Genomic DNA, 72,089 nt, shown 5'->3' with positions numbered 1-72,089 from the left:
ACCAGTCCTGTGGTAACAAGACTTCTTCCACACTCCTGCCCTAGACCCTGAGCCGGGGCCCTAAGTTATTGTGTCGTCTTCTGGTAAATAAGAGCTGGATGCACTTGAAGAGCTTCCTTCCACCTTAATTCCTTAAAGTCCTTTCTCTGAATAACCCTCTACTCATGCACCTGCCCAAAACCCTATCTCATGAATCATGGGAGCCCTCACATGCCACTTTTCACACGTATCCTTGATTGCAAAGTCAGGACACATCTCACACTGCCTTCTGCCCTAACTGAAGGTAGGTTTCTCACACCTTGGCAAAGCTCTGCACAGCCAGAGAAGCAGTGATCTCACTTAGGAATGTATTAGTGTTTAAAGTTACGCTCAGTTTAGGTATGCAACTACAGAGTCAAAAGCATTACATTTCAATTAAACCTTGGATTCTGCAGAATTTTAAGACCCTTGGCTGGATAGTGGTACATGGAAAAGTACAGACAGAGGGCCCTGGCAGATTTTTCAAGCGCTGGTCTAGTAGCATTCTGGTTTCACTAGTATAGAATCATAGAGTCATGGAGTGGTTTGGATTGGAAGGGACCTTAAAGACCTTAAAGATCATCTAGTTCCAAGTCCCCAGCCATGGGCAGGGACACCTTCCACTAGATCAGGTTACTCAAAGCCCCATCCAACCTGGCCACTTCCAGGGATGGGGCACCCACAGCTTCTCTGGGCATCCTGTTCCAGTGCCTCACCACCCTTATGGTGAAGAATTTCTTCCTTGTATCTAATATAAATCTACCTTCTGTCAGTTTAAAGCATTTACCCCTGGTCCTGTCACTACCTACCCTTGGAGAAAGTCCGTCTCCAGCTTTCTTGTAGGTTCCCTTCAGGTACTGTAAGGCTGCTTTAATGTCTTCCTGGAGCCTTCTCTTCTTCAGGCTGAGAAACCCCAACTCTCTCAGCCTGTCTTCATAGGAGGGGTGCTCCAGCACTCTCATTATCTTGGTGGACTCCTCTGGACTTGCTCCAACAGGTCCATGTGCTTTTTATGTTGGGGGCCCCAGAGCTGGACGCAGGACTCCAGGTAGGAACAAAAGTGGAGCAGAAGGGCAGAATCACCTCCCTTAATCTGCTGGTTACCTCTGTTTGGATGCAGCCCAGGATACAGTTGGTTGAATGGCCAGGCCAACTCATTGCAGCTGTACTTCTATAAGATGATATATATAGGTGCAGCTCACACTGGAGTCTGTGAGTGCTCAAGCCTTCAGAAAACAACATATCTGGCTGTGGAGGAAATATTTACTTTTCTTGTACTGGTAGTGAAAGGATTAATGAGCTAAATCCCATATGGTGTTTTAAACATGCAATGCACAATAAAAATGCAAAACCTGAACATGATGTTATTCCTTATCTGTTCTTTTTCACACTTAAGGGCATGGTTCAAGCCTTATGTTGTTAAATTAACGTATTCTGCATGATTTTGTCCACAATTTAGCTAGGCAATAGCTGTACTCTGGAAATGCTTTTCCCATTGAAAGGTGCTGCTGTGAGCTGATATATTAAAAACAAATCATTCAAATCATTACTAAGTGATGAATGTTACTGGAAGAGTTTCTCATTAATCCAAAAGTATATGAAACAATCCCCCAAAGTGTAAGAATTACTTTCTAGGAGGTGAATATATGAAAAAAAAATGATGTGGAGGTAGCTAGTGGAGATTTAATCATGGGGCTATTTAATTTTTTTTCTTGCACTGCATGTTTCATCACATTTTCCCTGGGGAATGTGAGCTGTGCCTAATTATGCCAGCAATGTACTTGCTCCTAAATGGAAACTGGAAACTACTTTCTCCAGGCAATACTTAGCATGAATTTTCGAGATTTTTTTCATTTCTTCCAGGACAGATAAAGCACTTAACAATACAGGGTCATATCATTTTCTTAACCCAAAGAAACCCAGTTTTGAGGTATGATGTTTACATCACAGTGTGTGCAATGCGACCATGCAACACCTCTTCCCCAAGGCGAGGGTTTTCCATGGTGCCCCAAGCCCCATATCTAATTGTAGGATCATTCAGGGACTAGGGCCATGAAGACAGAGTCCTTATGCCTCTGTCCTCTACCCCAGCCATATATCACCTTTCCCTCTGTCCTGGAAGCACAATTATGGTGGGAATAAAATTACAGCAGGCCCATGCAAGCAGCATTTTCTCAAGAAAATTAATACAGCTGTACTGGTAAGTTTCTGGAGAGGATCACTGCCAGCAGACCTCAGTTGACACCAGTCTGTGCCAGAGGAGCCCTCCACAGCTATGACTTCTTCATAGCTTCGTGTGGGGCAGCTAAGGGAAACCACATGCACAATTCAGGAAAGGAATGAGGCTTTAGCCTGAAAGCCATTTTGAGCAGGAAAGATCTTTAACTGAGCTATTCAGGAGTGTCTGTGCACTATATGAGCCATGTAATGATGTCTTTAATGTATACTGAGTTTTGAAGGCCTTTTTAGTTTGCTTTATTAATTTTTTTTCAGAGTTTGCCTAGGAATTGCTGTAGATACTGCCTTGGGAACACCCCTTTCCCATACATATAAAATGTGATTCCATAGGCTTTGCTCTAGCTACCCTGGTGTGAGAGTGGGTTGCCCATTACAAAACTCATCCTCCAAAATGCCACTCACTTATATCCAGTTCTGAAATGGAGACTTATATTCTCTCCCTATGAGATTGCCATCATAACACTTATGAGGCACCAGTGCATGCTGGATTAAGACAGAGAAAAACAACTGTTATTTCCCTCTTACATCTGGAAAGCATCATGCCTGTGACAACTCCGAGTTATCGGATTTCATCTGGTGAGATTGATAATGGTGCTGCCCAATGCTAACTGAAGTGTTGTGGGTGGAATGGGTCAGGGAGATTTACTCTCCTCCCACACACAAAATACAGAAAGAAAACAACATTGGCTAGTCTGTTTTCCTACATGTGCAGGGCACAGTGAAGCAGAAATCAGTGGCTTTACCCATGTGAGAAAAACAAACCTCCTGAAGCAAAGACACTGAATGATCCAATTCTTCAATAACAAAACCAAGAACTGTTTTCTGTGCATGTAACTTCTGCTGATTGCCGTGAGAACAGCCTCGCTGCAAGTATGACTGGAAAATCTTTTACCATAGTGACAAGAACAGGATCATTTTTCAAAATTTTCCCAATTAATTTCATCAAATTATGTGTGATTCAGATGATAACCCCACTATCTTTAATATCTTCATAGCTACCAAGTTGTCTCTATTGCTATCTTCTGATATACGTAAAAAGATAGCGAGAAAGCTACAATGATGAATGTAAAAATTAATGACATCTGACAAAAAAACTGCTTAAAATCCTGGTTAAATCCTTCTAACAACAATATTAAGAGAACTCATAAACTGGAAAACATCAAAGAGTTAATACATTTCTCTAACATATTTAAAGTATCTAAATCCTCAGTGTCAAGGCTACAGGTTGACTGTAGCAATAGAAAGCTTTCACAACAAGTTCCCCAGCATATATTGTCTGCTATTACTTAGCAAATAATAGTTACGCTTAGCTACTTCCTAATATCTTCCAATCCCACATTCACAGTAAAACCAATTACTCATGACAATGCACATAAAGTATTTTCAAACTACTACTCTGAGTTCCTTAATGATACAAGCATACTTTATCTTGTGATAAGCCTGTTTTGAATATTAGCATTTATAAGGTCCAAAGTGTTCTTTCCCTGCGACCATCTTTGTTTTCTTGCCTTTATTTCCTACACCTGCTGAACTCTCTGGTTTTGCTCAGCATGTTTATAGCTGTGGTTATTTAGGAAGCAATGTAATATGTGAGCAATTCGGCAAAAAACTTGCTATGGGCAATACTAATCCTTTTAGCCTCGGACTTTGCACAGGAACAGAGAGTGCTGCAGGTTTTCTTGCACTGCTTGCTGTAAAGTGTGGAGCATGACTTTGGAAAAGAATGAAACCACTGTTCCCTGCAATGATTTTAAGAAATTGATCTTTATTCATCAATTCAAAGCACTGAGCAGTCAGAGTCTGGACAAAACATAAAGATGGTTTGTGGTTGGACTTGATGATTTTAAGGGTCTTTTCCAACCTAAATGATTATATGAGTCTATGATTCCATGAAAGGAGGATGTATCAGCTTCTGTGTTTTTAATTTAAGCTTTGGCAGCTGTCAGAATTTGATGAATTTAATAAAGAAATGTGTCAGGGGCTGTAAGTTTCTATATTACTGTAGGATTTTTAATTACTTCAGAGAGCTGAAATGTAGGGATTTGAGCTACTTCAGAGGCAGTATAGCAAATATATATACTGTATATGCTGAAAGAATAGAGCGCATGAAGAGCACTTCTGATGGAAAGTGCCACACATTAACACAGGCTTGCGTAAGTACCACATATTTACCCAGAGCACTGAAGAACATACCAGTGAACCATACTGTGCTGAAACAGCTGAGGCTTCTCCATGGTTAGGGGGGTGGTTAGTAGGTCCAGAGAGGTTCTCCTTCCCCTCTACTATGCCCTGGTGAGACCACATCTGGAATATTGTGTCCAGTTCTGGGCCCTTCCGTTCCAGAAGGACAGGGAACTGCTGAAAAGAGTCCAGCGCAGGGCAACAAAGGTGATGAAAGGAGTGGAGCATCTCCCTTATGAGGAAAGGCTGAGGGAGCTGGGTCTCTTTACCTTGGAGAAGAGGAGACTGAGGGGTGACCTCATTAATGTTTACAAATATATAAAGGGTGAGTGTCACGAGGATGGAGCCAGGCTCTTCTCGGTGACAACCAACGGTAGGACAGGGGTAATGGGTTCAAACTGGAACACAAAAGATTCCACTTAAATTTGAGAAGAAACTTCTTCTCAGTGAGGGTGACAGAGCACTGGAACAGGCTACCCAGGGAGGTTGTGGAGTCTCCTTCTCTGGTGACATTCAAATCCCTCCTGGACACATTCCTGTGTAACCTCATCCAGGTGTTCCTGCTCTGGCAGGGGGATAGGACTAGATGATCTTTTGAGGTCCCTTCCAGTCCCTAACATTCTGTGATTCTGTGATGGTGGGGAGGAGGGTTAAACCTTTGAGAGAGGGCAGGCCGAGGGCAGCAGTGACATTGCCACTGCAAGGTAACCTCTGAGCCACTTTCGAGGCAGAACCCTGCAGCCGTGGGCACGTGTCCATGAGTCGTGGGCAAGTCCCCATGGAGCAAATAGCTGGGGCAAATTGGAGAAGTTGCTTTCCTCTTGTGGCTGCTTGGTGAGAGTCACCACATTGTGCTGTTGGTGTGAGCACTGCTTCAGAAAAAGTGGCAAAATCAGCATGTGTTTAGGCTGGTCTAAAGAGGCACTTACAGCTGCTCTGACTGACTCCAGTTTCCATGTGCTCAGTCATGCTTTCGTGGCTTTTGTTCTTCTTCACTCTTGAAGGCAGCTGCCCAGGAAGTGCCTCAGGTGTTTAACAAATATTAATCACTAAAACAAAGTCTTCAGTTTGTTAGCTACTTGTGGCAGACAGATTTTTTTTAAAGCGTTTCAGTCGAATAAGATTTTCTGCAGTTGTTTGCACCTTAAGGTGCTTTGCAAATGGGTTCCAAATGTCATGGCTGAAGGTCATTTCTGCTGACATTGCCTGTGCCAGTACTCCAGGCTTCTTGCATTTTCAAGATTTCACACTTCCTTCTCTAAGTTATTTTTCCCCATTGGCCATTTGGCCTCTAGACCTCACCACAACCTAGATGCTTAGATGGGTCTCGATACTCCTGTATCATCAATTACAGCTAATAGTGTTGAAAATGAACTTACAGCCCATGGAGAGGAATTTAAAAAGAAGAAGGCAGGGAGATACTCAAACTTAAGCACAAATGGAAAAACAAACATTGCTTTTGAGCCTGAATGCTATGTTGTATAGTCATGATTTAATTCTAAATACTGGCACAATGCTCAGTATATATGTTGAAGGCTGGAACTATGATCTCACTTCTAGGATTAATGAGAAACAAAGAAGTTAAAATACTCAAATACGCAAAATGGTGCGAGTTGTGACTTACCAATAGTTTAAACCTTTTTTTGAAAGACTTTTGCCCTGGGTTCCATGAAATCAACAGAACTTGAATGTTCAGCTCCTCACTAAACTGCTAAAATCTGAAATCAGCTTAAATATTACATGAGAACCCCACTGACAAATACAAAATTAACCCATTTAATATCTGATTATACCTTAAGTTGGGCTAAACAGGCATTTCTGTAGGCTGGAGATCAATCTATTTGGATTAAAGAATCAAGTGAAAAAGTGTGATCCAGAGCAAAACAAGCCCAACCGCTACATAAGCTATTTAATTAGCATTTTAAAATGTGTTGTAAGTAAAATAGAGGAGTGTTCAGACTGTTAAAATTTCCTCTTCTCACTGGCCTACCTATCAGGATACTCTGTGCATGATGGTTTTAAATAACAGTATATTGCTGTCGTTGATTTCATTGCGTATCCTGAGTTTTCTTTTCTCCAAGCCCCAGTTGGAAGATGAAGGCAAGATAAGCCAACTACTTCTGCTGTTCTCACAGAGGAATCCATTGCTGGCCAATGCTGCAACTTGGTTGTGGTTGTAGTGCTGCTGCATGAGCTTTGCTTGTGCCCAAAGGTCTGAGTGCTTAGTGCTAACATGACTGTTTTTTGAATTCAGCAGTGCATTTGCTTATAGTCTCTGTGCATAGATTTATGCTTCGTGTCATTAATAAACAGAAATCGTCTCTAATAAGGTTATGCTTATGTGTACATTATACAGATAATGGCATTTGAAAAACAAGCTATGCCTTGTCTTAAAGGTCAAAGTTGTAATCGGATTACATTCTGCATATTAAGAAAAGAACAAAATTAATGTAAAAATGTATGAGATGGATACTAAAAGCATGTATTTGAATAATAATTGGAGGCAGTATTAATGAAAACTAGGCCTCTGTGGTGAACTATGTCATATTTAAATGGTAATGATTCACACAGAATTGATCACGACCATGAGAAGGTGTAGGCAGTGTACAACTTTACTACAGACTTTGCAAATGCTAGCGTGAGTACCTCTTTGTACCAACTTCAGCAAACCCACTGTAACGTGCTTCAGGCACAAGTCAACAACTAAGGCCGTGGCCCAGCAGCATATTGAGCATGAGGCATCACCATGCTTGCTCACAGGAACCCCACTGAGTTTTAAGCTCTACTACACCCTTCCAGCTGACCACAGTGCAACATAAGAGGCACGAACTGCTGCGCTGCTTTGCTGGAAGTCTCTGACTGGATCACCGCTCCTCCAAAGACTTCTGAGCAGTCAAAATGTTGAGGACTTTCTGAGCCCATTCTGTGGGTGCTAGACAGTCAAGCTACAGTCAGTTACCAGCAGTTGAACTGTCGTTGAAGGGTTGCTGGCCTGTGCTGACTTTGCCTAGCCTAACTTTGGGCTGCCATTATGCTCGAGATTCTTCCTCCTGGTTGTTGGTTTGGTCTCCCGCTTTTCAGCTCTGTGTGCTGCTCCTGCCTCTGAACCCCTCAGCTTCGACCTGCTTCTCTGTTCCTGACCACTTCACCTAATCTGGCTTGATCTCTGACTACATCCTTTGCTAACTTTTAGTAAAGACTGGCTTCCTGGCTGTACTGTGCCCCTAATCTGACTCTCAGGGCACAAGTAAGTTTTTCAGACAGGAGGACTTGTTCTTTTAGTGCAGATAGCTTTTCTCAACCTCATCATGACTCGTCATAGCGACTCATTTTGGATGTAAGTAATTCACAAAGTTAAAAGGAGCAGACAAAAAGTTAGGCTGCTACTGCAACTAATTGCATGATTTCTCTTAGGGTAAAGTACATCGGAGAAGAATGGGACTGAATATAACCTGTACTGTCAGGGAAGATAGAGTCTCACAGACATACAGGTGTCTTCACAAGCACATCTATGTTTGTTCTATGGAATTGGGGATTTGCCTTAACAGCAGTGTGATTTATGATGTAATCACACTGTCTAATGATGCTATCAAATATTGGCCTGTGCAATGAGCAGAAGTGACTCACTGTCAAGTTAAATAGCAGAAAGGGAATGAGAAAGTGCATTCACTGGCCATCTCATTAATGCACAGTGCTGTAAAGCGCCATTAACATCTCAGTACATACAGGCTAAATAAGACTTACCCAAATCAGTTTTATGACCTCAGTATGTGTCTGCTTTAGCCCTGCAAACCAAAGCACAGTGCTGGCTCTTTCCCTACTGGGAGTAGAGCTGGGTCCTGCCATTCTCCGCCAACTGCTTTCCCCTTGGCTGCCCATGTAGCTGTGCTGGGTGCCATCCACTCCACAGAGCTTGCACACCTACCCAGGGCCACCAGTGCCGTCCCATTTCCAAGACAGTAAGAAGTATTATGCCAATAAGCCAGTGTCCAGAAATATCACCTATCTGCCTTTAAGACCTGCTTTTTAACTGGTTATAGTGAGTTAGGAAATGATAGATGTGTAAGTGTGTTACAGTGCTATTAGGCTACCAGGGAAGAGATTAAAAGTGGCCATAAGTAACTTGTTATGCAGCCTCCTAGCCTCTAGAACAGTCCACACCAAACATTTATTTCCTTAATAAAACATCCTTTCTTCTCTGGTTGACTCTCTGTAACCCAGCAAGAATCAGATCCTCTGCATGATCAATAAATAATAAGCAATTCACTCCCTTGTAACCACTCTAGCCCTAATGCTGCAGCTCCAGTGGTTTCAACATAGTTTATAGAGATTTACACTTGGGAATATGAGGTCAAGACCGTTTTTCCTCTGGCAAGGGAATGCTCTTCCAAAGGTAAAATGAAGTGTCCCTGGCTGTCCCTAGCAATTGCTAAGAAGCTGGGGGACAAACTGTTCCAGTAGACTGGACCTAAGCAGCCGGGGGCTGGCTATGAAATCCAGAGGAGAGGAGGTTGGTGGGGCTCCTGCATCCAGACTTCTGTTATCCTCCCACCGCAGGACCTGGCCCACAAGGAAATCTCCATCCACAGGCTGAAGAACTAGTGATAGTATGAGATTACTCTGAGGTGCAAACAAACCAAGTGACTCCTCATGGCTGAGCTATAAATTAGTCTCTGCAGCCCGCCAGCATAACCTGCCTGCTGACAGCTTATAAACAAGTTAACTGTAGAGCAGGGTTAATATTTACCTACACGTCTCAGACGGGTGGCATTCTGAAGATGGAAAGTGTTACAGAAGCGCTACACTAAGTCATCATTAAGCCTTTACGCTGGCATAGTTACTCACCTCTAACAGCTCACAGAGGTGCAGAAATACAATTAAACTAGAAGGTATCTATAGGTTACTCACCTCTAACAGCTCACAGAGGTGCAGAAATACAATTAAACTAGAAGGTATCTATAGGTGCTTGCCTCCCGATATCATCTCATCTTCTCATGTATTGATTTAATGCCTGTGCTGGTGGTGTAACATATGTTTACCGTGTTTTACAAGTACCAGTGTGCTGACCTGATTTCTGTGTACTGACTCTGCCTGTCTCTCTGCTCCTTTAGTTGGTATTTATTTATTGTATCTGATAAAATATACAGAAGCTTGCCAGAGTCTCAAAGGCAGGGTGGCTTATCCATGGCTCAATGTTCAGAGAGTTTCTGTAAGCAAAATGTGCTGTGGGATTGGACTTTCTGGGCAGTAAAAGTATCCTTCATTACACTTCATCAAGAAATCATTAAAAACAACCTTTAGCCCTTCTGAGTTCTGTGGTTTAGAAGAGAAATGGGCACAGCGCAGTCATTTCCATTTGCTCTAGCTGGAGAGATTTTTTTCTTTCCTCATGGTACAGCTGTTGCAATTTGCTTTTCTTTTTAAAGACAATAATAATGTACCAATGTGCACCCTTATTCCTGTTTGCCATTAGCCCTTAGCAGTATCCTTGCATTTTTCTTACAGGCATCATCAAAGACACAAGGAGCATATACGCATCTGTATGTGTGTGTGTTTATGTCAGCACACTTCAAGGAAGAAAATTTTGCTGCTGGCCTTTTGAATGGGTAATATTGGAATAAAGAATTACATGAAAAAGAAAAGGAGCGTCTCTAGCACAGAACTGAGTATGGTGAAGGGAAGGTATTATGTTGAGTGATGCAGTCATTGAATTTATTACCCTCTGACAACCTAAGCTGTAATTTCACTTCGATTATATAAAACCTGGTCATCACACCCTAATTTTCCATATCTCCAAAACTGTGTTGCCACACAGACATTTGTGCCACACAGTCAGCTTGGACTGCAAGAGAAAACTGGTCTTTAACCAAGGTGATGTTCTCCCTTACTTTCTTTCCCTCATCCTCTGGAAAGGAATTATAGGAGCCATGTCCCAGAGCCAATTCCCAGCATGTGACAGAGGGAAACAGGGACATTTATATTCTGCATAAATGTGCAGTCTTTCTAACATGGCCATTAGTGCTTTCAGTGGTGTGCTACAGCTGCTAAATATGGGCTTGTGGTCACAGGGCTAATGGTTTGCAGCAGCTCAGCCTGGTCCTGCGTCTGCTCCTCATCTTGGCAAACCAGGATAAGCGGGGTTAGCAGCCCCTGGCACCTTGTCCTGCACGCACGGTGGATTCGGAAACTGGAACGTTTAGGGCTGAGAGAGCAGGAACTGTTTTGGAAGCACTGGGTTTGCACTCAGGTTCGCATTGCTTTGGATGAAAAGCATGAGGTGTTGTGAAGGCACTATTTTAGTTGTCTATTTTAGGATGAGAGGATGTATGCTCTGTGAGGGACTATTTATTTCTACTGTTACGTATGAAGCCCAGATGGGGTATTTACATGATAGATATCTACATTTGCTTAGATGAATCTCACCCCTAGAGGCAAATCTGAATTTTGCCATGTGTAATTTAAACACATTATTCCTTGTCATTCTCACACCCGCCCTACCCAAACAAATAGTCCCATCCTGCTTATAGCTACCCCTGAAGAATTTGAAGACCCTTCCTGCCTCACTCCTCCATGCTCTCTTCTTTGACTAAACAATCACATATCCTTCTATTTCTACTTGTAGGTCTTCTTTTCCAGACTTTCAAATTTGTGTCATTAGGGGTCTCTTCAGCAGGATGGCTTCTTGAGACAGTGCATCCTTGGGCATAACTTACCTACACAGCTGACATTTGGCAGACCTCTGCCTCTGTAGGCTTCCTGCAGGGCTGCGCTCACCTTGGTCCAACAGGTGGTCTTGCCACAGTTCCTGCCTTGTAGCCACGGCTGATGTTGGAGCACCCGAGCAAATCTCTCAGTCTTGACTGTCAAAGGCCTCCTCTCTCTCTCTTCATGTGATTTACTGTAATAGAATTCAAAGAAAACTGGAATAGGAATAGAGTTTAACAGGAATTTAGTATTCTATGAAGCATAAATTGCCTGCTATAAACTCTGGACAGAATTCAGAAGCATGCTCCATGGAAATATGTCTTTTGACAATCAGAGTAAGTTCATCATCAAACCTCTAAAGATGCCAAATGTTCTGTTTTCTCAGCATCTAAGAAAAGCAGTGAACTCCATCTTGAATGTCCAAATAATATAATTTCTGTTCTAAAACAACAGCCTACAGCAAAGCAATAGAAAGGAATTGATTTGGTAGGTCCAGTTTCATGCTATATTCAGTTCTAGCATTTACTGAAGAGTCTTCAGCTAACAGTATATGATATTTCTACTGATTAGTTAAAAAGGAAGGCACCGGGAACAATGAGTGTCCTATCTGAGTGAAGTCAGGCAAACATCAAATTACTGGCCTACAGATTTTCAGATAGCTGTTGTTTGACCCATGAAGACACTGAAAAGTCATCCCCTCCTCTAACAAACTCCACTGGTAGAGGCAGGAGCCTTGTCTGAACCTTGGAAATTGCACATATAACACCTTTGTTAAACTAGTTTCCATGGCAACAATTTCATGTCACCGAACATCATTAAAGACTATAAGAAATGCGAACTTTTCAGTTAGCTTGGCTTTAGGGTTTTATTGACCTCCCTTTTTGAATAACTGTTCTCCTGGGAGATAAGACTCAGGGCAAAACAAGGGATGCAGGAGGTTTACTGCTTTGCTGTCACATTATTAGCAACCCGTTCCTTTGATTTTTCAGCTCAGGATTTCAGAACAAACTCTGTAAATATGAGTAGGCATGGAAACGTGGCACAGATATTTCTGTCTCTAACACAAAAATAAGGCAACTAAAGATGACTGCAGTTAGGTAGCTTGTCCAGAAGGGAAAAAAAAGGGAAGCATGAAGAAGCTGAGTGAGAAATTGTGTGCTCTGATAACTTGACTCTTCCATTTAGCATCCTTGCCAAAATGCTATTGTTCCATTTCATGTTAAAGCTGGATGAAATCACTGTCAGGCTCCTTTGCCACTGGCCCCTCTGGCACAGCAGAAAAGATGAAAACCCTGGCAAATCTTGACATATGTGAGTAGCTTAACTCTTCTTATGGGAGGCTCTAGCAGTAAAATGAGTGAGATGCAGTAGCAGGAAAATTCAGCAGTTGCCTGTGATATTCTGTGTGCACTGGGGTGGGTTTTTTTGCTTACATAATTAAGATTTGTTTTCTTACCCAACGATTTTTCATGTATCGTGGTCTCCTCTCATGGGCAACATTTGTCACTTCTGCTAGGCCAGGATTGCAGCCCCAGAAATGGGAGCAATTTCTTAACTCATTTCTCTAAAATCACACTGGCTTCTAGATAAAGCAGCCTGAAGGTCTCCTGTGGCATGTTACCTGTAGGGACCTCCACAGCACTGAGGAAAGGCCCTGGAAAACTACTGTCAAGAAATGAAGTGGGTAAGAAGTACCCTGTGGCCATGCTACTGCAGTTTTGCAGGCACTGGGCCTGGCTGAAAGAATTCGTGTCTTCTCCTTGATATGACATAGCTGCAGCAAGCTGGGAAAGGTACTTCAGAGGGGGAGGAAGACTGAAGAAATTTTTTTGTGTCAGAACCAAGCCCACAAATCCACATATTTTGCATTTTGGGAAATGCAGACTAGACTGCAGGCAGCCCTTGTTACTCCAGTGTGCTAGTTTGGGGTGTCAACTATATCCAGAGGGTGCAGAATGTAGGTTTCAAAAGACAAATAGTTCACCAGCTGAGGTATGTATTTGAGATGCTACCATCCTATGACAAATAGCAAATTGCCTACTACTGCCAGCTGGATGCCTGCGCAGAAATCAAAGAAAGGATAAGGGTTTCATTTTTTCCTGGTGGAAAGGATGTTTGAGTTGGGGAATAAAATAATGCACTGTACTACTACAGGATTATAATACAATAAAGAGATATCCATTTTGGACTGACCCAAAATCAAACACCAAAATTAGAAGCTGTGAAATGGTGTTTCAGGTTAAATGAAATAATTTATAGAGCATTTCACAGAGGCTTTCAGCAGCTTCTGCTGCAGCCTGAGCAGGAGGAGGTAGAACACAGCTGGGAGGGAGCAAAGAGTAGAGGTGACATTCCTGTTTCTTTAAAAAGTTCCAAAATTATTTATATCCAGGAACAGCATCACACTGTTTGTTCTGGATGCTGAAGACTGACATAGTCATGGTATTTCTTACCCCTTCCCACAAAAGCCCAGTATTTGAGGGATACATCCCAGATGTGGGAGGACAAAGTTGAACTTCCTCATCTCTGAGGTGAATGCTGTAGCTCCAAAACACATTTTTTAAAAAATACTCAAAAATACTTAAAATTACACTGAGCCAGCAACTCCATAACCTGGTGGTGACAGGCTCAGCAAGTGAAGGGCAGCTGGGTTCTAGTTCCCAGCTCACTGAGCAGTAAGATGTGGATTTTCCCACACCACTGCCCAGTCTAGTGAGGGAGTTGATGCCACCAAGTGTTTTCCTCTGTTTGCAATACTATGGCAGAATGAAACACCAAAAACTCAAAGTAAAATGATCTGACATTTTCTAAATATTTGTTTCTGGCTGAACTATTCAATAAATTCAGCGTGAAACTTTAATAAGCACAGAGGCTCCGAAAATGTCTCTCACTGACAAAAAAAATCATTTGCTGCAAAAATTAATTTAGGCACTTACTAGCATTGAATGAGGCATGAAAAGTCTGTTACATTATCATTCTGGAATCAGAATTTAAAAAAAAAAAAAAATCAGCATTACATGGTAATTTTTAAAAATAAAATTCTACCTGCAGGGCTAAAAGGAAATACAGGAGTTTTGAAATGTGAGAATCCTCAACCACAATCCCACTTCCAGCTTTTTTAGCTGAGCCCTGACTATTCTGCCAACCCCAGGGCAAGCAGTTCCCCCACTCATCGAACTGTTCTGTGCAGTCTCCTTCCCTGGCTGTGTCTGCCTGATGGAGCTGTGCAGAGCTAGATGCGGCAGGGACCCAGGTGGTCCTGGCTTGCCCAGAAGCTGGTTGGCTGAGATTATAGAAAACCAGGATGAAATAATATGCACAAAACTTTTTATTTCAATTATCAAAACATTTTTCATCTGTCTTTCCCCCCACGCCCCCAATGACCTTTTTAAATGAATTCAGCCTTCTTGGTACATTTAGTATCTGTGAGAAAACATCCTTACCTTTAAGCCTACCCATGACCTTTTCCTTCCCTTTTATGCTTTCTCTGCTTTACTCTCTCTTTCAAACCTTAGCAACCCTACTATCTTTCTCCCTCTGTTGCAGTAAATCCCAAATCTGAACAGAAATGTGCCTCATTGCATTGGTACAACTAGGGATCCCATCATTTACATGGACATAATCTATGGTGTCATTCAACACTGACACTCCTTTCAGATTAAAAAGTGATACAAGGGGGGATGGGTTTCAGACCTTTCTGAGTTGCTATTTCAAATGATGTACATTAGGTTGGATGCATTTGCTTTCTGTTTAAAAATTCAGTATCCTTGCTTAATCCTAAAAATTACTGTCCAAACCTACTTTCTACTTGAGAAAATTAAAAGCTGTGACTCAGGCTCATTTCTATCAACACCTCAAATCAGCCTGTAATGAAGAGAACAAGGATCTTGTCTCTGTTTTCACACAGGCTTCAGTTCAAAGCCACTTCCTTGAGGACAGCATTTAATTGACCTCAGTGATGGAGCACTTGCAGGATGCCTCTTGCCTAGCAACAACCGCCAGGTAGCGAAGCTTTAATAACTGGTGGGATTTAGAAACCGGAGAATGCAATTGTGCAGCAATGGTGGCTTCTGAGCTGCCCAAAAGTGAGCCATCAGTACAGGGTGGCTCCCTTAATACAACCTTAGACCAAGGAAGCTGGTTCGTAGGTCATGATCTCCAGCATCTCGCTGGCTACCCAAGCATAGTCCTGGTCCCAGGCCCCAGCAGCAGGGTCATCCCCACACAGGGGTGCATTGCTGGCTGTGTGAAGGAAAGTTGCTGCAAACATCAACAGGTTACCCCCAGATCTAATAGCATAGAATCATAGAATGATTTGGGTTTGAAGGCACCTTCAAAGGTCATTGAGTTCAACTCCCCTGCAATGAGCAGGGACATCTTCAACCATATCAGGTTGCTCAGGGCCCCGTCCAGCCTGGTCTTGAATGTCTCCAGGGATGGGGCATCTACCACCTCTCTGGGCAACCTGTTCCACTGTTTTACAACCCTCATTGTAAAAAAAATTCTTCCTCATGTCTAACCTGAATCCCCCCTCTTCTAGTTTAAAACAATTACCCCTTGGCCTGTCATAACAGGCCCTTCTAAAAAGTCTGTTGCCATCTATCCTATAGCTCCCTTTTAATTACTGAAAGGCTGCAATAAGGTCTCCCTGGGGGTCTTCTCTTCTCCAGGCTGAACAACCCCAACTCTCTCAGCTTGTCCTCATAGCAGAGGTGTTCCATCCCTCTGATCATTTTTGCACCCTCCTCTGGACCCTCTCCAACAGGTCCGTGTCTTTCATGTACTGAGGGCTCCAGAGCTGGATGCAGGACTCCAGGTTGGGCCACACAAGAGCAAAGGGGCAGAATCACCTCCCTCGACTTGCTGGCCACAGTCTTTTTGATGCAACCCAAGTTATGAATGGCCTTCTGGGCTGCAAGAGCACATTGCTGGATCTTGTCCGATCTTTCACCCATCAGTACCCCCAAGTCCTTCTCTGCATGGTTGCTCTCAATCCCTTCATACCCCAGCCTGTACTGATATCAGGGGTTGCCCTGACACAGGTGCAGGACTTTGCACTTGGCCTTGTTGAACCTCATGAGGTTTGCATGGGCCCACTTCTCAAGCTTGTCCACATCCTTCTGTCTGGCATCCTGTCCCTCACACATGTAACTGCACCACTCAGCTTGGTGTCATCTGCAAACTTACTCAGAGTGCACTCAATCCCACTGTCTATGTCATTGATGAAGATATTAAACAGCACTGGTCCCAGTATGGACCCCTGAGGGGCACCACTTGTCACTGGTGTCCATCCAGATGTTGTCCCATTGACCACTACTCTCTGGGTACAACCATCCAGTCAGTTATTCATCCACCAAACAGTCCATCCATCAAATACATACCTCTCCAATTTAGAGAAGGATGTTGTTGGGAACTGTGTCAAAAGCTTTACGGAAGTCCAGATAGACAACATCTGTAGCTCTTCCTTTGTCCACTGATGTAGTTACTCCATCACAGAAGGCCACTAGGTTGATCAGGCAGGACTTGCCCTTGGTGAAGCTGTGCTGGCTGTCTGGAATCACTCCCTGTCTTTCATGTGCCTTAGCATAGCTTCTAGGAGGATCTGTTCCATGATCTTGCAAGGCAAAGAGGTGAGGGTGACAGGTCAGTACTTCCTGGGATTGTCCTTTCTACCCTTTTTAAAAATGGGTGTGAAATCTCCCTTTTTCCAGTCACCATAGAATTCACCTGACTGCTATGACTTCTCAAATATCACAGAGAGTGGCTTGGCAATTACATCAGCCAATTCCATCAGGACTTTGGGATCCATCTCATCGTGTCCCACAGATTTATGTATGATCAGGTTCCTCAAGTGGTCACGAACCTGATCTTCACTTATAGTGGAGGGACTTTGCTCCCCCAGACTCCCTCTTGCAGTTCATCCACTCTCTTCAGGTGTGGGAAGAGATCTTGCCCATGAAGACTGAGGCAAAGGAGTTGTTGAGCACCTTCAGCCTTCTCCTTATCTGTTCTTACCAGTTTACCAGTCTTTCTCATCAGTGGGGGTACACTTTCTTTGACCTTCCTTTTCTGATTGATATACCTGTAGAACCTATTCCTTAAGGAAAACAAAGGCAGTTCCCTTAATCTGAAGTTCATAATGTTTGCAGTAATTCAACTACCCAAAATCAACTCCCCTCCCAAGTAAACTCGGTTAGAAAGGCAGAAAACAAGAGTCTTTTCCTAGTACTTTGCTATTTGATGACAAGTGCCAGCCCCATTTTCTTCAGGAGAAGACACAGAGGCTACAGTGTGTGCATACCTTGCCAAGAAGGGATGGCTGAAAGGAAGGCTGGACTTGGGCTGAGGGCATTCAATCCCCATTCTTGCATGGGCTGCCTGGTTGAACTTGAGCATCGCTTTGCTTCCATTCGCCATATGTCAGATGGGATTATTGCTCCACTCAGGCACCGCAGGGATGGGGCTGGACAGGAGCCTGTAGCAAAAGGAAGGCTCTCTGATCTTGCATATCCTGACATCTGTGCCTACACTGGTAATAAAAAGGCCACTGGTGTAGGTGGCTTTTTGATGTGGGAACTGGGACGAGACCTGAAATGAACTGAGGCCACATGCTTCTTTGCCTTAACGAAAGCAACTGAACAAAGAGTAGAGCCTCTTTATTTCTAACGGGTTTGATCTACGAACAAGAAGCCTTGTTCTCTGAGGGACTGGGATTATCACTTCCCATTAACATTCATGCTGCTCCCCAATAATGCCTTCCCTTGTCTTTTGCTTGTGTCCTCCATTTTCCTCTCAATTCCCTGTTTCTCTCCCACTGCTCCTGCTTTTACTTTCTTCCTTTCCCTTCTTCAGTTCTCAGATTTTTTTCAAAGCAAGCCTAATCAGTAGAATCACACCCTTCTTTCACAAACTGCGACTCAGGCTCTGTGCTCACATTTTAACCCAAATCTATTTTTCCCATTCTACCTCTAGGTGGTTGAAATTATCAGAATCCATAAACACACCGAGGAGCACGCTTATAATGGGTAAGGGTGGGAGATTAAGGAAAATCAATAGCCCTGAGACTCCCAGGCATACTGGGAGTGGGCACTGCTCCTTTCCCACAGCACTGCAGGTACTGAACTGCCTAGTCCCTAATCCAGCGACTGGGCTCACACTGACGTGATGGTGTCTATATTCACACTGTAATCAGCATCCACCTCCTGGCTATGTTTTAAGTTGGGTTAGGGTGTGAGTTTCCTTCTCACTTTACAATCAACATGAGCAAATGCTTTGTTTGTCAAAGCAATATGAGCAATGCATAATGGAAAGCACTGGATTTGTCTGGAACAATTATAACAGTGGAATAGATGCATTACAATAATGGGAAATCTATTATGCTAAAAGCTTCCTTCAGGATCATTATCTAGAGACCTCCTAAACCTGTAATTGTTCCCTCAGCACAAGGATCCTCTTCAGGAAAAAATAAAGACCACAGCGGTCTGGTTCAGAGTATGAACAGTCTGGCTTGCTGGTGCTCTGATGCAGGCAGCTCCCCTTGTGAGCACAATGCTTCCCTCCCCTGAATGAGAAAATACAAATTAAGCACTTTGCACGGGGATTCTTTACTAGTGCAAATCCTTCTTGTTTAAAAACATTGAGGGAAAGATTACCTCCGTGTCAAACAGTCTCTTTGATTTCTTTTTAACTAAAGGGAAGAGTTTTATCTAAATTAATCCTGAAGGTACATTTCTGAAGAATGAGAGACTGATTTCTATGTACAAATCAATAGCATCCATTTGTACAAAGCCAAGTATTTACTGTGATGTTTTCATAAAACTGTTGAAAAAAAAAGTTGCTTGCTTTCTTCTCAAGGATGTTTACTTGTTTTATATATGGACAAGAAGTATTACAAATTAATTTTTGAATGAATTTTTCCTGGGCTTATCAAACAATTCCCCTATAATCCCAGTTTTTAAAATATTTATGATTTTTTATTCATCTGACTGATTTTGCTATTTAGAAAATGATTTGTATCAAGACGCCTTACCCTCAAACTTCTTCACAAACTTGTTGCTATGACTGTCACCACGTGCCTGGTAAAACAGACCCGTTCAGCCTAGCAGCAGACCTGGCTTGGTCTGAGCAGAGTAGGGACTGAGCCCTTGCTTTGTCTACAGCTGGTTGGAGGCTCTGCCTTGGGCTCAGTCTACCTAGGTTACCATGGAGGTTTGTCCTGCCTCTGCACAAGGTTACGCCTGGTCTGTCTTGGCTGCCAACTGGACTGTTAAAGCTCTCGATACCTGAATATTATCACAGAAACCTCCTTTAGTTTATCTACTTAAATACTTAAACAAGCATTAAGCCTTTCTTGTTAGAGCTTTGGCACTCACAACAACACATACAAAAATAATAATGAACCAAAGTGGAAAAAAAAAAAAAGTACAAGTAACAGCAAGACAGACTTGCAAAGGAGATGATGAAGAGCCTTGCAAGGTTGTGCTGCTTATCTCCCATGATTAATCCCAGGAGGCACCTCAGTTAAATTGGATACCCTTGGAAAGGCAGCGTTGGGTGAATAACAGTTGGAGGAGGTGGAATCAGAGGGGAAACACTTTATCAAGCAGATATTTGAGTGTGTTAGATATAGAAGGGAAAACAAAAGCTGGGCATGTGAGTAATATCTGTGGCAAAGCAAAAATCTGCAGAGAATGAAAAGCAGAGACGAGGCCAGGAGAGAGCTCTGCAGTGGTGGGAAAGGAGAAGCTGAAGTCAGGGTGAGAGCTCAGCAACCTGTGGCTCTTGTTTAAAATCCTGGCTTGAACACAAAGTGCCTGTGTGACACTGAGCTGGTTGTTTTGGGCAGTAGATTGCACTAACCATGGCAACCCACGAATCAGGGCAAAATCATCATTCTTTGAATGTCTGCCAGCCAGTGTAACGTCTCCTGGTGTATTGCTCCTCTGTTAGAACCTGTTCCAGCTGTCCTCAAGCCTACACTTGTAAATCAATGAAATTGAACTAATTTTGTAGCTGTCCTAGCTCTTTCAGGGTGGCAAAGCCTCCCACCACATCAGTAATATCCAGCATTCACAACAGGGAAATATATGGCATTGTTCTGGGCATGCTTTTGAGGAGATACTTCTTGGGCAAAGAACTTTTTAGTGTGTGGAGGGAGGGCTTTCGCCATCCACAGTACCTGTAGATTTCACACCAAAAATAGCATTTTGGTGGTATAGTTTTTAAAATTTCATTATATTATATTATATTATATTATATGACATGACATGACATGATATTGATTGCATTATTATTGTATTATATTGGGTTGTATACATTATTTTTAGTAACATTAAGCATCTAAATGATTTAAAATCACACTTGAAATTCTCACAGCGATAAAGGGCTAATCGTAGTAATGATGTTTCTGCTTTTTGGGAATCCTAACCCTTAGGTTTCAAGGCACTGAGGAGAAGGGATTTTATTGAGGACCGATACAACACTAAAAAGCTACTGTCTCTTAAAGACAGCAGAGACCATGGGGAGGTGGGTACCCTTCTCCCTCTGATAAAGGCTGCACGCTGCTGCTAAAGAAATGTTGATTTTCCGAGCAAAGTAACCACCTGCTAAAATGAGCCAGGACTAGATCCATCTGCCTCTGAAGTCAAAATAAAAGCTCACATTAAAGCAGGTCATTATGGTCTAGCCACACAACATCAGGAACATAATTTTTATTTCTATTACATACTTTTTGCTGCTGGGAACTGAATAAAGAAGCTCTTCAATGCCTATCAGCAGGACAAAAGCATGTTGTTCATCTGCTGGGAATGCGTTAGAGAGCCGAAGACGCCAGAATTTGGAGCAAATAATGTCTTTTATATAGCAGTCTGATGCAGAGACCTGCAGGCATCAGCTGCACTTGAAGGACTGGAAGAAGATGTACAAATAAACAAACCACAAGCCAATATCCATTTGAATTTTAAATACATTCACTCTAGTTGTGCTGTCACGTCTTTGTGTTCTTTTTCTCACAGATATGGGGGAAATGGTGGTTTCCAAATTCAAATAAACTCAGAAGAAAATTTTTAAATTTTTTGTGTTTGACTATTAAAATAACTAAGCATTACATTCATGTTTATGAACATTTGTACTGGAAGTGACTGCAGATTTATTCCACCAGGGAATAAAAATGACATTACTTGATTTATCTGACCAGCCACTAGAAAACATTGTGCATATTAATAAATGTGAATAATTACTTAAAATTAACATTCAATCTACAGAGCAGTAGGATCATTAAGATGTATCAAATAAACTTAACTAAGGAATAAATTCAAAAGAAATTTGTGATCTTCTAGAAGTTATTATATAAATGGGTGAAAAGACTGCATTAAATGTATAAATTATTCATTTTTAATTATTTCCTTGGCTGCACTAAGTATTGATAATATTCCGTCCCAGGGAGGGAAGAATAATGACAAACAAATTTTGCTTATTCTACTCGCAATGGCAAAGTAAACAAAACTGAGGAACAAACTGAAAAGTCTGGGAGTGTTTTTATGTGCATTGGGGAGATCTTGTTCATTGTTTTTCCTTCTTTCTGTCCTCTTTCTATGCTTCCGCACAGCAGCAGTAAGCCTTCCTTCCAGATCTATATTTTGAAAACTTGACTGATTAAAACGTTGTTTGGAAGAAGAATTACACAAAATAAAGCAAGTTTTGATCTGTGGAAAGGTCAGATGATCCATGGCAAATATACTCTCTACAGAAAGCACACGTATGCTTGGCTGCAAATTAAACTTGCAACAGCCTGGTGAGCCATTTTGATCCTCAGTGCTGTGCAGGTAGAAACTTTGTGTGCTTTGGGCATCCATGAGCATGCAGTAAAAATAAATTAAGATTTTTCTACTTCTCAACGTGTAACCTCCAGCTTTCCACAGCTGCCATACGCAGTGGTGGTCCCCGAGCTCCTGAGACCTGTTTCCTGGAGCTGGTGTTGGGTGCAGAGGGCAGCAGGGATGGTGCTCATGGAAGTGCCAGCAGATCATCCTCCTGCTTTCTCCCCACCGAGATGGGCAAAGCTGTGTGCCTTCCTTGCCAGGCACAATGCTGGAGACAGGGCTGCAGACCTCCTGCTGGGAATTTCTCTGCTATTTGCTTCAGGATCTGGATGGATGGAATTTTCAGGTAAGACAAACTTTTGGCAAAAGTGTTTGTTCTGCTGCTTTAGCCTGAGACACCGTTAGAAACATCTTACCATGACTTACAACAGGACTGCCATGTCTCCTCCCTCTTTGCCTTTCACACATTATCTCTAGAGCTTGTTGCCACAAGCTTGTTGGCTCAGCAAACTGGGGCACCGGAAAACTACACGGCAGCAGCAACAGAAGCCAAGGAGCTTTCAGACTGCTGGAAATCTTGGGAAACTCCAGACAGACATGCTACCTCCACACTATTTCTAGTTCTTGCTACAAACTGTGTGAACTGCAGAGCTTTTTAGAGAAAAAAAAAAAAAAAAAAAGAAAAAAAAAAAGCCAAAAAAAAGCTCATCTTTTACAGGTAATAAAATGATTATTTTATTGAATCAGTTCAATCAATTTGTCTAGAATGCATGCAAAGAATCCAGGTTGAAATACATAGCTGGCATGAAAAATTTCAGCATGAAGAGTATGGTAAGCTTACAAACAATCAAAATCAATTTTAGAGGGGGAAGCATCAAGCAGTCTTAACCAGAGGTACCATTTCCAGTCTATAATGGGTGAATATCATATACTCCATCAAATGCCATGTATGATATTATGGGTACCTCCTATGGTATCGAGTTGTTTATGATGAGGGTGATTATGATTATTCTTATTATTTCCTTGCTGTACAGTTATATCTTCAGGTATTCAGCAAGCACTTCTATTAAAGAAGCACTGTTCCCCCATGCAGGAAGTATGACCTTGGCAGATCCAGTATAAGTTTATACTACTGGTATAAGACTTTTGACTTCTGCAAAGAAACGTATGTCCCAGTGAACTGTTGGACACCAATTTTTTTTCTGCTTGCAGCTGTTATCGAGTGAGAAATGAGAAACTGGCTTGGCATTTAGCATAGTGTCCCTCCAAAATGAACAAGCCATCACTTCACCTAAGTAATCACTCTGCTGACATAACCTGGGGGCCACTCAGCCTCCACACAGTGAATGTGGCATTGGGCAGAGCAATCAGTCTGAATCACCCCACCAATCTCTGTTCCCTTCCAGGAAACCTGCTGGCCTCACCGTTTTCCTGGGGACAGTGTATAAGAAATTACTGCATGATCAGGAGGCACCGCTGACATAAAAGGATGCTGTAAGCTGTGACATCTTGTGTAGCACACAAAAAGGGCATCCGACAGCACGAAGGTGTTCAAGAATATTTCAGGAGGCAATTAGCATCTGTGCATCTCATGCTCCCAAGTGGCTAAGCTTTAGGAACACTCGCTAGGATTTCCAGCTGAGTTTGCATCCCAGCTCTAAACCTAGAGAGTTTTTTTTGCATTTGCTGCATACTGCTGGGAAGGAGGAGACAGAAAAGGTGTTTCATCTCCTTGTTCATCCCTACAAACCTGCACCGAAAGCCTCTCCTGAACTGATCTGTGCCTAGCTGGCCACCCCGTTGTTCCCTCTGGGGACTCAAGGATGCAGCACCTTCTTCTGGGGCTCTTGCTACAGAACCTGGTGCCCCTTTGCCATGTTAGCTCCACAGGACACCAGCTGTAACCTCTCTTTCGAATGCCTTGCAGAACCACATGTGCAGAAAGCCAGGAAAGTTTAAGCAGCTAAGCAGGGGATAAGTATAGATGTCATGCCAGGATGTGCCCCTACTCACTTCCATGAATGTGAAATTCCCCAACATAAAAAGCTGTCAGAGGGGTAAAGGTGCCAGCAGGGAATAGGTTTGTGCATGATCTCTTGGCAGCAGTGACATTTGCACTCAGCTGCCTCTACCTGTGTCGAACAGCAGGAATGTTTGACAGCACAAAGGAAAAGTCAAATGAAACCAAGCAAGGAAAATAATATAATTTAAAACATACAGCAAGGGCTTAGGTTATGTCCTGTTACAGAATTAAATGGAGACATTTCGCACCTACTTTTCTCAAAATATTTCTCTGAGGTAGAAGATGTGAATTCATGTTTTAACAAAAGTGGAGTGAGAGCCAACTGATTTTTACAATTAATTCGTGGTACGGATGCAGCGTCCTAGAGAATGTGCTCTCTCTCCTGTTTTCTGTACAGCTTTGTTAGGAAGAAGGTAGCAGGTTCAGTCTGTAAGGGCTCATTTGAGAGGGCTCGGTGCCCTCTGCTGAGCTTGAATGCACAGGCAGTGATCAGGAAAGAAAAAGATGTTAAGAGTTTTCAGGAAGGATCTTAAATTGTCTGTCACCACCAGTGCCTTCTCCATGTTCAATAAACTAGAGATTTGTAGAATAATTTTTCACCTAGACTGTGTTTCCCCTAGGGATTTGGTAAGCCTTTTTAGTATAAAGTAGATGTTTTCGAAATTCTGCTCTAAAATCCTAGGAGAGAAGTTCTCCTTACTGTAGACATTATTTGCTCTTGAAAAAGCTAGTGTCTGTTCCAGGTAAATGCATTCTGACTTGCAGACACAATGGTATTTGTAAAATCATCATAGGTAATGTGTGGCAATTATCTTCTGAGAAATGCTGATTTTCCTGTAATGACTGCTATCATGCCTTTCACCTGAGTTTTGGTCTTTCATGTACAAGTGTTGTGGCTTAACCCAGGCTAGCAATACAACCATGATAGGCACTCACTCACCCACCTCCTCACCCTCTCCCCAAAGAGGGGAGAGAATCAAAACAGCAGGGAGAAACTTGGATTGAGATAAACACAGTTTAATAAAGTAACAAAATAGCAATATACTGCTAGTAAATACATATCTAAAATAGAAAGAGAATATAAAATAAAAGATACTCAAGGGAGTTCCTCAGGAATGACGCTAAAGGGATGGAACATTCTTATTGACTAATCTGGATGTCAGTCAAGCTCTCCCCCATCCATGCCCCCTTCCTTGATCCCTCACACCTGTGGGCAGAGCGCTCGGAGTGTCCTTGGCTCTCAGGCCAGAGGAATTAAAAACATTCACTCTGTCCTGGGGTGTTATCTCTTGTTCTCAAACTAAGTCCAAATAATGACCATGCTAGTTATGAAAAAGAAAGGTGTCTAACTGCATGAAGAAAATGAACTCATTTTCAGCCAAACCAGCACAACAAGCCTGGGGATTCATGAATGTATTGTCTCTGTGGCAGAAGTACAGCAGCACGCATTAAAAAGTCAGTACCCAAGAGAGCAGCAGATGATCTGTGGACGCAAAAATAGAGCCAGACCTCACCCCAGGACTGTTTGTTCTTGGTATTAACAGGTTCTACAGAAATTTTCTGCTGATCTGTGCCCTTTCAGCATCCAGACTATCTATCTTCTAGGAGGGGTTCAGCTCTTCTGAAACCCAACTCCTCTGCCCAGAGGGCAAAGCAGCCTCTTCTCCAGCTGCTTTTGAAAACAAGAGACCCACTGAAGTCTGACAGTAGAATTTCTCACACTTCTACAATGTCCATTTCCACAGAGTCAGAGAACAGCCGCCTCCCCCCCGCCCCACCTTTTAAATGTATTTAATCTTTCTAAACACTGATGACAAAGGTGCTGCTATTTTTCGTTGTTAAGCATTAGCCAGCTGAGGCACAAGAGGGGCTAAAACTACAATGGTAGGACATAAGGCAGCTTTCAACCAGCAGGATCTAAAGAAGATGACACAAAACCCAGTACAGCCCAGTAAGTTCTCCACATAGTTTACTCACCCCTCTGGGAAGCTTGGTGGAGCAGGGCTAATGAGGTGCAGAGCGAGGCTGGGTGGGAGATGATGGGCAGATGTCTAATTATTGCCACGTGTAAGGACTGACTGCTGTGCTCCCATTCCCGAGCAGGTTTTTTAATATCACACTTCGCTCCTACAAACCTGAGTTAGGGTGCTGGACCTACACACCACGGATTCCTGGAAAACTGAATTCAAATCTGAATGGCAGCTTCTTAGTTTGGCATCCTGTAGCCTGCAGAAATCGTTACAGTAACATCAGGAGCTGCTTGAACAACCAAGGTGTAAATGCCACATCATGGGAGCATCATGTCCAGCTCTTCCAGGCTTTGGTGACAACTAGATCTAACCACAAAATTTTCAGTTCAGACAAAAAAACTTTAACACTTCACATTACCCTGTTGGGCTGAATCTCGCTTTTTTGATACATTCTATATAAGTTAAAATAGCCTCAGCATATGCTCGCTTCTTTCCAGGAAAGTCTTAGCTATTTTACGAGTGGAATAAGAACTTTCCTTCAGTTTCCTGGACAACCTGCTGCAATTGCACATACATCATTACCACAAAATCTCATTGAAGTCCACAATTGTCTTTAATCACTGATCTAGTCCTTTTTTTTTTTCACCGTGTCCACATGAGATGGCAAATATTTTGCCAGAATGGAACGAGGTATGAGTGACAAAAAAAAATCCTGGGATGCAAACCCCCTGCTTGGGAATCTTTATACATCTGTGATGGAAAGACTGTCAGTGCCAGGCATAATTTTGTCTGTGTGAACTGGATCATTTCAATACCTAAACCAGCCCATTTAAGGGCAGAATATTATACAGGAGGCACCTGAATCACTTCCCTGATGAAGCTGTAGACCTTTACACAGGCACGGGAATGGTAGACCACAGGGAGGAAAACTCAATGTGTCAAGCTCTTTCCAAATTTCCTGTTTTAATCAGAAAAGCTAATAGTGCAGGCACATCACTAATAGCTTCCATATATTAAGGACCCATTACAAATATGTCAGTGTGAGAGCCATGGGGAAGTGCTCGTCTCTCCCTGGAGTCCCTTATGTGACTCACACTGTCCTTGGGGTTGATAACTACACATATAGGCACACATGTTATTTGGTTGTGGCATCCTATTCTACAAGATGTTTACCACACATACTATTTATATCTTTTGTTATCAGGGCCTGAACATCCGTATCAGAGACGTCTGTATAAACTGACAAAGAGATACATACAGTATGCAGTAAATAACCAATCCTTACCCATTAAGGAATGTTCCTGCTGTTAAGCTGGTTTGTTATGATTTCCCTTAGCAACAGATAAAGATGATGGAATATGACTTCTCCCTGACAAAAAATTGGGTTTCTTCCCAGAGGCTCAAAAATGCCTGAGCCTCAAGACTCTCTCTGCTGTCTCCTTTGCCTGTTTGTGTGATGTATGATGAGTGCTTCCTTCCTATACAAGCAGGTTACCCCTTTGAGGCCATGGTGTCGCATTTGGCAAGGCAATATGTTTTATGCTGAACCACCGTATGGAAGCAGAGGGATACAAACCAACCAAATATCCACTCTTGTGTTCCAATGTGTTTTCTTCCCCTGCATTTTGCATAGCACAAAGCAGAAGAGGGGCACGCAGGCCATCATAAATTCCTGCTTCTATTTCTTTTCCTGGTTAAACTTCCTTTAAAATATAAGCATGAAGAAAACAATAACTTTATACCAAAGAGAAATGAAATGCACTGGAGGCAGCAATTTCTCTCCCATGCTACTGTAACAGCACCACATTCTTTACACCCAGTTTCACAAGAAAATTGCAAGCTATCTGTTTATTGAAGCATGCTCGGGGATCAATCCTTGTCTTCTTTATGTGAATGAGTAACTCCAGTCTGAATGAGCTGTTTGGCCAGGGGCAGAGTTACCATGCAGTTGGTGACCCACCTCCTCCTTTGCTCAGGGGGCAGCTTTTTGGATCCCCTCACTGCTTTGCCACTCCATCCCGCCCCTCTTGTGAAGTCTCAGGCAAAGGGCAAAAGGTTGAAGAATAAGACCTTTCACATGTAACTTGGCATCTTTAAGGTAAGCCTGTTTGTCTAATGACCAGCTGCAATCCAGAATTTCCCCACTGCTATGATGAGAAACCCCCCCCCACTAACTAATTGTCTGAAGGGTAACTCCAGTCAGCTCAGAGCGGCTTCTTTTGCAGCATAAAATCGTTGAACAAGCTGTAACAAATGTTTCTGTACTCACTGTGCCATGTACCTGCCAAGTCAAATCAGAGATATCAACAAGAGCATTATAAATGTTTTGGTGAGAGAAAACTTCCTTTAGGCTATTGGGGTGCTTTGTGGGTGTATTTTCAGGTAACAGGCCTTGGCTCAAAGACCTGCATCCAAGCATCACTGAATCTCACTCATATTCAAAAACTAATCAGAATCTGTATTCAAGTGCTTCAAGCAGTCCCTATGCTTCCTGCAATTAATCTAACCACCATGAATAACTTTGAAATAATTAAGCTTTTGACCAAAATCATGTTCTGCATGACTTAAGTCTATGGAAGACTGATTTGTTGACTCCAAAATAGCCCACCCATCATTATTATAGCTGAGTCTAGTTCTTTCCTCCATTTTTTATGATCAATGATGTATATATTATGACAGATGATGCAGAGCTCTATTGCTTATTTAACATCACGTGTCCTTGCTAAACACTGTGATAGAGTAACTCCCAACTAGAGTGAACAGGTGTGTTACAGCTGTAGCACAGATACACTTCAACCCAGGAAACTATTTCAAGAAGAGCCTTAAGCAAGTGCCTAACTTGAAAGTAATGGCATTTAAATACATGCAAATAATAGTATTTTATTGGGGAATTCTATTCTGCCCTGCAGAGATGGGCTTAGCCCTGTGTCTAGAGGGCTGAGTGAACTAGAGCCAGTGTCAATATGGCATTGATCATGCTGACTACCAAATTATCTGACTACCTACCTACATTTATCAGAACGGCACTGACTTTAATGCATGTTGGTATTTATGTTTACTCCCTTTCCTTGCTCCTCCTGAGTCACCTGCTTCCCCTGAGAAGTGACTCACCCAACCTGGTCAGGGGCACTCGGGCAGACTTACCCTGTGGAATCACTTTAGGGGAAGAGTTTCTCTAGTAGAAGAACTGCTTTAGGAAGTTATCAAAGGAATGGAAATGTGCTCATACGGCTCTCATCTTCACAAACATGTAGAAAACTGCGTGGGGCTGTAAGCGCTGAAGGCAATAAAAATCCCATCTCCTTCCATATTTGATGAGGTAGTCATGAGACTCTAACTCCTCCTTCTCCACACAGCTGCCACACACACAGCAGAGTGGTGTCACATCCCATGAGTGCCATGACAAATGTGCCGTATTACTCTAGCTGGATATTCCTGCTAGGATTGAAGGAGAGGTAACAGTGACTTTGATTCTCTTGAACAGAGACAAGGGAACATAGGGAAGACATTGAAGTGCTGGAGAGAGTACAGAGAAGGGCAACAAAGCTGGTGAGGGCTCTGGAGCACAGTTCTTATGAGGAGCAGCTGAGGGAACTAGGGCTGTTCAGACTGGAGAAAAGGAGGCTGAGGGGAGACCTTATCGCTGCCTACAACTATCTGAAAGGAGGTCGGAGCATGGTGGGTGTTGGTCTCTTCTCCCAAGTAGCAAGTGGTAGGACGAGAGGAAATGGCCTCAAGTTGAACGAAGGGAGGTTTAGATTGGATATGAGGAAAAGGTTTTTCACAGAAAGGATTGTAAGGTGCTGGAACAGGCTGCCTAGGGAAGTGGTGCAGTCATCATCCCTGGAAGTGTTTAAAAGACATGTAGATGAGGTTCTTAGGGACATGGTTTAGTGCCAGTGTTGGGTTAACAGTGGGACCCAATGATCCTGAGGGTCTCTTCCAAGCTAAATGATTCTATGATTCTTGATAAAGGATTCCAAGGGCAGACCTGTAGGCTCAGTGTACCTAAGCCAGACAGGTTACTGGGATCCAAGGAAGAGCTGGCTAGGCCTTCTCCTGAGCAACACTCACAGACATCCCTCTAGCAGGCTGAAGCACAGCACCACTGATTTGTGATCCTTCTCTTCCCAGACACAGCTCCAAAAGTCCCACCAGACTGCTGCAGGAGAAATAAGTACATGTGGGTCATTGCAAAGCCACCCGTCTGCTTGTGGGTCCAGTCCACGCCCCCTGCGTGTATGGACCCTGCAGGAAGAGAAGCACACGTAGCTGTAGGGGAAACTATCTCGCATGACGGTGACATATCATGAAGAAAACCATACAGAGTAAGTATGAAAATTAAGACACAATTCAGAGCCCTCCTGACTGGTCTGGGTCTTGCTTCCAACAATCTCAAACTTGTTACACAAGCGTTTAGATGAAGATCTTAGGGACATGGTTTAGCAGTGGACTTGGCAGTGTTAGGTTAATAGTTGGACTCAAAAATTTTAAAGGTCATTTGCAACCTAATGCATTCTAGATTCTATGGAGGATGCTGGGCAGAGGGGCAGGAGGTGTTGCTGCGGCAAGCAAGGCTGCACATGAGGAGCTCTGTCCCTCCAATGTCACAGGACCACCACCTGGCAATGCAGAGGTGACAGTGCACCAGGAGCAGCCTCCCCTGTTCACTTCTAGAGCTGGCCTGGGGGCAGCCCGAGGACATAGGAGAGGAAGTACTTGAGGAGCCGTTGGAATCACTTGGTGGGGGCTGAAGGAGGAAGAACTGGATGAGGCTGCTGGAGGTTCTCTACTGCAAGGCCAGCTCCCAGCAGGGCCACCTTCCAAGATCATTTGATGGACAGAAATTGTTTCCAGCTGGATAGCAGTGGCAAGATCAATGAAATGACTTCTTGAGGAGCACTGCTGAGCTCACCATTCTCATCCCCTGTGGATCAAGGAGCAGCAACTGTAAGAACCGGGTTGCAGAGTGGTTGTGAGGAGGCCCAGTGCTTTGAAGCACACACTGAAGTCCTGTCAGGCACGGGAAGGATCCTTGCCCCCAAGGTCAATCATGCCAGGGCCATTTGGGCACTCTCATAAGGCCCTGAGATGGCTTCAAGTTAATGAAGAATACATATTCAGGATCTGATGAGCAAGACTGGTAAACTGGTAATAACAGAGAAATAGAAGGTTGAGGAACTCAAGAGCTGAGGCACACAAGTGAAAACACCATCACTGCAGAGCTCAGTCCTTCCAGGAAGATCTACGAGCCTGGTGGCTTTGCCTGTGTATCAGAGATTCATGCAGACACAGTATAACACACTCATTTGATCTTTGCCTGCAGCAGAACAAGAATTTCAAGGGTGTTTGATAAGGTGCTTTTAAGACTTTCACAGGCCTATGTTGTCTGAAGACAGGTTCTACTTGTGAAGCACACAAGCCTGACTTTCTCCTAGCAGCCCTCTGGACAGGACCAGCCCAGGCAAGGGAATTTGTTCCTAGCCTCACTCTGCCTGATGATCCATCAGAACCACAGCTGGAGATGTGAGAGGGCCTGTAGCTTCACATGGAGCTGGCACCAGAACGTTGAGATTCTTTAATGGAATAGACGTAGGCTGGCAGCTTCCTCCACCCATTGCAGCTTTGCAGACGGATTCATTACGAGCATGTGCTAGAGGATTGGTTTTCACCTTTTCTTTTAGTAATTTAAAAGGAAAAGAAAATAAGTTCCTTTGTAGCTGAACATCCTCCTCCATAATTTCATGCCACCACCATTCCCAGGTGGTTTCAGCCATGCCCAGTGCATGGCCACCAAGGGCAGGGACAGCCCCCCGGCCTCCCCGGCACAGGGACAGCCTCGGGGCCATCAGCACCCCAAAGGCTTCCTCCAAAGAGTGCTGGGTGGATGGGCAGTGGGTGGGGTGGGACACTGGGGACCTATGTCACCTCCATGTCACAATGCGCCCACCGGGCAATGCTGAGGTCACAATGCCCCAGGGCAGTATAAAAGGGAGCAGCGTCCTGTGTCTGCTGCCAGAGCTGGCCTGGAGGCAGCCTCGGGGCCAGCAACACCCCAAAGTCCTTCCTCCAAGGAGTGCTGGGTGGATGGGCAGCCGACGGGGTGGGACACTGGGGGCCCATGTCACCTCCGTGTCACAGTGTGACCAGCCAGCAATGCTGAGGTCACAATGCCCCGGGACAGTATAAAAGGGAGCAGCCTCCCGTGTCTGCTGCCAGAGCTGGCCTGGAGGCAGCCTGAAGACATTGGAGAGGAAGTCCTTGAGGAGCCGCTGGAATTCCTTGACAGGGGCTGAAGGAGGAAGACCTGGATGAGGCAGCTGGAGTTTCTCCGCTGCAAGACCATCTCCCAGCTGAGATGGTCTCAGCTGGGAGTTTCTCCCAGCAAGACCATATCCTTTTCAGCTGGATAACAGTAGCAAAATCAAGGGAATGCCTTCTTGAGGAGCAGTGCAGAGCTCACCGTCCTCATGGACTGGGGAGCCAGGGTCAGCAGCTGTAGGAAGTGGAATGCAGAGTGGTTTCAAGGGGGCCCGGTGCTCTCACCGCCACCAGAAGGTACATGTGTCCTTTTCACAAGGTGATGGAGCGAATGGCTAAGCTGGGCAAGGTTACAAGTGTTTGTCAAGGATTTCCTCAGCGTGTACTGCTAGTGAAAGTAGGGGAAAGGAACAGAAGGAAGTGGAATGCAGAGTGGTTTCAAGGGGGCCCAGTGCTCTCACCACCACCAGAAGGTACATGCGTCCTTCCCACAAGGTGATGGAGCGAATGCCTAAGCTGGGCAAGGTTACAAGTGTTTGTCAGGGATTTCCTCAGCATGTACTGCTAGTGAAAGTAGGGGAAAGGAACAGAAGGAGAGAGAAGAGGGAGAGGGAGAGGGAGAGGGAGAGGGAGAGGGAGAGGGAGAGGGAGAGGGAAGAGGCGAAGAAAGAGAAAGAGAAAGAGAAGAGAGAGAAAGAGAGAAGAAGAGAAGAGAAGAGAAGAGAAGAGAAGAGAAGAGAAGAGAAGAGAAGAGAAGAGAAGAGAAGAGAAGAGAAGAGAAGAGAAGAGAAGAGAAGAGAAAGAAAGAAAGAGAAGAGAAGAGAAGAGAAGAGAAGAGAAGAGAAGAGAAGAGAAGAGAAGAGAAGAGAAGAGAAAGAAGAAGAGAAGAGGAGTTCAGGCAAGACACGAGGAAGAAATTTCTTACAATGAGGGTGGAGAAAGTCTTGAACAGGTTGCCCAGAGAGGTGGCAGATGCCCCAGCACTGGAGGCATTCAAGGCCAAGATGGACAGGGCCCTGAGCAACCTGACCTAGTTGAGGATGCCCATGCTCATTGCAGCGGGGTTAGACTAGATGGTCCCTTTCAACCCAAACTATTCTATCATTCTATCATTCTATCATTCTATCATTCTATCCTTCCATCATTCTATCATTCTATCATTCTATCATTCTCCTGGAGGCATGACCAGCCTGTGGACCAAGGAGTCAGGTCTTGCTCACATGCTCAGGGAACAGCCGATCGCCAGTGTTGGGGTCAGGAAGGAATTTTCCCCCGGGGCAGATTGGCCCTGGTCCCCGGGGTTTTTTTGCCTTCCTCTGCAGCATTGAGCATGACCACTTGCCACAGCTCCTCTGTGCCCTTCGGCTCAGTTCATGCCCACTGCTCTTGCCCTCCAAGGCACCACTTGTGCCCTGGCTCTCTCGGGCTCTCTTGCCCAGGGCAAGTTTGCAGCAGGAGCCAGCTCTGCTCTTCCCTGGGCTCCATTTCCCCAGGGGTTCTTGCTTGTACAGAACAACTCATGCTTGGAAGGGATCCAGGCTCATTGCACCATCTGCAGCTGCCACTTATCTGTTCTCCCTGCATGCAACACAAGCACTGGGCAGGCAGGATAGTGCTGCTGCTTCTTCCTCTTCCTCTTCCTCTTCCTCTTCCTCTTCTTCTTCTTCTTCTTCTTCTTCTTCTTCTTCTTCTTCTTCTTCTTCTCACACAACAGAACACCAAACATACATCACACAAAACACACTATACACAGCATAGAACATAACAGAATACACCACACAACACAGAACCTACACCACACAACACAACACACTATACACCAGAGCACATAAAACACCACACACCACACCACAGAAAACACATAAAGGAACACAACACAATTCACGTAACACCACACAATACCAAATATAGCACAACACAAAACACCCCACCACACACCACAGCACACAACACAGTACACAACACAACACAGCACACAGCACCTCACACACCACAATACAGCACACCATAGCAAACATACAATACACCACACACCACCACACGATACACAACACAGCACATGACAGCAAGCACCACTTCATGCCACACAGCACACCACACCAGACTCAAAAACACCAGGAAGCACACCATTCAACACACAACCCAACAAACTGAATACAGCACTAAACACAAGTGCACATGAGACACCACACAGTACACAACACAGCACAGCACAGCACAGCACACAACAAAACGGCACAACATAATACACCACATACCATGCCCCACACAACTCCAAACACATCACACACCACACAACACGACTCACAGCACACCCCACACCACAGCACACATCAAACCACAAAACACAGAACACACCACATAACAGACCACAACACAGATGACACACAACATACCTCACAGTACACAACTCAACACACCACACAGGACAGGACAGACAACACACCACACAACACACAACACATACCACACAACACTCCACTGAAGAATTCATCAGCCTGCTCCTGGCTAGACATGGACATTGTGTTAAAGCTTGTGGGCTTTGGCTCTGAAACTAGACTTGGAAAAATGAAATAACACAACACACAATGCAAGATGGGACACAACACACAAGATGGAAGACACCACACAATGCAACACAAAACATAACCACACAGCACACACCACAGCACACTACACAACACACCATTCGACACACACCACACACACTAAAATACAACACACCACATGACACAACATACGATACACAACTCCACACCATACAACACAATGCAGCACACCACACACTAGAACACTCACAACAACATTCAACACAGTACACACATCACCACGCAAGAAACCACACCACATGCCACATCACAACTCGACACACACAAAAACCCCACACCACAACACACCACATAAGGTAACACATACCACACCACACGTCACACACTATATCACACATCATACCGCACACACCACGCTACACAACATGCCACAGGACAAATCTACACCACAGCACACAACACAACACACACCCCACCATACCTCACCCACCACAACATACACAACACACACAACAAAACAGAAAACATTCCACACAGCACAGACACGCACCAGGCAACACACACCACACAATGCACGATGAAACCCACAACATGCCACTCACCAGACAACACACAACACAACACAGCACACAGCACAATGATAATAAAATTTAAAAAAGAAAAAAAAGTTTTAAAAAAGATAAAAAATAATTAAAAAAAAATTAAATCCTGCTTCCACTTGTTTAATTTGTGATATGTGTCCGTGAAATAGGTTTTGGATCTAAATTGTCTCTGGCATTTCAGTCAAATAGTCACATCTTTATTGTACTCGTGAGTGTACAGCACAGAACAGTGTACTACCGCACAGCATTGTTGTGCGACAAGTTGTGCATGACGAGCTCTGAGGAGGGCCGCTCCAGGAGATGGGGAGAGACAGGCACACACACCTACAACATGGCTCAGGCAGGACCGCAGGCCCCAGGCTGAGCTGAGACACGTCCCCTGGGCTCTTGGCGAGAGATGGTGGGGGTAAGGGTCCCAGGGGAGGCCGGTCCCAGCCACTGAGGCCTGTGAGAAGCCCCAGGACCCTGGCAGAAGAAGACTGGCACTGCTCATGTGCTCTCCTGTACACATGCATGGTTGGCAACTTTGGAGACTGAGTATTGGGCCAGATGGACCTTCTCTCTGATCAGTACTCTTGTTCTCAGGCTCTTTTGTTTAAGTACATTTTTTTCCAAGGGAAAGAGCTCAAGCATTTCTAGAAATGAGCACAACAAGAAAAAAAAATCTCAGGGGAAATGAACAGTTATTGCTCACCTGAAAAGGATTTGCAATCATTTAGCTCAGCAGCATGTGCTGCTTCAGACTGAGGGCTTGATCTGTGAGGCTGGCTAGTGTGAGAGATGTGGGGATTTGCCATCCAGTGGAAACCCAGCTGAACCAGTTGAACAGAGACAACTTTCCAAAACCACTCCTCACACTTACTTTTTGCACATTTGTGCAGATTATCGCCATCCTGAGTGCCATCACTCAGGTCCTGCAGGCAGGTCCTGCTTGACTAACCTGATCTCCTTCTATGACAAGTTGACCCACTTATTGGATAAAGAAAGGCTGTGGATGTTGCCTACCTAGACTTCAGTAAAGCCTCTGACACTGTTTCCCTCAGCATTCTCTTGGAGAAGCTGGCAGCTCATGGCCTGGATGGCTGTACTCTTAGCTGGCTAAAGAACTAGCTGGATGGCCAGGCCCAAAGAGTTGCGGTGACTGGAGCCAAATGCAGTCGGCAGCCGGTCACAAGTGGTGTTCCCCAGGGCTCAGTATTGGGGCCAGTTCTGTTTAATCTCTTTATCAATGATCTAGACAAGGGGACCAAGTGCACCCTCACTAAGTTTGCAGATGACACCAAGCTGGGTGGAAGTGTTGACCTGCTGGAGGGTAGGAAGGCCATACAGAGGGATATGGACCGGCTGGATCATTGGCCTGAGGCCAATTGTATGAGGTTTAACAAGGTCAAGTGCCGGGTCCTGCATTTGGGTCACAACCACCCCAGGCCGTGCTACAGGCTTGGGGAAGAGTGGCTGGAAAGCTGCCTGGGGGAAAAGGACCAGAGGGTGTTCATTGACTGCCAGCTGAACATGAGCCAGCAGTGTGCCCAGGTGGCCAAAAAGGCCAAGAGCATTCTGGTTTGTGTGAAGAACAGTGTGGCCAGAAGGACTAGAGAAGTGATTGTGCCACTGTACTTGGTGCTGGTGAGCCCTCATCTCAAACCTCGTGTTCAGTTTTTGGCCCCTCACTAGAGGAAAGACACTGAGGTACTGGAGAGAGTTCAGAGAAGGTCAGTGAAGCTGGTGAAGGGACTGGAGCACAAGTCTGATGAGGAGCACTTGAGGGAGCCTGGGCTGTTTAGCCTGGAGAAATGGAATCTGAGGGAAGACCTCATCGCTGTCTACAACTACCTTAAAGGAGGTTGTAACATGGAGAGTGTTGGTCTCTTCTCCCAAGTAGCAAATGACAGGGCAAGAGGAAATGGCCTCAGGTTGTGGCAGGGGAGGTTCAGATTGGATATTAGGAGAAACTTCTTCACAGAAAGAGTGGTGAAGCACTGAAACGGGCTGCCCAGGGAAGTGGTGAATTCACCATCCCTGGAGGTGTTTAAAAGATGCATAGATGAGGTTCTTAGGGACATGATTTAGTACCAGAATTAGGTTAATGGTTGGACTTGATGATCTTGAGGGTCTCTTCTAACCAAAATGATCCTACGATTCTAAGTTCTTTGGATTTTCCTTACTATTAACCTGCTCTACCTTAATTAGTCTGCTAGGATGATGCAACTACTGTACAAGGGAAATAGATCACTTTCATAAAGCTTGGTAAGTAAAACCAGCTTTAAAAATATGTGCTATTACATTTTCCCATGCGTACCTCAGTCAGGAGACAGCACATTCAGTATATTCCAGTAACAGGCTTGAGATAATGAAAAAAATTATGCCTGGAATTTGCTAGGGTTGAAAAATGCAGTATTTCCTGTGCTCTTGCAAGAAATACTGTATTTCTCACCATTCTCCTACCATACTGATCTGAGCTTCCAGCATGGGGAAGCAGATGCTGTGTATCGTTGCTATTCTCAGCTGCAGCAGAACTGGAGAGCTAGTGCATAGCAATTACCCCAGTATGTCAGATCCCAGTAAAGCGAAGCTACAGTCACCCCAGTCCACTGCACACAGACACCAACAGCCCTGGGTTCTGCTCCATCTAACACATCCTCTTCTCCGTTATGGGCTTCTGCCACCTTTTGCTTATGTATTTGCAAGCTCTGTGGTGCATAGCTTGCTCTCAGCGTTGGCTTGGTGCCTAAGCTGTCACTGGTAGGTATGGTCTCTAGGCATCACAACAGTATATAGCCATAAAGCAGCTGCTCAGTCTGATCTTTTTAATAACAGAGAGATGAAATACTTGTAAAGTCAGCTAGCATACCCAGTGAGTGCCGTATTTCCTACCAGCACTGAGTACTCTGGTACCCTTTGGGCAGCTGGATGAGTGACACATAGCTGGCTGAAAGCTGCTTGGGTTTACACAGTGAAAGCAAATGGTATCTCATACAGCAGCTGTGTTTCAAGCATGATGAACTGCATCTTGATTACTCTCTTGGAGGTTGCATTGTCTCTTCTACCACCTGCCTCATGGACATCTGCACTAAATACACACCACATCGTTCCAGGATTTGCTGAGCTTGTTTTGCTGTTGAGAGTCAGAGAACAGTAGAAACCACCAACCTAAAAATTACTCAAGTGAATTTTGTCTCATTAAGACAAAGATCACTTTTACCTGTGTCTCCATCTGAGGCTATTGAGTACTTTCTCAGCAGAATTTTCCCCACGCTGACTTTGGAGGTCTATGCCCATGTGCTGCGTGGGGTTGTTACTTTAATGATTTCATTCTAGGTGAAAAAAAGTAGGGAGCAGAATCTCTCATTAACAACTATGTGTAGGAACAACACTGGCTCAGTCTTTGAGGTGTTCATTTAGCAATTGAATGTGGGGATAAAGGAGCTGAAGTGGGAGATTTGTTCCTCAAAAATAGTATGGTTTACAATTCATGTGATTCAATTTATAGCTTTTCAGTGTTTTCTTGTAACTTGCTCTGTGTTAGTCTATAGGGCATTTCCAGGCAAAGGTTATGATTCCCATAGACAAAAGAGAGGAATAGTTTTGACTAACAAGCACATGCGTGGTTTTGTTTGGTTTTTTTTTTTCTCATTTTATCCATTTTTCCCTGGTTTCTCTGGCTAAATTCACATTTCCAAGATCATTAATCTCAGCTCTTCCTCAAAAGTGTATTGACACTGCTGTGGTCAGCTGGTCAGTAAAACTCACCACTGAATGATGATACATGGCCCATGTGAAAGAGCTACTCCAAAGCACTTCAAGACTTGCTGAAGAAAAATACAAATTACATTGAGGATTAAAACCTCTGATTTTCTACACCATTTCCAGCTGGACCAGGGCACTGTGCATTAAGCTAATGAGAGGTGAAAGCCAAATTAGCCAGTTTTGATGAAACTTTCATTGTGTGTGGGCACACCCTGACTGCAGATGCAATTATTTCTCAGTCCCTGGGAGCTTCAATCTATAGACTTTCATACCACATTAAACTGATCCAGTAAGGCTGGCCCCCACATCTGACCCCACTGACTCCTGTTCTGAGCAAATGACTGTGGAGTGGGAAGGAGGAATGTAAAATGATACGTGCTGCTTTCACTCACCTCCAGAATGAGATAGAGGTGAGAGCTGCCTGAAGGATGGTAGGTCTGTATACAGACACTTTCACATTTAACTCACATTAGAACTAAATCAGAATCCTTCCCATCAGTGTCACTATACAAGCACAACTGAAAACAGAGGAAAATCAGAAATAACTTGAGCACAGAGAAAAAAAAAAAAAAAAGGACAACTAAAAAAAATTCTCTGTTTTCAAGAAAAAGACTGATTTTGGGAATTGTTCATCAGCTGCATCAACCAAAATAGACACATGATCAAACTGACAGTTATCACAAGGGTATTCACCTTCTCAAGAAAATACACTGAAGTGCAAGTCCATAGCTATTTCAAAGGAAATTCTGGAAAAATGTGTGAAAGGATGAGGTTCCTTACTCTTCGTCTTGTTTTCCTTCTTACTTAATTTTAAAGACAAAGTTGAAGCAATTGAAGTCACAGTGAAGTGTGCTAAGTTACTTTTATTCTCAGCAGATCAACTCTTGTCACTAGAATGACGTTTTTTCACCTCTGGTCCTCACTCTCTGCAGATGGAAGGAGAGAAGTCTGATTTTAGTGGGTACCTGCACTCACCTTCAGAGCATGCTTTCTTGCCTCCTGGATTCTGGAGCATCATCATGGAGAGTGGTATCCCTCCATTTGCAGCGTACTCTGAGGGTCAGGGATTTTTGGGGTGGCCATATGAAACAACTCTTTAGCTTTAACCCTGCCAGCCCCCAGGACTCCTCTATCACATCCTGTCATGTCTAGACAAAAAGTTTTGATGGAGATTGACTTCTTAACTGTAGCTGATACTACAGGGTTGCTACAGCTGTAAGGACGTGCATTATCTGTGCAAGCCTTCAGGAAGACAGCGGAAAATGCCTTCACTTTGTGTTGTTTTTTTTTTTCCCATGGAGTTAAGTGTACAGATAGTCAATGTTTTCTGACTTGTAGTGGTCGTTTCTGTATGCTTTCCCATGCCAAATATTTTAAGCATCTTATTCCAGCTATCTACACTGTTTATGCAACAGCAGATGTCCAAAACCACTAGGAAGTGACTCTCATAACTAGCCGGTCTGTCACTACACAGCCCTCTCAAACCTATGGAGAAGCATTTACTGTCCTGTCACACTGGGGAACTCATAAGGGCTGTCTGTCTCTTGGTCCATCATCTCCAAATCAGAGGAAACTGAACTCAACTGTCTCACAGGAGTGGTGTTAGACTGGCTAGCTGACGTTTAGAGTTTACGAAGGAAATTAGATGACGATGTGCTCATTTGGAAATGCTGGTGACCAAAGGGGTGACTGAGGGGAACATAAGAACAACCAGACAGGAGGTGATTTTTAGTTCTGTGTTCCTACATCAGAATGACAAACAACAGAATAGTGTTAAGAACTATAATGGACATAAAGCCACATCTATTTAGGCAAGACTACCGAGGTTTTCATCTGGAAAAGAGCAAAAAGGAACTGCAAGGTAATATGAAGCTGACAAAATAATTACCTTCAGTATTGAAATTTATGAAGATGTGAAACTTGGTAAGACACAACTAACACAAAATGAAAGCTATGAGTTAGCCAAAAGTCTTCCTATTTCTCCAATAGGATAAAATAAAACCTTAGTCCTTTCTTATTTCCTTATGTTAATGAAGTGGCATCAGAACTGATTTGAGTCTAATGCACCAGTCTGTTTCTCCTCATAAGGCTGCAAAATGCCTTTCCATTCATTCCTCTACAGATAACCACTTAATTACTTTCTTAGTAACAATTAATTTAAAATTACTTATTAATTTCCATTCCTAAAGACTTAAATTTTTTGCCATATACATTTTCTTTTAATTGCATATTCTTCATTAGGATGAGTAAAAAGCCGTACTATGCAAAAGACCACTGAACAATAGATTTATTTATAAAAGAGGTGTGAAGATCTACCAGGAGACCTGAGTGTGTCATTGCCAGCTGAAATCAACAAGGGCAAAGGGTCTCCAGTCTTCTCAAAAGCTTGATCTTAAATCTGTATCAGGTCTTGAACTTCTGACATAGTTTGGACTTTTCTCCTTCTTTGAACATGAGTATTCTGTGTATGTTTCTGTAATAGCCAAGTGCTGTTGTGGGCTAGTAGAAACATACTGGATTTTTTTGCAATGATATTGCCAAAGTAAGAAATGATCCAAAGCAATCGCATAGAATTCCTAGGAGATGAGCTGTCCCATGCTAGTAAGCTGGGCAAACATCTACTCCTGACTATGTCACAATGGTTTCTGCTCAGAGTTTTTTATTGTAAAGACACCAAACATTTAATAAGCATGATACAAACCACTGTTCACAGGGAGGAACCTAATTCTGGGTAAAATGTGGCACTTCCAAACATCAAATCATAAAATAGTTGGGGTTGGAAGGGACCTTCAAATGTCATCTAGTCCACCCGCCCTGCAATGAGCAGAGAAATCTTCAACTAGATCGGGTTGCTCAGAGCCCCGTCCAGCCTGGCCTTGAATGTCTCCAGGGATGGGGCATCTACCACCTCTCTGGGAAACCTGGGCCAGTGTTTCACCACTCTTGGTGTAAAAAGTTCAAAACTCTTTTAGTAGGAGTTCATAATGTCGGAAATGTATATAACAGCAAAAGGAAAAAATCTTCCTAGAAAGGGCTGTCAGGCATTGGAACAGGCTGCCCAGGGAGTCACCATCCCTGGAGGTGTTTAAAAGACGTAGATGAAGTTCTTAGTGACACGGTTTAGTGACAGGTTAATGGTTGGACTCGATGATCTTGAGCGTCTTTTCCAACCAAAACGCTTCTGTAATATGATTCTAAGTAACACGGCAGCAGCAGCACGATCCCTCTCACAGACTGCGACCCGCACCTCGCACGTCCCCGCCTAGCCGCCCGCATCCCGCCGCGCCGGGGCGGTGGCAGCGCCCGGGGCCGCCCCCAGTCGAGCCCGTCCCATCCCATCCCATTTCACCTCCGCCACCGCCCGGGAGGAAGAGGAGGACCTTCACCTGCCCCGTCCCGCCCCGCCAGGTGCGAGGTGGAGCAGGAAGCGACGGCGGCGCCGGAGAGGACCCGCGCCCGCCTCGGCGCCGGGCCCATGCGGGGAGATGGCGGCGGGCCGGGCGCTGGCCGCGCTCCTGGCCCTGCTCCTGGCCGCCTCGGGGCAGATCCTCCAGCGGGAAGGTAGGGACGGGGCTGGGGACGGGGCGGTGGCCCCTCACCCTCGGGTCGCCCGATGGGGCTGCTCGGGCAGGGGGGGACCCGCCCGGTGTGAGGCTGAGCCCTCCCTTGCTTCGCTTGGCCGCACCGTAGGCGAGAGAGCGGTGACTCTGTTTAATTTCTGTGTGCTCGTTTAATAACTATTAGTTACTAAAAGAGAGGGGAGAATAGGGTCGAATCGCATCTGTAATGTACATACGGTGCTTTTTGGCAGTGGTAGCCGTCGGTGCTTTATGGGAGGTGTGGGGTTTGCATGTGCGGTGACCGGTCTCCTTCCCGGACGGAAGATTCACCGCGGCTCTGCCCGACTCCCCGTCCCGGGGGTGCGGGTGGCGCCCGGCAAAGGCGTCCTGCTGTGCCGGGGTGCTCGGGCATCGCTGATAAATAACGTTGAGACAGGGACATCTGCTTTCAGCACCTCTGCTTTGAGCATTCCTTTTTCTTTCTCTATGGAATAAATGCTAACAAGATAATTGATTTGATCTTTACATCCTTGCTTGCTAGAGTATTGATTATGCGAGTAACTTCACAAAGTCCTTTTCCCTGGATGCCAGAGAGGCAGCTGGAGTATCTGTAAGGGGCTCACAGGATTGTGCTCTGTGTCTATCACACAAGCCTTTAGGCAAGGGAATGGTATTTATGTAGAGCAATGGATGAACTGTGTGTGCAAGGAAACAGAATGGTTTGTACGTGTATGCCCACGCGTGTTGGGAAGTTTAGTGGCAGACAGCTGCTCACAGCCAGCTCTGAGGCTCTTGACTGGATGCTTGATGCAATCCTGCGTATATAATCCATGAATAATTTTCTTAAATCCTGTCTGTGACCACAAAAGAATTCTGTTTATGAACACAGAGACGGCGTGGAGGGTTTTCCTTAGTTTCCAAAGCTGCTTGATTGCAAAAAATGTTCATCTGCAAATTTGAACAGTCATTTTATAGCTGCTGGTCCTGTTAAAGACTCCTGAAGTATAACTCCTTTTGTACAAAATAACTGCTGAGTTATTTGCAGTGACTATGAAAGAATCTGATGTGGAATTCCTGCCTTTTTAATGTTTCTATTACCTTTAACTGCGTTGGTTATGCTGAAGTGTGGCTCATGGCCATTGTTATTACAAACAATACAGTTCAAACCTTGGCTGTGAAATTGGACAATACTGCGGTTTAAGTTTCAAGCTATGTAGTCTTTTAACTAAAACATTTGCATTTAATGTATTGCCTCTGAGTCAGGTGAATGGCAGCTATTTGCCTCTACACCTCTTCAAAGGAAAAAGGAAGAATATTATACTCTGGTTAACTGTGTGTTGTTTTCAAAGGAAACAAACTTTTAAAACCTTAGATGGGTTAGTGCTAGAAACAGAGGAGCTAGACTTTCCAAAGATCTTGTATTGTTGTAGTAGCAAAGGAAAAAATCCTCGATTTTATCTTTTTTCATACATAGGTCTAGACCTTCCTTTCCAACGGCATGTTTCTGTCCGCTTGTCCCTCTCCTGCACAAGCACCACCACTCCTGTGTGCCAGGTGCTCTGTCATCCCATCAGACTCACTAACCCAGTGCTTTCCTTCTCTTTGTGGGCCCCCAGCTCCCTAAAAAAGAGGTGGCTCAGCCTCAGCTGCATTAGTGGCATGGGTTGGCAGGCTGGTGGTTGCAGTGCTGTGAGTGGGACTGGAGAGGGGAACGGTGCCTTCCCAGGTTTGTTGGCAGATCTTGTGTGTCTGGTATGTCCTTCATCCCATTGGGAGTTGCTGTTGTTATTGCACAACCAAAACTGTAGCTGGAATATTTCTTGAGTAAAGGTTTCTACTGAAAACCCGAAATAGTTCAGGCTAAGATTTTTCCACCACACTCCTACGTACGTTGTGATTTTTAAGGAGTTCCCCTTGCCCTGTGTTGAGGTTGGTACTGGCTTTGCTGTTGCCACATTTTGGCTGCAAATCACAGCAGTCTCACTTTTGGTGAGGCCAGGTTTAGGCTGGGTGTGCAGAACCACTGACGAGGTGATCATGAGGGACACGCGCTTCTTCTCAGGGACTGGTGGTGCTCTGATGGGAGGGCTGCAAATCTTGATGTACCTGTTTCTAAAGCTGTCTCTTGTCATCCTTGATGAAGCCCTTTCTTCTCTCACCTCCTCTTTCTACCCTTTCCTGGCAGGTGCAGTATTATAGTGTTGTCCTTACTGTCCTGTAAGAACATGCAGGTGAAGCATGGAGGGTCACGTTGCCTTCAGAGGAGGTTGTGGTTCTTCTTTAGATGCAACTTTATGCATAACATACATTATCAAATGAAACATTGGTTAACTTGTAGATGGAAAACTGCAGAAATAAGTATTTAGTGTGATAGCTGTGCGTAGATGTGGGAGTGTGAATGAAGCATCGCGTATCTGACCTTTGAAAATGTGTTTTTCAACTAAGAATGTGTTTCTTTGAAACACTAATAGTGAAGTTAATCAGACTTTTATGACGTCTATGAAACATAAACAAATATTTCAGAGTTAAAGTATCCTTATGTAATAAAATCTGCATATGTATTTTGGGGTTTATCTTTAAAATGTCATTGTTATAATAAGTGAATTTGCAGATAATGCTGTGTTGTTTTTTGCTCTATCCTCCAGTGAACTTTTTCTTGGCAACTGACTGTTTTGAGTCATGCATCAGTCTTGACGTGCAAAGCTGCTTCTTTTAATATATATATATATATATTTTTTTTTAATGAGGTGCTAGCAGGGTCTTCTTGCTGTTCTGACAGAATATAAGTAACCAGTCTTTGTGCTGCTCCCAAAGCCAGCAGAAGCTGGATTATTTCCATTCTGAATTGCTGTCTGCTCACTTGATCGAGACCTCTCCTTTTAAGATCACAACTAACGTGCATGAGTAGTCAGCTGTACCTTTGTTTGCTTGGTGGTTGTTGTTGTTGTTGCTTGTCTGATGCCATTATCAGCCTGCAGTGCTTACTTTTTACCCTCTAGAAAATAACGTGTGTGTAATGAATTACTTATTTATCGTGTGCCTCGGCTCTAGAGCTACTACATTAAATTTTCCACCAGAAAATACACTTATTTTTTTTTTCTCAGTTCCATTTTTTGGGGGTTTGAGATGTTTGTTTTTAGCAGGTGGGCATTGTCTATGTGTGGTTTTCATTTGTTTGTCTTTTTTAAGTCTTAAAGGATGCAGAAGTAATGTGACAGTCCAAGTGGGAATGGGAGGTGGTGGGAACATGAAAATATTTGAGGATTAATACACTGAATTGAACTTCTTGTCGATAGCAGCACAAATGACCACCAGTTTGAGTGTCCCCACCAGAGATCCTCAGATAGGGTTGTGGTCTCTGGAGTCATCTGTGAATGAAGTTTCTCTGACAGCCATGCTCTTGATCATGGGGTTACTCCTACGCAAAACTGAAAACACGAACAAATAGCAGCCATTTGGATAAGAAGTGAGGCAGGAGAGTAGAAAGGTGATGTGGTGGGCCAGCTCCTGACTCCTTCAGTGGCTGGTGATCCTTTTGTGCCTGGGGTCGTCATTTAATGAGTGGTAGTGGCTCATCAGCCAAAAAATAATTAAGGAAGAGCAGGCTAAAGATAATTATTTTTTTGGCATTGGCTCAAGGCATGGGCTCAAAGGACTTGTCTGGAGAGAAACAAGGGATGGGAGGGTTGGAGGCTGCTGAAGCTTATGTCCAGGGTACCACCATGGACCTGTGACATGGAGGAAACTGTTCTTCAGCTAGAAGATTATCCTTCTCTCATTATTGTTCTGACTTGAGTGCATTGTCTTGATACCCCGTAATGGGAATTTCTAGACAGAAATAAGGGCTTGCTTTATGAAATAAGGGAAGAACCTTTCCCACCTGATATCAGGTATCCTTTGGGTCAGTTGTGTTCAGGCTTGTTAATTACTTAAAGTAATTAATCTTATCTATAAATAATATTAGACTAGTAAAGAAAGTAGGAGGAAAGCTACTGAAATAATTAAGCTTTGACTCATTGAAATATGTAGTAGCAATATTTTCACAAATAAATATTGCTGGGGCTTGGTTTATTGGTGTAGCCCTTATCACCCAGCTTACGCCATATTTTTACATATATGTGTGTTATACAAAAAAGCTTTGGAACCCACGTCAGGCTTAGATAGAGGCTAAACATCCTTGCACTTTGTTCATTCCAGAAATATTTCATATTAGAAACAGCATGACGAGCCATCCTTTGCTGAGGACAAAGTCAAGATGCTTTTGGTGTTACCTGTGTTGAGTGGAACAGCTATGTATGACAGGGATATGCTGTGTTTGCAAATTACTGTAGATAATAGGGGAGTAACTCATCCTTCTTCACCAGTGTCTCCTTATTGATTTGATTTTCCATTTGCTTTTAGTAATTGCTGATGGCTAAACGTGGCCTTCTTCAGGTCCTGGGCAGTGATAGATAAACGCAACCTGAGAGCAGTGAACGTGCATGGAGATGTACCCCTTTGCCTTGTGACCTGGTGGTGCTGGGTTGTCACTGGGGCAGTGTGGTGGGAAGCTGGGTGTTGCTCACCGCTGTCACGAGTGGGCTGTTCATCTGAACTGACTGGCGATTTTTCTTATTATGTCTGCAGCAAGGACCTCCCACTGTCTTCTGGGTGCTCCTTTGAGGTTTTCCTTTGGATGCTTTCTGGTCTTGGTCTCCACACAAGAAAGGCTTGCTGCAGCAAAGTGTGTTAAGCTGGAGGATATGGGGAAAAAAGGGTCTTGGTTGCCAGTTTTGATCTAAACTGACTCTTTTTGCATAACCCTGTGCCCTCTCCACTTGCTCTCCTTAAGTTTCTGTTAAAATATTTTTTACACTTACAGAGCTTTAGTAATTTTTATAATTTATAAACCTTTGCCTGACTAGTATTAAAGACTAAAGATGTTATCTTAACAGAGCACTTCCAGCAGTTTCTGGGACATGAGCCATCTTACTAAGGCTGTGTGAGTACCCTTGTCAAACCTCAGCTCTGGTGCGGATAAACAACCCGCTTCATTGAGTTGTTGGAGTCCAACCATTAAGCAATTCCTGGAGAGCACCTGGTGACTTTGGTGCTCTCTTAGCATAGGATTCAGCTGATAGAGCCTGGGCATCATCCCTCAACTTAGACTTCTCTAATCTGATGGAGGTGTGACCATACAGATTCATCTTTCTCAACATTTGCTTGTGCCACCAGGGCATGAAGGAGAGGACGTGCTTTGTGCTGTGCTTAGTAAACTGTTGACTGTGGGCTGTTACGTCAGAGCAACATTTTCTGTTTCTGTATTAGCTGGTGACAGAAGTGAGGGTTCTCTGCCTGTAGCTGAACGTACCCCATGTAGATAGTATTGATGGGACCTCCTGGAAGACCTTCAGGAGGAGCCAGCTGAAGAATCAAGTCATAACATCTGGTAGATGTGTATTTCATGTATGTTAGTAAGGTCTCAAGTGCTTCTGAGCGCCCAGGCTGCCTGTACTGTGAGAAAATAGATTATTATATTTTATTTTTTACCTATCTCATATAGTGAAGGGCAAAAGTCTTATCTGTGCCTGTTCCATTGGACACCTTTTAATGACCATCCTCAAGGGTGCTATGGGACAGCCTGCTTTGAGCTGTGCCTTTTGATTTCTTGGGGAACAAAGCGAGTGCAGTTACTTGCTGTCAGAGCAAATGCTTATTTTGAGAGGTACAATCACACTGGCATTTGGGAGTTGGCCCTGGCTCTTCTCGGTCCGTGGGTGGAGCTGAGAGACAACAAACTGTGAGGGGTGAAAAGGAATGATCTGAAGTTCCTCAGAAGTCAGAGGCAGAGCTGTTGTCAGGGTATCTGGCATGGGAGGGACCGTGGATTGTGAAATGCACTTTTCTACCTTCGTTAACCAGAGCCAAGACCGAAGAGCTGCTCAGACATGCTCCAAGATGCTGTCTTCTCACTGGCTTACATCAAGGTAGGAATAAACTGTGCAAGCAAGGGAGGCTTCTGCAGCAACTTGTGCGGGGTTAGTGTTCCTCATGCCAGCGTGACGTCAGGCTCCACAGATCCACATACCTTACATTTTGAATGTTGTACTTGAGTTGGCGGTCAGCTTGCCAATGCCATTCACTGAGCTCTGTGTCTCTCTTCTACAGAAGCAACAAAACTTCATACCTGTAAAATATTAATAATAAAATGTAAAAGGCAGCCCAGAGTCAACATTCTCCCTTCTTTAATTACCGCTAAACTTGCCAAGTCCTGAAATGTCTTTTTTCCACACTTTTGATGAAAAAACCTTCTTTTAAAAATGTCTCTTACACACATAATTTTGTGAGTGTCTTAATTATCCTCTAAAAAGGTTCCAGAGAAAGTGGTAAAAGTAATTAAATTTATAATTAGGGCATTTTTTAAAAGTTACTGTTATTCTGAAGATACTTTATTCCTTTGAGGCATTACAAATTAACTTAATGAATTAACAAGTTTTGAGTGAGCAACCTTGTTGACCTGGAGTACTGACAGACATTCTGTTGTGAACTGTGCTCTGATGGCCTGTAACATCCTTACCGCAGAATTGTCCACTCTTCTTCCCTGATGAGGAGGAGAATGGGATGTATGACACCTCGCCTGCTTCTCATCCCCATTCTGGATATCAGTTTAAACCATCAGTGAAGATTAGGGGACTGTCCCGTGGTGGCTGAGGAATGGATATTCTGCCCCAGATGCCCTCTCCCAAGATGTGGGTTTTTACCCTGGCATAATAGTCATTGGCAGCGTCTATCTGAAAGTGTTTATAGCCCTTGCAGATTTTAAGCTTTAATTTTCTGGGTGATTACCTGAAAGCAATCCTTTCACAAAATATGGGCCTCATATCCCAAGCAAGGGTGGTATTGGAAGATTGGTCCAAACATAAGGAGATCATTGAGCAATGAGTACATAGTTTACATTTTAAATGTAAACAGAAAAGCTGTTTGCTTTATAAAGTCCAACAGGATTTCAACAGCTTCCAGCAAGCAGGGTTGGCTGTAATTTGTGATTGTGCTTGTGATCTCTGTTTGCTGCTCAAAGCACCGTTTAGTAGGAGAGAAGAGTGTAAACGGTGTATAGGTCCCTGACTAATGTTGCTAAGGGCTTGAAGAATGTGAAGGCAATTATCTGGGTGGGCACTGAAGGTGGAACTGGAGAAATGGATGATGCTTGGGCAGTTGTGTGCTGTAATTAAACTGGAGAGTTGTTGGACTCAAATTGACAAAGAAATATTCAATAAGATACCAAATGGTAGAGTCAGCAAAGCAGGAAGACATTTACTCTGTGAAATATTCTTTGACCTGTTGTTGGCAAATTTGAGTCAACTGTGCAAGAATTTGTGTTGGAGGTGATGGGGATATGATTATCAGGTGTAGCATTGCTGCATCTATCTGAAAGAAGGTTGTAGCATGGAAGGTGTTGGTCTCTTCTCCCAAGTAGCAAGTGATAGGACAAGGAGAAATGGCCTCAAGTTGTGCCAAGGAGATTTAGATTGGATATTAGGAAAAATTGCTTTATAGAAATGGTTGTCAGTCATTGGAACAGGCTGCCCAGGGAAGTGGTGGAGTCACCATCCCTGGAGGTGTTTAAAAGATGCGTAGATGAGGTTCTTAGGGGCATGGTTTGGTGTCAGAATTAGGTTAATGGTTGGGCTCAGTGATCTTGAGGGTCTCTTTCAAGCAAAATGATTCTGTCTCTTTCAGCTGAGCCATTAGGGCATTTGCTTGGGATGCAGGAGCTGGAGCCTACAGTCCCCATCACACAGGAGACAGTCTTGAGGTCCCATCGCTAAGCAAAGGGTGTTTTGGATGGATTACTCTGGATGTGTCCTGCCAATGCTGCTGTCTCCTGTGTTGAGGCCATCCATTACATCAGCAACAGGAGTTCACATGGCTTGAAAGTGAAATCATTCATCTTATGGTGGGATCACTGCATTATTGAGTCATACTTCTTGCTTCCCACCATCTTGCTGTGACCTTTGCAGTAGGTTATGGGTGGTGGAACAACCGTAGCAGGCTACAGGCATGCCTGTGGGCCAACATCCCTGCAAGGGCTCAGAATCTGAGATGATGAGCTCTCCAGGAGAACCTACTAAGCTGTAGAGGCAAACAGCACTGCAGTGCTATCCCCGTCCTGAGGCAGTGGCACCAAGCATTGTGGTGGATGAGCCTGTTCTCTGGAGAGGTGTTTTGGATGTGTGGTTTCAGATCCCCCTCAGGCAGAACAGGGGTTTGGATCCAGGTTCTTCATATCCGGGGCAAGCGTTGCCACTACTCGTCTCCTGCAGCAGCCCGTCTCCTCCAGCTGCCGTCAGCTCATGAGTGGTGTCTGAGTCAGGCCCATCCAACTGGTTTTTATTAAAAATGGCTATAGTAGAACAAGCCCATGATTTAACCAGAATTAGCAGTTTTTGTGCCTTTTGGGGGGATAAATTAAGATCTGGGAATTTTTTTGTTCTTGAGAACTCTCATGGGGTTTGGTTTCTTGATCTGTCTGGAGTGGTTTGATTGTTTTAATCCATCCAGTGAAGCCATGAAACAGTTTGTAGATCCTTATGGATAAATTGCTGCAATAAAATGCAGCTCTTTAGCCAAAACTAGTTGGACTCTGTTCTTACTCCTGATTTGTTTAGCAAGGCTCTGTACATAGCCATAAAAATTGCAGTCCTGCCAAGTCCTTGCCTTGTACACACATATGCATGCTCTCTGTCCCTCTGTCTTCCACATTGCACTCCCGTCTTGTACAGGAAAAATGTCCTTTTGACATTTAGATATACATATTAAAAAATACTTGGGGATTAGTGTCAGGTGCAACCACAGTAGATAAACTTGGGCTATACTCTGAGGAGTAATAGGACTTGTTTTAGACTATGCAGTTTGTTTCTAACACAAATTGGAGAGCTCTGAGCGATAAAATTGATGAAAGGTTGGGAAAATCATGCTGTTGAGAAAAAGCTAGCCAAGGCACATTTTTGCAGAGAGGAGTGTTACTGAGTGATACAGGGATGCTGAGATGAGACAACTGTCACAAAGGAGCAGTCTTAAGGATGAGCAGCAGTGAAATCCAGTTGTGGTAGGGAAGATGCAGATGAGACTGGAGCAATAGAAGAAATAGCCAAGGGAGGCTGAAAAACTGTAATTGCTTAGAGGAAAACAATTTAGGGTGACATCAGATGTCTACGTCAGCCTGTGAACCAGCTGAGAACTGAAGGCTTCACCTCTGACATCTTCCAGCCCAACAGTTTCTTTGTTGTGTAGACAGAGACTAGATCCAGCTTGGCAATGCTTCCTCTTGTTGGTTTGGATATCCTGTGTGTCATCCCTGTGCAACATAATTGAGGAGTGGAAATTCCTCATTTACCAGAAACATGTATAGTTACTGGTAATCCTAACAAAAGGCATGCAGTGGGAATCGTAGACAATGAGAGATCAGTGTGAGTCACCAAGAGACTCACTCATGTCTATAAAAGCTGTGCAATAAAGGTGATATTAAGTAGTCTACTGTGCTGCATGTGTGTGGCTATAGTTTTGGGGATGTTAGCAATTCAGTAATTTTTAGTGTCTTTGAGATCACTGGATATACTTTCTGCTGATTTCCGCCCCGCCCCGTGATTTGACAGCACCTCTCTAGCATCTGGCTGTTGTTGACATCACAGCATTGTTCTCTTGTTTCTTTGTCCAAAATTATTATCTGTGGAGTTTCATGAGGCTGGCTTTGTGAACACCATAGGCAACATTGCTTTATTTTGTCCATACCTGCATGCCTTTTCCTTGCAGCTGAGAGCAAGGTCAGTCTCTCCTATGTGCTGTCGGGAGCCTTGTCTCACCTGCCATTGCCTGACATTCTTCTTTCTTGCAGGGAGATCAAATGAATGTTTACATGGTTGTGAAGTCTGGAAAGGGGTTGGGGCAGGCAAAACCCCAGGCAGCAGTCAGATCTTTCAAGGGCTGGGGAACATGATGCTTTGTTTTGGCCCTTTGTAGGAAATATTTACTCGTTTCTTTCAAAATGTCATTCAAAATGTCTGTTCCTTGTTTTCAGCTCAGGGTGTGCATTAGTTTTGTTTTGAAGCTAGTCATGTCCTTAAGGTTATGCTTAAACTTAATCCTCATGACTAAAAATGGTCATAGAGCTGTGCCCAAGCATTTGATGCAGAAGTACTGGCTGTTAGTGTCCCTGGTGGGTTTCTCCAACCTTCCGGGTTGGCCATGTGTTTTTGCTGTCCCAGGGGTGGGAAAAGGAAGAGTGATAACTGTTTGACAAGAAAGTGAGGAACAGACTTTTCAGTCATTAATTATAGACTGTAGATGGACGTGACAATTACCATATGTAAGAATGAAGTCCCTTTTGCCCATAGCTATTAATTTTTGGTATTATGCTCTTACACTTCATATCTGGATGACATAAACATCAGAATAATTATGACCATCAGGGTCAAAGGATATTTTGTGCACTAAGTATAATAAATAAATAAATAAATAAAAACAACAACAAAACAACCAAAAAAACAACAGACAAACAAACACAACAACAACAAAAATAAAACCCTAAAGCTTCCAGTTATAAGGAAAACAAAATTCTGGACTAGGCTGGAAGTAGTTGTTTCAGTTTGTGTTTTGAAAACTTCTTCCTGAAGCAGGAGGAGGAGCAGCCCTGGTTGCTGGTGTCACTTTTCTATATTCCCCACCCTGTGGACGTTGCCCCTGTGATTGTCCCTTGTGTGTTTGGAAGGTCATTGCACAAGGCAGTTCCTAGCCTGTGTGGTCTTTTTTTAAAAATTATTTTTTAAAAACTCTGGGAAAACCCAGATTGAAAACCAGATTGAAAATTGTCAGTAGGTGCCAGCTATTGTAAGAGGTGAGGGAATTTAGCATAGACCTTCAGGGCAGAGAGTTGTCCTGTCACTTGAAAGCTGTAGGAAAGTTACTAAGTGACCAGGTTCCTACTAATGCTACAGAGGATTGGTAAAATCACAAGTATGTGCAGAAATTTGGTGAGCCTCGTGATGTTCAAGGTTTTCATTTAAAGCCTTTGATCCTGGTGGCAAATAGGTAAGGCAGTTTCAAGGGCTTGCTAAGTCTTTTGACTCCAAGATTGTGAAGGAAAGCCGAAAAGGCTGGAAAAAGGCTCAAGACCAACAAAACTCAAATAAATGCACAATGGGGTATGTCTTTGTATACTTTCTTCTGCCCTGCTCCACCCAGCAGTGAGATTTTTGGTACCTGGTGTTTGCAAACCTGGAGCTGCAATGTTCCCTGTGGCAGGGAAGGATGGTAGCCCATGCTGACTGATCAGTCCCTGGGGCTTTTGCAAAACATTGCAATGAAAGACAGGCCCTGCAAAACCATGAGATTGCTGTAAAAATCAGGGAGGCTTAAAAATGGGACAGGCGGGTTTTTTGTGGGAACACAAGTCACTAAAGGTGTACAGTTCTCTCTGCAGCTGCGACACCTGAAGTTTTGAGTTGGGTGGGTTGGTTGAGGGTCTCTGGTGTGCTCATCTCCCATGAGAGGGCTTTTCCAACCAAGGGTTCCCAAGGTGTGCTCAGCCCTTCTCCCCACAACCCTCTCCAGGTGAGCCCTTGGGTCTCTGGGCTTTGGCCAGCCTCTTTACCACCACCAAGGTGAGAGCAGCTGGTGTGGGCCAGGCTGGATGTTTAGGTGCTCAAAGGATGGTGAGCAGTTGGGTAGAGCCTGGGATGCCCTGCAGACGAGCATTTCTGAGTCAGCTGTTCTCTCACTTTGCTGGCACGCTGCCTGGCAGTGGGAATGACTGCAGGGGCTCTCCTCGGGTGCTGCACTGCTGGGTTTGCTAGGGTAAATCTCTTTATTGCAGTTAATGAACAAGAGAGTTCCCAACCTGGCATATGGGCAGAGATTTGACATGCAGCCCTGCATGGTGTCCCACTCAAGGAACAGACCTTTTTGAACAGAACTTGGGGTTACTTTATTTCTAGATCTTTCTTTATATGTGCATATATATATATATATACACATGTTGGGTTTTTTTCCATAAACACTAAAAACACGAGTGCTGTAGACACTGCTTGTATCTTCTGTTCTGTACAGTGAAATAAGGAAGGGAGAGTAGTGAAAACCAGTGGCAGAAAACTTGCCAACTGGCGTTTCTCAAATTTTCACCTGGGTCTGGTATACAGTTGACCACAATGCAAACTTTACTTGCTTCAGCCAGGGCTGGGCTCAATCTTTACTAATAGTTGGATTGATGCTAGCAAGTTTTGTAGTCTTCCTGAATGTCCAGTTGGTGGTTCTTTGTGTCTTTCATTGCATGTTGTTTTTAGAAGACAGTCATATTTGGTCCATTTTTTGTTACATTGCTAGTGATTCAATATGAGAAGATTATTCAACAACTGGTTTATTCTGTGGCTCCAGTATTTCCTGTGGGAGCTGCTCCTGCATTTGGTAGTGCTTGAGGATGTGTTGAAATCTGTGAAGATTGCTGAGACATTTATATATTCCCCAAAAGCAATAAGTCTATGATGGTCATGTCAGGGATGGAGGGGATGTATCCAAGCACACATGGTCCATCTCAGGTCACAAATGCCTTCTGTGCTGCTGAGGGGTGTTGATGGATGTCCTGTACCTTCAGGGAATTAGTTGTAAAAGGTGGGAGCAGGCCATGACCACATGTCTGTTGGTATGTGCCTTTGGTATCGCTGGAGTACCTAGTCTGGCCTGGAGCAATTGTTGGGATATACCCAGGGATTTGCCTGTTACTGTCATGTACAATTTAAGTTGAGGATTCCTTTGTTGTTTGGCTGCTGAATAAACCCCCTGAATTGAGTCACAACTTGCATTCAAAAATGAAGCAGGCTCTATGATGGGCATAAAAGACTGAAAAACAAAGTCTGAACAACAGAAATTTGAAAGAAATAGCTGAGCTACTTCTTAAATGTGAAATAAATAACACCAGTGAAAGTAAACTGCAGCAAAATTGGTCCTACACAAATTCCATGTACACCTCTCTCTGGGCACATGCAGCAAGTGGATTTCTATATTGTCTGTGCTGGGTTGGAAGAGCCGAGGCACTTTCTATAAGTCCAACGCCAGGGCCTTTTGGGAACATGGATGCAAATATTCTTTCTGACAGCATCACATCTGTGGGATGTGTGGAGAGGCTGGTGATACTCGTACATGCTTGTAACAAAACATGTCTATTTATTTTTCTCTCTTAGCTTCCTTTACGATCTCTCTTCGTACGGTGGACAACATCACAGTTATGATTAAACTGAGACCTGGTATTTTATCAATCTGCCGAATTCGTGTTAAACATGCCATCGGGTTTGAACTCAAGATAAAACCTGGGGAAAACGTAACCTTTACCTTCACTTGTAGTACTCCAGAGAAGTATTTCATCATGGAAATTCAGAAAAATATTGGTAAGATACAGTTTTGAAATTTTCCTCCAGTAAAACCACATACCTCTTTTTCCAGTTACTGTATTAAGGTATCCCCTATAATCTTGGGTAAGAAGAAATCTTTGGACACTGATAAATAACCTTGAGTTACTGAAACTACACAAGTTAAAGAACTTTCTATTATGGCTGGCAGAATTAATGTTACTTGGCTCTTTTGGAAACAGTTAAATGATAGTTTGTTCCATGAATTCCTTGCTGCCTTCACTTCTCCCATAGTTTAAAAACCCATCGAAGAATATTTTTTTCCTTTCTGAAGCTTCTAAGCACTGATAATGATGTTACCCACATTATTTGTTGAACAGCTTGATTGCGTCTATAAGGGCAACACGAACATTTTAGACACATGTGTGTTTCCTTATATTTAATGAACAAACATTATTGAAGTCAAGAAACTGAAAATTTGGAAGTTGAAACTAAACCTTCATTTGATTTGAATGTTATCCCTGGTGTATGTATGTTAATGTACTCTTTAATTGTATGAACATGTGCTACTTCTCAACAAGATTGGGCATTCAGTCTTTGGTAACATCCTTCCTATTTTTGGGGTGGTGTTCAAGGATAGTTCTCTTCACATTTTGTAGTTTTATTCATATGGTTCACGCAAATAGTAATAGTCACAATATTTCATGATATATTTGTAAGATGCACTTGTGATATTTCTTCTTTTAAACTGGAGCCTAGACATAGATTAAAGTATGCTTATTTTTAGTGTCCAGCTTGAAATATCGATAATCTGGATTTTTCAGATAAAAGTTTTCCAGGTTCTCCCCAGAATCCTGCAGTGGCAGTTGTTACTCATCACTTCTGCAAAATCCAAGCCTCAGGTTGTTTATCTGGGCACCAAGGAAAAGATACAGTTCATGGCAAGCAGTAGAAAATTTAAAGGTGAATGTTTTGTCAGGAATTCTCCGAGTGAGAAGTGATGAAATTGATTCTCTAGATCCATGATTTCCAGCTCTCCTGATGCTGAATTTTACCCTTCTGTTCATTTAGCTCTCTGCCCTGTTCAGTAAATACCTTCTAAATTCTTCAGCAAACAAGGCAGGAGTACTACAATGAATCCCTGCTATTAGTCAGCCTGACTAAAGCAGGTTTGTCCTGTCTACTCTGTGGGCAAAGAGTCCTTGTATAGTGATAACATGTGACCATCTCATAGGAGTGTCTTTTAATGCATATAGAAGTTAAGTGCAATCTAAAAATTGTGAAAACAGCAATGAAGAGGAAAGTGTCGATTTCTTTGTTAATTTGAATGCTTTCCATAGTGTATCACGGCTGTTCTCTCTCTGCATTTAGACTGTGTGTCAGGTCCATGTCCCTATGGAGATGTTCATCTTTACCCACCGGGGCTACCTCGCCTTAACAGGACTTTCATCTGGGATGTGAAGGCGAGTACAAAGGCTGGACTTGAACTGAAATTTTCTACCCCGTGGCTAAGACAGATTGAACCAGGAGAGACGTGCCCAGATTTTGTTAGCTACAACATCAACAGCTGTATCGATAAGGCCACAGTCAACATTGGCACCTTTTGCAGGAATGGCTCAGTGTCTCGGGTCAAGCTGCTGGGAGGAGTCGTCATGTCTCTGCACCTGCCATGGGACTCACCTCTCACCACCTCGGGCTTCAACATAGCTAACAGGGCTTCCATAAAACGTATGTACCAGAGTAGTGTTTCCTCGCCTGTAATCGCCTCCTGCAGAGTGCAGTAGAATTCTTTAAACCTTTCTTCTTGGGTAACCTTCTAGCTTTGGTGCTGCCACCCCTGACTTGCTTCTACTTCATCTGTTGTTGTGTGGTTTTTAATTTGGTAGCTGTTGGTCTTCTAGCATCACAATATCTTAGTTTGATTGGCTAACCTAATAATTATGAAAACTTTGTGAAGCTGCTTTTGGTGCACATTTCTTATTGTCAATTGCTTTTAATTTCCTAAAACTTAAACATACCTGCTCTGTTGCTTTTATTCTTTCAGCCAGATGAGCCTAAAAAGCATAATTAGTATGGGCCAAGAAAGTTATTTGCTGCTTACAGTGTGTAGTTGGGTTTGTTTATTTTTAAATAAATGTTCCTTGCCTTGCTGGAGTCTCAAATCAATGCCTCTCTTCAGGAGAGAAAGGTGAGCAACGAGGAAGCAGTACCTGGAAGGCACATGAAACTGCTTAAATACAGCTGTCTGTTTCAACCTGCACAGTAACATAAAACGTTGTGCAATAATATTCTTCAATTCTTGGACTATTATATAGCAATCAGTGTGTTACTTTGTGATTTTGTGACAAACCCTCTTTGGGAAATATTCTTGCTCTTTACTTGAATTCTGCAGTTGTTGCCATCAGTTATAGAAGGCATCTTGTCCAGGTTTGAGCTTCTAGAACATTAATTTTTCTAAGTCCTGGCACTCCTCACAGCTGCACATCCTCACCAGAGTGCTAGAGCCAGACCATAATCTCTGTGTACAAAATTTCATGCTGTCAAGGATCATCCAAGCATGAAGTGTCTTACACACTTGCTCTACTCATGTTTTATCATGTGTAGTTGAGGCTCTTTGCTGACATGCTTTTGTTAGATCTGGGAGGTTTTTGGACCATGCTGATATAAAAGTTCACATCTTTATTTCCTAAAACCCAGTGAAGCAGAAGCAGTTGTCAGGTTGCATGTTTGCTCTTGTAAAGCCAGGATCAGAAGTAGGAGATAGGTTATTTCCTTTCCAAAAATCAAAGGCCTCTCTGTCTGTGTGTTTGAAAGATAAACCCACTAAACTGAAAATATGGCATAAAAATATCCCTTACCTTTTATGTAATTGAAGACAAAAACATCAATGCAAGTATGTGTTTTAGTCCGAGGGTTTTGTAATAACCTAATCTATAGCTGAAGTGGATGATCTCACTGTCAAAATAAAAATACTCTGCTGCTAGGCTGCTACATATGCCAGCATGTCACCTTTAATTGCAATTTGTTTTGTATGTTGTTTTTCCTCCCATATTTTAGGGTTATGCATTATTGAATCCATTTTGAACGGGGAGTCTTCAATCACCCTGATGTCCCCAAACTACCCTCTGGGCTTTCCAGAAGATGAGCTCATGACATGGCAGTTTGTGATCCCTCCCAACATGAGAGCAAGCGTGTTTTTCCACAACTACAGCCTCTCCAACTGCGAAAGGAAGGAGGAGAGGGTGGAGTACTACCTCCCCGGCTCCTTCAGCAACCCAGAGGTGTTCAAGTTGAGCGACAGCCAACCTGCCAATATTGCTGGCAGCTTCAACCTGTCCCTGCAGGGCTGTGATCAGGATGCCCAGAATCCCGGCATCCTCCGCTTGCTCTTCCAAGTCGTCGTTCAGCACCCCCAGGTCGATGAGAGTGAGTACCTGCCTGCCCCTTCCAGGGCTTTTACTTACAGACACCTGGGCAAAACACAACAGGGAAGAGAAATACTGGTGTGGGTTTTTTTTGTAGTCATTTTTCTTGAACTTTGGTCCCTCTTTGCGTTTAAGGAGGTGGGTTGCCAAGCAACACTGAGGCCGGTTATGCTACCCTGGGTACTACTGGCTGTCATTGTGGCAAGGTGGACAGCAATGCTAAAATTTGCAATTTGTGATGGAGTGCAAAGCTCCATCATAGACTTTACACTGTAGCTTGTAAACGGAGATTCCTATCCTTTTCCAGCACCTGCATCATGTAATTGAAAAATGCTTTTAACACCTGTGGTATCAGGTCTTGCATGTTGTATAAACAAAAACGGCTTTTCCTTGCAACTTTGTTCCCTCTGGGCCCTGATCCAGCTGTCAGGCAAGGATTATAAGCTGGATCAGAATTGTCAAGGCTCACGTGTTACTACTGCCTTTTCTCCAGTACAGAAATAAAGTTCAGGCTTGTTTGGAGAATTTAATTTTCAGTTGTAAGATTCAACATTTTAAAGGTAATTCTTAAAATGCGAGCCCAGGTTTCTGCTCTGTACATAAGCAGTTGTGCTTAGCCAGGTGAAACCTGCTGTCACGGCTGGTCGGGATCCATAGCATGAACTGGTGAAACTGGAGATGTAAAATTGTCTTCTTACTACTAATGGCATCAATATGGATTTCTTTCCTTCCTCTGAGTTTTATTTTGCTTCCTAGGGAAGCCTAAACATCTTTTAGTGTGAAGAAGTCACATTAGATATGAAAGGTGTCAATAAGATACTTCAATGACAATATGCCCTACACATTTGTTTCTTCATTAGTTTTCTTGTTGCTACACTATGAAATCTTTTTTTTTTTTTTCTATTTTCTGGACTACCACTGCAGCAGGAGCTACTTAGAGGCTTTCTAAGTCATTTTAAAGGGGATGAAGTTTGAATGGCATGGACCTTGAAGTCATGTATCCAGAAAGGGTCTATAGCATCTCACCATTGTAATTCTCAGTTCTTTGCCTAGTCTGGCTCCGTTCATGAACAGCAAATCCTCCTGAAATTGTTGTTAACCAAATCATGTTTGCTTACATTTATTGTGTGTTGCACTTTGGAAGCCAGACAGAGAGAAAACATTGTATAAAGTTAATCAGCTTTATCTCCTTTCTACTTTGGAAAGCAAAGCTGAATTTTAATATGTTTATGGGCCGTAGACAAGAGGATAATCACCTAAAAAAATAAAAAACAAGTTGTCATTTATTGAGTGAAATGCAAGTAATAAACCACTTGGATTTAAGAGACAGCAGTCGTTTCTCTAGGGATTTTGTGGGATATCATGAGTGATTTTGTAGTTATATAAGTTCCATCAAAGATTCAAATTCAGCCCTCAAGACAGTATTGAAACTTTTATTAAAAAAAAAAAAGGCATAAAATGCCATCTGCAGTGTACAAGTTAAACATAGCTCTTATTAAAAATGCATTGATATCTGCATATTCTCAAAGCCTCCCAAACATTTGAGTAGTCCACAGCTGCCTGTGATGCTTATCATTAAGTAAGAGGAAAATATAGCTCTTTCCAGTCAAAATAATTTATTGATCTAACCCTTTCTGTGTTTAGCTGCAGCAGAAAAACAAACCTCTGAAGAATGAGTAACCTTGTGGTAGAAATCCTAGCTTCTGTGCTTGGTTGTGGCGATAACTTGGAGATTTCCACCTGACTATTTGCCATTTTCTGTGCGTGATTTCCCACACAGGCGAAAGCTATTTTATTCACCTTTTGTTTATGCCTTTAAGATCCATAGCTAAAAACCAAAAATTAAGAGTAATCATGTGTATGTGTGTGTATATATATTTATTTATTTATTTTTAATCTGGCCTTTATAGAATCATAGAATCACAGAATGGTTTGGGTTGGAAAGGACCTTAAATATCATCTAGTTACAACCCCTCTGCCACAGGTAGGGACACCTGCCACTAGATCAGCTTGCTTTCTTTGACATCAGAGACACATGCTCTGTGCATCTGATGTCTTTCTTTGCACGAGATAGTTAATCTTTGTGAACTAAGCTATGGCCATAATATTCAATATTTTTTTTCCTCTTCGTTTTCCTCTCCCCCTTCCAGATGTTCCAAGTATTTGCAACTGCCATTAGCTTATGTGGGAGAAGGTGTTTGTCATCCCTGCTTATCCCTGTTGTTCCAACTTGCTGTAGCAAGCCATCTAGGATATCACAGATTTACAAAGTGGCTGAGGTTGGCAGAAACTTCTGGAGATCATCTAGTTCCAACCCGCTGCTCAAGCAGGGTAAACCAGAACAGGTTGCCTAGGACCATGTCCAGTTAGATTTTGAGTCTCTCTGGAGACTTCACAAGTTCTCTGGGTAACCTCTCCCAATGTTTGACTTCCCTTGCTTTTTTTTTTTTTTTTTAATGTTTAAGCAGAATTTCCTGTATTTCAGTTTGTGGCTCTTGCCCTGTCACTGGGTACCATTGAGAAGAGTCTGGCACTATATCATTTACACACAGGTTCACACATCCCCCCTAAACAGTCCCGGTTCTTTCTGTTTCTTCTCCTGTGAGAGATGCTCTTATCCCTTAAGCATCTCTGTGGCTCTTTGGCCTTACTCCAGTACATCCACCTCTCTTTTGTACTGGGGACCCCAGAACTTGACCCAGCACTTCTAATGTCTTGCCAGTTCTTTAGCAGAGGGGTACTCACCTTTCTCAACCTGCTGTTGATGCTTTCTAGCGCAGCCTAGGAGGCTGTTGGCCACCTTTGCCTCAGCAGCACACTGCTGGCTCATTTTCCACTTGGTGTCCACTAGGATCCCCAGGTCTTTCTGCAGAGCATCTTTCCAGCCCTGCTCTTGCAAACTTGCTGACAGTGCACTCTGTCCCACTAGTAAAAGCAGTTTTGGCCTCAGTATGTGCCTCCTTAAGGAGATCTTTGAGCTGAATATAGGTTTGAGAGGGGCTGTCAGGGATGATGGTCACTGTGCACCTGAGCACCTCAGGTCCAGCGAACTCAGAGGGTGTTACAAGGTTTCCTGCAGCAGCTGGTGTGCAGTCTGTATGGCAAAAGGGGTGGACAGCAAGAGAAGTGGTGGCTAGTACTGAGGAAAAGGAAGGTGCTCTTTACTTTTCAGAATTAACTCTGCCAGCTCTCTGATTTGCATTTTAAAGCAAGTCAGAAAAAATTCTGGAAGAATGATTTTGATCAATTAAATGGAAGGGCAGTGTGGAAGTTCAGTCATGCTGTTTGAAGGAAACAAAGCAGTCTAGCAAGGCTTGGTCCTCAGCCTTCCCACCGGCATGGTGCCAGACTTTGATAATTTGCAATATCTCTGTATGTTTTTAACTGCCAAACAGAAGATGCTTTTAGAAAGCATCTTTGAAGACTCCAGTGCCCCTCATGATGACTGCCAGCACTTAAGCCGAAGTACAGCACTTGGCATTTTTTTTTCACTTTTGAACCATATTGCTGCTTGCATTTAGATTAGTTTAATTTTTAACTGACTCCAGACAACCAGATGTGCTTAATTACTGACTTTGGACAATTTTCTTCAGCTTGACTGTGAGAAACCTAAACTAACAAAAAGTTAGCTGAGATGGCAATCTTGCAATAAATACAAAATTTGAGAATGGAGAAGCTTTTTCTGATCAACTGTTGTGTGTTCAGTAGAACTGACTTTAAAAGATACAAGAGACATCTTAAGGAAAATGAATCTAATATAGTCAGTTGAGCTCCTTACATTATAGCCTAACTTATTCAAAAGGGGCTAGCACACGTTACCTTGTTACAGCTGGAAAATAGTGGGGAAATGGGGTTTGCATGTGAAAAGATCCAAACTTCTAAATTAGAAGAGTGATACAATACTGCCTGAGTTTGTATTACACTAATGGAAACAAGTAAATGATGTTGTCTGAGGTAATATAGAAATAGCTATGACAGCTGCTCATCTAATGGGGTGAGAAGAGACCAGGAAGTTCTGCTTCACACGCATCTTGCCAGTAATTGCTCTGGGGCGTTCTTCGTTGCAGATGTCACCCATTTGGTCGACCTGAGCAAGGAACGGAACATGACTGTAACAATACACTTCGAAGGGTGGCCCAACCGCGTCCCACTCATGTCTGAACCAATATGCCTGATCTGCAAGGATCCTCGCACCTGTGACCGTGTCTTGACTTTGGTGTCTGGTGCCATCTACAAGATCTCCTTTCTGTGCAAGGACTTGTCCCGTCTGAGGATCACAGCTGAAAAAGGCATAAGTATGGCAAAAGTGCCTTAATGTTTTTTCCTTAGGGAATGCTTTTGCGTGCTTTTCCCCAGTGTTTAGCTAAACCTTCTCTCCTGCTTGGCCTTTAAATAGAGTGGGGTTGGAAACCAGGTGCTGGCCAGCTGGGAGATGGGTACTATGAACCTGGAGGTGACCTTGTTATTTGCTACGCCATTCTACATTTTTAAAAATAGAAACTGCGTAGCTATTCTTAGAAGGGAAAGGACAGAAGGCATTTAGGAATCCTCTTGCTGAAAACTGTAAAATAAGGAAATGGAATAGGAGAGCCGTGAAAATTCAGGACCAAGGTGGCCACCAGGAATGTGTCTTGTGCTGCTTGCATGTCCACTTAGTATAGGATTTCCCCAAATGCTTTCAACTACCAGTAGAGTTTTAAAATATGTATCTGGACCTTGACTAGGCTGCAGCTGTGGCCAAGTCAATCAGTGATATAGTAAAAGTGCTATCTTGAGTGAGAAATTTTGAATATGTTTTTATCTGTTGGTGTCTTTGATGTCATGCACCCTTTTAAGGAAAGCTCTTTAACTACAAATGGTACATGCTTGGGTGAAGGTTGCTAAGAGAGGGTATTTTCTCACACAAATGCTTTTCTGAGTCTGTAACACAAAACTGACGGTACTCTGGTACACAGGAAAACTTGCTTTTCCTAGATATTGCCTCTGTAAGAAACATACAACCCTTGGGACTTGTTTTTGTGATTGCAGGCTGTGTCGATCTTCGGTGGTGTGAGAGGAAGATATATTCCCTGTTGGTGCCCAAGGTTATTACCCAATTGCCAATTCATCTACATAAGTTTATTTGGAAGCTCTCAGCTCCTGATCTGATCAACGTAGAAATTACTTCTCCATCCTTGAAACTTCAGCAACACCTCCCAGAGCAGAGGTGCAACACAAGCTACAGTTACAGCATTGTTAGTGCCACCCCAGAGACAGAGTTGAATGTTGGTGTATTCTGCCCTGGTGGATCCATTGAAAAGATTCAGATGCGGAATAATATCACCATATCCTTAAAAACATATGGTAAAGGATTCCTCAATGACTCTGACCACCAGGATCTGAAAATGTCTTTTGTGCCACATATTAAAGGTAAGGTAGTGGTTTGTACTACTTTGTTGTACAGTGCTCTTTAGAGCACATACGAATAAACAGAGGTAAGAGTTAAATTCTTTAGAGTCTAGTCTTGGGGCCATTGCTAGGATCAATCTGAATCGATGAAGTGTTTTTTCCTGGAAGAAGGAAGAAACTTTCTACTCCATGTGGCAATTAATTGTTTGTGGGAAATTCTGCAGATATATCTGTGCTAATTGGGATAATTACTGATGTGGAAGGGATGATACGTGAGTTGTATTGCTAGTACTGAGATGCAATTGACTGTATAAATTTGCTGGTCGCAGGTGTAAGTGACACTTCTTTGTTATGTAGAAGAAAGACCAGATAATTTTACGTTGAAAGAGAAAGTTTAAAAATTAAAACCAAGAAGTATGAAAACTAAGTTTTAATTCCGTTATTCCTTTACTACAGATGAGAGCACTTTCACTGTGAGTCCAGATCCGAAAGCTAAAGTTTACTTGCAGACTCCCAACTGGCCCTATGGTCTACCTCCTTATGTCTCTATATCCTGGTATGTCGTTGTGCCCAGCAAGCAAGTTGCCCGCCTGGGGTTCTCCAAGGACCGCATGGGCATCATGTGTGAGACAGGCCGTGCCTATGTCAACATAAAGGAAGAGATGCTGGGGGCAGAGGAAATTGTGCGCCGTGAGGATGAGCTTCTGCCCAAGCCCCGAAATATGTATCATGACTTCTGGGTAAACGTCTCCAACTGTAAACCTGTGGATAAGACACAGCTGACCTTGCAGTTCTGGGTGTCTTTAGCTGACAAGCAGATAGGTGAGTCCTGTGAGGCTATGGTGGTTTGCTTTCTGCTTATTTCTTTGCTTTTCCTTGGGGGAACAGTAATGGATGCCAGTCCACCTTGGGTGTGGGTTTTATGAAATCCTTGCTTTCAGAAATACATGTCCCACAAAAACCTCTGAGAGTTACATCTGGGTGCTCCTAGAGGCTGAAGAGGAAGGATGGTTTTTAGTGTGTTTGGGTGGGCTTTTTTTTGAGACAGGGAACTGCAGGGCCTGAGGAAGTAAGTCTGGATTTTATTTTCTTTATTTAATTTAGCTTCTTAAATTGGAGATCACAGCTAGAAGGTATTAGAAGGTCGAGTAATGTTTTTTCACTCCCAAGGTCACAGACCTGGTGAACAACCTGGGACTTGATTATGCAAACATGTTCATCCAAGTAGTCTCTACTTCATGTTAGCAGTTAAATTAGTCTTAGTGTTCACATGAGCAAATAATCATCCCTGGGACAGGTCTGATCATTTAGTGGAGAATGTGCTGACTACTAACAGCAAATTCTGCATTCTTCGTGTCTCTCATCTCTCTGAAACATAAATAATTTTTTAAAAGGCGTCTTTAGGGTAGGCTTTGCTTGTATAAATTTGCTTCACATTTGCATTCCTCTTCATCTGTGGGACACTGCTCCCTTTAGAAGTATTGGCTACACAGGCTAGAACTGAAACAGTGTCAAATTAATTTCTCTTTTTTTCTTTTTTTTGGTAATGTATATTTCTTTTAAAACACACAGCATTTTTCTTTGCTCACACGTGGACTTTACTGATCAATTTTATGACTTTTAGAAAACCCTAGTTCAACATAATCTGTGTATTTCAGTGGAAAGGATTGTATTGAGGAGAAGTTGGTGAAATGTCACTGTTTCCTTTGTTGAATCCTTCTCTGTCTCTCTCTGCACTTTGTTCTCTTCTCTGCCTATTCAGCCAGAGGTATGCAAGACATTTCATGTAAGTTTAGCAGCCCATCAGCTGTGTTGAGTTCTCAGAGGTGGGCTGGTTGGGTTTTTTGTCTGTGCGGCACTGCTAGCAGCAGAAGTTTGTTGTCGCTTGGCCTCCAACTTCTTGGAAACGGCTTGTGTTACCCCATGGTGAGCACACCTTGGAAACTCTTGCTGCACAAGCACACTTAGAAACTCTTGAGGAGGTTCAAACCCAACTGTTTTTTAGGAAAAGACCTGAATGATTTCTTTCTCACTCAATGTCCTGTACCTTGTCTGTTTGCAGACCTGGGAGTGATACTTGCTGTGGTGGCTGGGGTTGGAGTTCTCGTGGCTATTGGATTCACTGTGTGCTGTGTTAAGAAGAAGTAAGTTCATAATTTGGCATGTTTAACTTAGCAGTTCAAGAAGATGTTTCAAGAGAGCTGCTGGGGCCTCTGTTTCATGTGTTGATATGGGTCCCTTGAGCAAGGGTCTGAAGCATGAGGTAGGCAACACATTGCGGGTTGAAGTAGTGTGCCTCCAAGAATGCTGCTTTACTCTAAATTGATTGACTTCAAGAGTAGAGCATCATTCCTTGAGTGTCCTTACTTTCACCCCCAGTGCATTGCCTACTTTGGCCTTACTTAGCATGGACTTCTGGCCGTACTGGAAGTAAAGTATTTGGCTTCATCAGCAATTCCTGTGAAATGAAATCACAATGAATGTGACTTCTGTGCCTCTAGTCAAGGCTTTGTTCAGATAAGCTGTATACTCACTGAGATACACTAAGAGCTATTTTTCATCTGCACAAACTCCAACAGCTTCTTCTGGAGTTTGCACACCAAGTAGGAGCATTTTTCTATGAGATGATCCCTTGGGAAGAGAACTAGGTTGTGTAAAGCAAACACGTGTAGCCTTACTCATGCAAGCAGAGTCTGAGGTCACTTATAGCTTGGGGTTTCTCAGTGCTAGTAGGGTGATTGGGTCCTGAAGCTGTGGAGCTGGAATGAATTTGTGCAATATGATTTGTGCAGTTATGAGCACATTTCTCTACCACACAGGAAGGACTTTGCAAATACAGGCTTAAAAATCTACATTTCAGCCTTTGGTCTTCCCACTCTTGGGACAGTCATTCCAGAAAGTGCAGTCAGGAAAAATTCATTCAACTTTCATAGAGCACCCACTATCTTACTGGTTTTCAGCAATGCTCAGCTGTGTTTTGTGAGGATCTGATGGCCTCTAGGTCCTATTAGTGTCTGTGGATGTAGGGAGGCTCAGTACACTGCACAGCTGGACCTGTACTTGGGAGGCTGTTGGAGTTAATCTTGCAGACTTCAGGGTCAGCAGAACAGCAGTAAGTAACCAAATATTGCGAAGCTATTTTTTCCTCTGCCAATAAAAGCAGGTCTAGGTTCGAGAGTTATTTTTCCTAAGGTTGCAAGTAAAGCCTTGGATCCAGATAGGTTGCCTGACCCTGGGTAGGTGGGTTGGGTAAACAGGAGCTGCCATTATTGAGTTCAAATGCAGCAGCCACGTGTTGTTTCTGACCTGTTAACAATTCCAACTCTGTAACAGGAAGAAGAAAAGCCAAAATCCCATGGTGGGAGTGTACAATGCTAACGTGAATACCCAGGTGCCTGGAAAAAAAGGCTTATTCACAAAAGGGAGGAAAAACAATGAGTCTCACGTCTATGCAGTTATTGATGATGCTATGGTCTATGGGCACTTGCTGAAGGAATCCAATGGCACTGTCACTCCAGAAGTTGATGTGTACAGGCCTTTCGATGGACCTGTTGGTAGCTTGCCACCTTCTCCACCTCCGTTCTCCTTCAGAAAAGACGTTAAACATTCTCCTAACAATGAGGAACCTCCACCTCTGACGGACACAGACCATGACACTTACACATTTGCCCATCAGAAATCGGGGCAAACAGAGGACAATGGAGATACAAATGAAAAGAATAATGGAGATACGACCACGTCCTTGATGGAAAATAAGGAACAGGATGGATTAGCAGAGTGATTTTACGCCAGGTATAGCAGTTTCCTGTGGAAATACAGGTTACCTGTAAGGACAAGCGTCTCGGGAAGAAAACTGAAGAGGAGTGTTATTTTAAAATGCGTTGTGATGTTTTGCGTTTGTAGTTTGTTTTGTTTTGTTTTTTAATTGAGCTGTTGATAGCTTTCAGTTTTATAGTTAACATCTAGCGAACTCAAAAACAGTCAAGACACTCCAGGACTGCATGCGCTTCTGGTTGTGAAACGGGTGGCAAAGGTACGTTCCTGCTTTCTATTATACAGACATCAGGAAAATGAATTCCTAACTCCCAGCTTAAATGGAGTGGGAAGAGTGTTTTGTCCACAATGTCCTCCCTTCTCTCTCACAAGTTATTTGCTGCTGTTGGTCGGTGGCTTCTCAAAGGCGTAGGCTACATTGCCATCTCAAGGCAGCTCCAGGTTGCACAGATGTCTAAGGAAAGGAGGCGACACTGTCATTTTCATCACCTGCTACTTGAAATTTCATCGTATTTAGCAGACTGGTGGCAATGTAAGTGTAATGAAAGACCACATATGCTGCCTGGGAGAGCTCTGTGCCTGTAAATCAGTGAGAACACTCGAGTTTGGGCTCTTTCAGTTTAGTAGTAAAGTTATGGGTTTTCTATAGTTTCCAACAGATGTTATAATACTTGTGATAGCACTGTGTGAGCCTACACCAAAGACTGTATTTTCTTTACTTTTTTACAAAAACAGTTTCAAAAGTCTGAAACAATTTGCAATTCTCTTCAGATGCCTATAGCATTTACACTTTGCACTTCTGGCTCAAGTAAGAGTAACTATTCAGTGAAGAAATAATGATTTTGTTATTTAATAATTATCAGAAAAAAGAGTAAAGAAAACATTTCCAGCAGGTAATTTGTCTGAAATGCAAAGTATGAGAGTGAATTCATAAGGAAAGCCTAGATTTCTTTTAATTGTTATTATTTTTATTTTTTCATCAATCTGAATTTAACAACCATGTTGAAATGATGATGGGGACAGCTCTTGGTTTCTAGTGGGACTTATACTTCAGTCATCGAGCTGCCTTTGAAAGCCACCCCTTGAAATCAGGTAAACAGTAGGTCTCATTTTTAAGTGCTGTAGTAGCACACCCCTCAATTTCTGTGCCTTTTAAAACTTGAGGGTCAGATCTTCATGCAGAGGACTACAGGTATATTAATAAAGTTGCCTTTTTTATACAAACATCTGGCTTGTCCAGGTGTGCAGTTACTGAGGTTGTTTCCAATTTTGCATGCAGTGTTAGACCAAACGACTTGAGAATTTCTCTCCAAATGTCTTATTGTGATTTTTTTTATTGCCTAAAGATACACAAAGGTGCCATTAAACTTTTATACAGTATTGCATGCAATAATACTAAACATATAATAATGTCTAAAATGAAAATGTTTTTACTAAAAACGTTACTGTTTACATCAAAAAAGATTGTGGATTTCTTCCTGTGTTAACCATGCTAGCATTGCAAATTGACTATTTATATGATCAAGTGTGTGTATTTAAAAGTGTATATACCATAATACTGCTTGGACCACTGTAAGATTCAGTATAATGTCATACCTGACTCAGTTTTCTGTAGCATATAGCAAAACATTTGCCGTCTAAAAGTGCCTTTTAATTGTTTCAGGTATTTTCCTGATTATGTTTATCACTTTTAATATAGAAATGTGTATTCCTAGATCTCTGGCTAGTCACTGGGATCACATATTTCAATGTGTACTGGGTCATTTTTGTGTAATTTGAGAACTTAAAAATGTTTCTGCAATACTAATTTCTGTTTTTTCTCAGGTAACTGAATTGCCACAATACCTTTTTATCAGGGTATTCCAGTTGTGGTTTCATCCAGTCAATGTTTTTCACTTCTCCTTTATTGAAAAGGAATGAGAAGTCTGTGAGAGAAATTCAAGGCTGTCTTATCCCTCTAGCTCAGTTTCTGCGTTTTCTTAGATGAAATTTTTTAGGTCATGTTCTTTCTAACCATCTGAAGAAAATGTAATGGAGGTCGGGCTTTTGTTCACAAGCTCTTGATCTTTGAAGGAAGAATATGATGCTTGTTGACTATTGTTTTTATTTGTTCTCTTTTAACTCAGCTTTTGTTATGGCAATACGAACCTTAGTTTACAGTTGTTTCCAGTCTAAGGTTGACTTTAACAGCGCTTACTTTGGTATGTTTAGAGTTCAGGCACAAATCTGAGTTTGGTTTTCATAAAGACAAAGTTGTGACTTAATTTTTTTTAAAAAATAAATAAAATATAATTATACTACCAGCTGGAGTAACTAGCGTATGTCTTCCTCATGTGTGTAAACTCAACCTCGAGTATTTTTATGTCTGGCTGTTGGTAGCTGCCCCAATGCTCTAAATGGGTTTCTAGAGAACCAAGTTTCTTGGGATAATATACTGCTGACTGTGCTTATCCTTTTTCTTGCATAGCCAGTGATATGCTAATAATTGCTTGTTTAAAAATCATGCGTTTAGATTGTTGGTGAGAAGGATTGTAAAATATTTGAAGCTTTCAATATAAAAATAAATAGTTCAGCAGCTTCTCGGTAGGGTCATGATGTTTGTAATTTATTCACGCCCAACTGACACAGAATCACAGAATCACAGAATGTTAAGGATTGGAAGGGACCTTGAAGATCATCTAGTCCAATCCCCCTGCCGGAGCAGAAACACCTAGATGAGGTTACACAGGAAGGCGTCCAGGTGGGTTTTGAATGTCTCCAGAGAAGGAGACTCCACAGCCTCCCTGGGCAGCCTGTTCCAGTGCTCTGTCACCCTCACTGAGAAGAAGTTTCTTCTCAGATTTAAGTGGAACCTTTTGTGTTCCAGTTTGAACCCATTACCCCTTGTCCTACACATACAATTGAATTCTAAATTAATTTCTTTTCAGGGATAATACCATAAAAGTATGTTTCAATGCTAGTCCTTCAGCCCAGAGGAGACCCTTTTGAAAATGTGTGAAGCCCTTTTTTATTCTGAATTAAAGTGCTTGCAATCAGTACATACTGACTGCTTTCTTGGTTTTTGTGTTGTTGGCTCATTTGTTTGATTTTTTTAAATTGTTTTGAGGCAAGTTTAATGCACATAGAGAATTATGTTTGAAATTCTCGTTACTGAGCATCCCAGTAATTTTTGGGAATGGATCCTAGGCTGAATTAGATCTACTCTTAGAAGGCATAGGAAACTCAGCAAGGATCAACCAGTCCTTAGTCTCCAAAACTGCCACTTAATATGAACATAAATTAAGGTACTTATCATTTGGACCTCCACTGAGATTGTGCCATCCTGGAGCTGTTCCCGTGCAGTGGTCTTTATCTCAATATGAAAATTTCTAAGTCTGTTTAACCATTAACTGAAAGATGTGGGTCCATAGGAAGACAGCACTTCAGAAGCACTTGGCCAGGATGCTTTTGAG

At 43.1% G+C, this 72,089-nt stretch overlaps 1 protein-coding gene across 1 annotated transcript; it reads left to right on the top strand.

Annotated features, from left to right (window-relative positions):
• The first annotated feature begins 42,471 nt into the window (after positions 1-42,471).
• On the top strand, positions 42,472-70,977 carry CDCP1 (CUB domain containing protein 1). Its single transcript, XM_082043780.1, has 9 exons — positions 42,472-42,675; positions 55,886-56,089; positions 57,422-57,778; positions 59,108-59,476; positions 63,543-63,770; positions 64,504-64,884; positions 65,320-65,685; positions 66,926-67,007; positions 68,197-70,977. The coding sequence occupies exons 1-9, from the start codon at positions 42,600-42,602 to the stop codon at positions 68,642-68,644; spliced, it is 2,511 nt and encodes an 836-aa protein (XP_081899906.1). The 5' UTR covers positions 42,472-42,599; the 3' UTR covers positions 68,645-70,977.
• The last annotated feature ends 1,112 nt before the right edge of the window (positions 70,978-72,089 follow it).

Source organism: Streptopelia decaocto, assembly GCF_964273445.1.
Source record: "Streptopelia decaocto genome assembly, chromosome: 2".
Lineage (NCBI taxonomy): Eukaryota > Metazoa > Chordata > Aves > Columbiformes > Columbidae > Streptopelia > Streptopelia decaocto.
Note: the sequence above shows the minus strand (reverse complement) of the source record. Positions and strands in the feature narration are given on the sequence as shown.

What these genes read in the sequence shown, in the direction of transcription:
- CDCP1 (XM_082043780.1), top strand. Translation starts at nt 42,600, where the DNA reads ATGGCGGCGGGCCGGGCGCTGGCCGCGCTCCTGGCCCTGCTCCTGGCC. An exon ending in GCAGATCCTCCAGCGGGAAG is followed by an intron (nt 42,676 to 55,885) that starts GTAGGGACGGGG and finishes TTTCTCTCTTAG; the next exon opens with CTTCCTTTACGATCTCTCTT. An exon ending in GCACCCCCAGGTCGATGAGA is followed by an intron (nt 59,477 to 63,542) that starts GTGAGTACCTGC and finishes TCTTCGTTGCAG; the next exon opens with ATGTCACCCATTTGGTCGAC.